This window comes from Benincasa hispida, chromosome 1 (genome assembly GCF_027475165.1).
Source record: "Benincasa hispida cultivar pf3 chromosome 1, pf3_genome.v1.1, whole genome shotgun sequence".
Classification (NCBI taxonomy): Eukaryota; Viridiplantae; Streptophyta; class Magnoliopsida; order Cucurbitales; family Cucurbitaceae; genus Benincasa; species Benincasa hispida.
Window position 1 is genome coordinate 3,914,289 of NC_143478.1, and position 72,089 is coordinate 3,986,377.

The 72,089-nt window shown below is 31.0% G+C and overlaps 3 protein-coding genes across 3 annotated transcripts; 1 reads left to right on the forward strand and 2 right to left on the reverse strand.

The window, feature by feature from the left end:
• Nucleotides 1-25,449: 25,449 nt before the first annotated feature.
• LOC150038174 (replication factor C subunit 3-like) lies at nucleotides 25,450-32,195 on the forward strand. Its single transcript, XM_090315009.1, has 10 exons — nucleotides 25,450-26,577; nucleotides 26,799-26,831; nucleotides 27,356-27,512; nucleotides 27,726-27,904; nucleotides 28,245-28,381; nucleotides 28,483-28,581; nucleotides 29,553-29,622; nucleotides 30,225-30,302; nucleotides 30,485-30,596; nucleotides 31,919-32,195. The coding sequence occupies exons 1-10, from the start codon at nucleotides 25,630-25,632 to the stop codon at nucleotides 31,981-31,983; spliced, it is 1,878 nt and encodes a 625-aa protein (XP_090171135.1). The 5' UTR covers nucleotides 25,450-25,629; the 3' UTR covers nucleotides 31,984-32,195.
• Nucleotides 32,196-34,729: 2,534 nt separating this feature from the next.
• Nucleotides 34,730-36,548, reverse strand: CYCP4;1 (cyclin p4;1). Its single transcript, XM_039024121.2, has 2 exons — nucleotides 36,041-36,548; nucleotides 34,730-35,416 (listed from the first exon to the last, which is right to left on the reverse strand). Exons 1-2 carry the CDS (start codon nucleotides 36,379-36,381, stop codon nucleotides 35,125-35,127), a joined length of 633 nt encoding a protein of 210 aa, XP_038880049.2. The 5' UTR covers nucleotides 36,382-36,548; the 3' UTR covers nucleotides 34,730-35,124.
• A 7,297-nt stretch (nucleotides 36,549-43,845) lies between these two features.
• LOC120090194 (Tetratricopeptide repeat (TPR)-like superfamily protein) lies at nucleotides 43,846-48,156 on the reverse strand. The gene is made up of 2 exons (XM_039047735.2): nucleotides 46,814-48,156; nucleotides 43,846-45,432 (listed from the first exon to the last, which is right to left on the reverse strand). The coding sequence occupies exons 1-2, from the start codon at nucleotides 47,180-47,182 to the stop codon at nucleotides 44,188-44,190; spliced, it is 1,614 nt and encodes a 537-aa protein (XP_038903663.1). The 5' UTR covers nucleotides 47,183-48,156; the 3' UTR covers nucleotides 43,846-44,187.
• Between the last annotated feature and the right edge of the window lie 23,933 nt (nucleotides 48,157-72,089).

Sequence of the window (72,089 nt, forward strand, 5' to 3'; positions counted from 1 at the left end):
GAGAACAGATGAAGTCATTTCTACTAAGAGTAGTGGAAGACATCAAGTTATGTTTTGGAGATTCCTACATTTTATTAGAAAAATGTATATTATGTACCTAAGATGAAAAGGAACTTAATCTTTATATCTTATTTAGTGGAACATATGTATAAAGTAACTTTTGATATAAATGAAGTACTTCAAGAGGTATTCAAATATGTTCTGCTAAACTTGAAAATAACTTGTATGCATTAAAACCAACCGAGATAAAAGCTATTTTAAATATGGAGATGTTTAAAACATCCAAAACTCAAAATAAGAAACGAAAGATATCTCCTAACGCTTATCTTTGGCACTTAAGACTTGGTCACATAAATCTCAACAGGATTGAGAGATTAATAAAGAATGGACATCTAAATCAGTTAGAAGACAAATCTTAACCTCCACATGAATCATGTCTTGAGGGAAAGTATTTGTATCGACAAATGCTACATTCTTAAAGGAAGATCACATAAGAAATCATCAACCTCGCAGTAAATTGGTATTGAATGATATGTCCAAAGAATCTACAGATAAATCAACAAAAATTGTTGATCAAGCTGGTCCTTCAAAGGTTGTTGGTCCATCACATCCTTCTCATGAATTGAGAATGCCTCGACATAGTGGGTGATAGATAAAACAAACATGCAGCGGAAGAAATCAGAATCAATAAACGCTTTAATTGCATTTAATTTGAGTTTTAAAACACGCATAGAAACAGTTTTTTGGGAAGGGTTTTATGAATACACTACCTTTGATGAATCACTTCAAACACTGCTACACTCCACGAATTGAACCTTCAATCTTTTAGTAGACCACCACAGAGACCTTCTGTACTATTCTCTAGCTTGAATTGTATGGTGGAAACACTGAATTAAATTCAATTAGGTGAAAGTGAGAATAGGGTTTGAGAGAGAGTACAGAATTTCTGAAATTTTGGTCGCAAAAACCAAATGCATGCCCTTCTCCATTCAAAATTTGAAGCTTTTAATCAATCGAATCATTCAAGCAATATGAATTCAGCATATTGACACTTCAAACTCCAATTACAAAGTGGGCTAGATGTTTACAATGGAATAAATCCATTAAAAGTAAAAAAAAATTGGATCAATCCATTATTGAAATAAAAAACAATTTTAATTTTCTAATTTTTACTTAATTCATTAAATAAAATAAAAAAAATTCAAATCTGAATTTGAATTTTGTAAAATTAAAAAAAAGTATTTGTTTTTAATTAATTACTTAAAAATTAATTTAATATCAAATATTAAATCAATAAAATACCTACTTCAAACATGAAGCTTATTAACATTAATATTTAAAAATTTTAAACTTTTCAATTTACGTTTAATTTCGATAAAATTTAAACGTTTTAATTATATCGAATAAATTGAATTTGAACCCTATTTCGATTTTGAAAATTTCAAATCCACTCAATTCACTAATCCAAGGTATAATTTTACGAGCTAGTAGAGGGAACTTATGGACCTACAGATCATGAGCTCCAACAATTTGAGATTTAATTGGCTAAACTATTTAGACCACATTAATCAATATTCATTAACTACAGAGACACACCACTATAGCTATATATTTTTGTCCACTATGACTTGGAGTTAGCAGCAGTGGTTTTTGCTCTCAAGATCTGGAGACATTACTTATATGGAGAGAAGATACAGATCTTTACCGACCACAAGAGTTTGAAGTACTTTTTCACTCAGAAAGAGTTAAACAAGAGGCAAAGAAGGTGGTTGGAGCTGGTGAAGGATTATGACTATGAAATTTTGTACCACCAGGGAAAAGCAAATGTAGTGCCAGATGCTCTAAGTAGAAAGGTAGCCCATTCAGTAGCCCTCATTACCAGACAGACTCACTTGTGCAGGGAACTGGAGAGGGCAAAGATTGCAGTGGCTGTGGGAAAGGACATGGCACAGTTAGCACAATTGTTGGTGCGACCGAGTCTAAAGCAGAAGATTATTGATGCGCAGCGAGATGACCCTTATCTGGAAGAGAGATTTCGTAGGGTGGAGTCAGGCCAGGATGGCGAATTCTCAGTTTCAGTGGAAGATGGCCTTCTTTATCAAGGGCGTATGTGCGTGATAGCAGTTAGTGACATTAAAGATGAGTTGTTGTTAGAGGCTCATAGTTCCTTATTTTCGATCCACCTCAACAGCTCCAAGATGTATCAGAACCTGAAACGTTACTACTGGTGGAATGATATGAAAAGAGAGGTTGGAGAGTTTGTCTGTAAGTGCTTGGTGTGCCAGCAGGTGAAAGCCCCGAGGCAGAAGCCAACAAGCTTGTTACAGCCATTGCGTGTACCAGAATGGAAGTGGGAGCATGTGTTTATGGACTTCATCGTGGGGTTGCCTCGGATCGTCAAAGGTTTCACTATGATATGGGTCGTTGTAGAAAAACTTACGAAGTTAGCACATTTCATACCTGGGAAGCCCATATTTTCAGTGAATAAGTGGGCACAGATATACATGAAGGAGGTGGTGAGATTGCATGGAATGCCTGTGTCCATCGTGTCGGACAAAGACCCTCGTTTCACGTCTAATTTTTAGAAAAGTCTCCAAGCAGCTTTGGGAACCCAGTTAGACTTTAGTACAACTTTCCACCCTCAGACTGATTGGCAGATAGAGAGATTGAATCAGATAATGGAAGACATGTTGCGTGTCTGTGCCATAGAGTTTTCAGGAAGCAAGGATGCTCACTTGCACTTAATGGAGTTTTCTTATAATAACAACTACCAGTCCACTATTGGAATGTCACCCTTTAAGGTCCTATAAGGGAAGAGTTGCAGGTCCCCTATGTGTTGGGATGAGGTAGAAGAAAGGACATTGTTAGGACCTGAATTGGTGCAGACCACGAATGAGGCAATACAGAAGATCAGAGCTCGTATACAAACAGCTCAGAGCAGATAGAAGAGCTATGTCGATGTAAGATGTAAAGACCTAGAATTGAGACTGGTGTGAAAGTGTTCTTAAAAGTAGCACCCATGAAAGGTATTCTGAAGTTTGGCAGGAAGGAAAAGTTGAGTTCGAGATTCATTGGACCTCTCGAGGTCCTGTAGCTTACCATTTGGCATTGCCCCCAGCACTGTCTTCAGTTCATAATGTCTTCCATGTTTCGATGCTAAGGAAATATGTGACAGACCCGTCCCATGTAGTTGACTACGAGCCCTTACAGTTCAATGACAACTTGAGCTACAAGGAGAAGCCTATAGAGATCCTCGCCAGAGAGGTAAAAACGTTGCGCCACCGGGAAATTGCTTTTGTGAAAGTCCAGTGGCAAAATCACCAGTTCAGGGAAGCAACCTGAAAGCGAGAGGATGAGATGAAGGCCTAGTACCCGAAGCTTTTTCAAGAATGAACTTTCAAGGACGAAAGTTCTTTGAGGAGGGAAGAATGTAACACCCCGCATATTTTTTTTAGTAATAATGTAATTTCAGTAACTTTATTATTTGGAATTTCAGTAATTGTTATTAGTTGGAGGGCATTTTTTGGAATTTTGGAGTTCAAGTATAAGTGCGAGAATTTAAGTTTTTACGTGAAAATTATTCAATTTGAAATTCAAATTGAAAATTAATGGCAGGAATTAATTTTCTTTTGAAAAGGAAAGAAATTTAATAGTATAAAGTGAAATAAGGAAATGAGTTAAATATAATTATACTATTTCCTTTTTAGTTATTATAATATTATTATTGTTGTTGTTATTATTATTATTATTATTATTATTATTATTATTATTATTATTATTATTATTATTATAAAACAAAATCCCTTTCTCCTTCTTCTTCCTCACGCCTCCCTACCTGAAAGCCCTCCCCCATTTTTCCTCTTCACGTAAAATGCTCCAGTCGGCACCACGCACGTCCGACCAAACCACCACAATCTTCAGTCGTTCATTCGTGGGTAGCCGTTCGCGCAGGTGAGCGTCAGCAAGCAACGATCATCCAAGTGTCACTCGCCCCTCCGCACGCCGATCTCGCCCAGCTAGTCAGAGTCACGTCTGCACCGCCGCCGCTCCATCCACTTGACCGCCGCGTGCCGCGCCCGTCTCTCAGCAGCTTGAGCTGTCACAGCGAGATCCAGCCACGCCATATCTGTACGATCTACTCCACCGTCAGGGGTATCATTGCCATCGCCTCCAGCCGATCTACTCCACCGTCCATCATCGCACTACCTGTCTTCTGTTGCATGGGTCTTCGTCGAACTCTCAATTTGGGTAAGATCTATTTTTTCTTTCTGTTGCTCAACTTGTATATTTAGCCTTCAAGAGGTAATATTGTGAGGTTTTCTTTTAATTTTTGGGAATTGTATTAAGGTGTGGGTACACTTTGGGTTGTGAGAAAAAGAAATTGGTTTGATCCTGAACCAATAAAAATGATCTTGGGTTTCTCTTTAGCCTAGGAAAAAGAGGGTCGTGTGTCGGTTTGGTCCTCACCTACAAGAGGATCACTTAGTGAAATACCCAAGGAGTCTTGGAGAGTGGAGTAGGCAATTTGCTGAACCACTATAATTCCCGGTGTTTTCTCTTCCTCTCTCTCTTTTATTTCTTGTTTTCAAATTTTTTGCTTCTTGTCTTAGTTTTTTTTTTAAATCTTTCCAAATTGCATGATTTGATTTTTAGTGTGTTATTTAAACTTATCCTTGATTAAATTGTCTTTAAATTTGAAGTTATCATAGCTTGCATGATTTAAGTTTTGTCTTGCATAAATTTTCTTTAATCAAATTAGTGGGTTAACTTTATTGAGCATTGTTTGAAGATAAAATTATTTTTTTAAAAAAAAAAAAAATTGGTAGTCAACCCTATTCACTCTCCTCTAGTATTGTCTTTAGATCCTATAATTGGTATCAGAGCAGGTAGCTCGGTTTTCTTATTTCAAAAAGGTTTTGTATTTTTTTCTTGATTTTACATTCTGTTTTTTTAATCTTATTAAATCTGGAATTTTTCTAATTTTTACAAAAAGTTTGAAAATTTGAGTTTTAAAAGCTGTTTTCATTAGAATTTTTTTGTCTTGAAAATTGGTTATTAAAACCATATTTTGTTTTCTCTACTTCTTAATCTTTGAAATCTTTTTGATTAAAATCTAAATTTTGGAAAAGTATTTCTCTTTACAAAAATCTTTTTTAAAAAAATTATATTCTCTTCCTCTTGCGAAAAACTTAATTGTTCGAGCTTATGGCAACTATTGGAATAAATGGGTATGGTGAAGGTCAATCTACCACTAGGCCACCTTTGTTTGATGGAAATAATTATGCATGGTGGAAAACTAGGATGAGAATTTATTTGATTTCTATTGACTATAATCTATGGAAAAAATTTTTTAATGGTCTTTTAATTCCTACTAAGATAGTTGATAATAAAGATATTCCTAAGGAAGAAAAAGAGTTTAATGATGAAGATAAAAAGAAGTTTTCTATTAATGCTAAAGTCATGAACTGTCTGTTTTGCGCTTTATGTCCTGAAGAGTTTAATCGAGTCTCTGCATGTAATTCTGCTAAAAAAATTTGGGATATGCTTGAAGTAACTCATGAAGGAACTAATCAAGTTAAAGAGTCAAAGATTAGCATGTTAGTTCATAACTATGAATTGTTTAAAATGGATGCAAATGAAACTATATCTGAAATGTTTACTAGATTCACGAATATTGTTAATGCTTTGAAGGGATTAGGAAAATCTTATACCACCTCTGAAAATGTGAGAAAAATTCTTAGATCATTGTCTAAGAGTTGGGAAGATAAGGTGACGACAATCCAAGAAGCAAAAGACCTCTCAAAACTTCCACTGGAGGAGCTCGTTGGATCTCTCATGACACATGAGATAATCATGAAGGCCAATGTGGAAGAAGATGTCAAAAAAAAGAAGAGCCTAGCATTAAAGTCCATTGAAGTTCAAGAGGACTCTGAAACTAAAGTTGAACTAAATGATGACGAGTTCGCTTACTTGACCAAGAAGTTCAAAAAGCATTTTAGGAAAAGGAACTTCTCAAAGAAAGTCAACAATCAAGAAGGCAAAGGAGAAAAGAGCAACAGAGATACAATCATCTGTTATGAATGCAAAAAGCCCGAACACGTGAAGTGGGACTGTCCTCAAAGAAAAGTCATTTCAAAGAAGAGCATGAAGGCCATGAAAGCTACTTGGGACGAAAGCGATGAAAGTGAATCTGATAGCGAGGAAGAAGTAGCAAATTTGTGCGTTATGGCTTTTGGAGACGACGACGACAACGACGATGAGGTAAGTCCTGAAAACCTTACTTTTGATGAGCTCATTGATGCATATAATGAAGTTAAAATTGAATTTGAAAAACTAGGTTGCAAATATATGTCTCTTAGGAAGAAAAATGCTAAATTAGCTCTTGAAAATAATAATTTATTAATTGAGCTAGATAATCTAAACGAGAAAAATGATACATTAGGAAAAGATCTAAATTTATCTAAATCAAATTTGCATGCTTTAAAAGAAGAGTATAAATTATTAGAAAATAAAATGAATATATTTCAGCTACTCTTTTAAAGTTTACAAATGGGAAAAAGAATTTAGATATCATGATGGGTAAGCAACAATGCATATTTGATAAAAGTGGCTTAGGTTATAAACCTCACCAAAAACAAAAGAAATTTACAAACTACTTTGTCAAAGAAGGTTCTATTATTTGTCATGCATGTGGAAAACATAGTCATAAAGCTTATGCATGCAATTTAAGAAAAATCAATATTATGAATGAAAAGAGATGGATTCCTAAATTTTTGTTAGCTAAACCCCAAGGACCCAAAAAAATTTGGGTACCTAAGGTTACATCTTGAGAATTAATTCTCTCAGGTATGTTTGAGATCCATAAAGAATAAGTGGTACTTGGACAGTGGATGTTCAAAACATATGACTGGGTGAAAAGAAAGATGGAAGATACGCTACCTTCGGTGACAATAAAAAGGGTAAAATTGTTGGCAAAGGTAATATTAGTAATGGTTCGAATTTTCTTATTGAAAATGTTTTGTTAGTTGATGGTTTAAAGCATGATTTATTAAGTATTAGTCAATTATGTGATAAAGGATATAGAGTAATTTTTAGTGATAAAAATTGTACAATAGAAAATGTATGTGATGGAAAAGTTCTGTTTGTAGGAAATAGAGATAAAAATGTTTATACTATTGATCTATTAGATTGTCCTATAGTAGAAAATAAATGTTTATCTGCATTGCATGAAGATTCGTGGTTATGGCATAGAAGGTTAGGTCATGCTAGCATGCATTTAATTTCAAATATTTCTAAGAAATCCCTTGTTAGAGGTCTTCCAAAATTAAACTTTGAAAAAGATAAAGTTTTTTTATGCTTGTCAAATGGATAAACAAACTAAGTCTTCTTTCAAACCAAAGAAAATGGTTTCTACTTCTAGACCTTTGCAACTGTTACATATGGACCTTTTTGGACCTACTAGAGTTGCAAGTCTAAGTGGAAAACATTATGCATTTGTTATAGTTGATGATTTTTCGAGATTTACTTGGGTTTTATTTTTATCTCATAAGGATGAAGCTTTAAAATCTTTTATTAGTTTTTCAAAAAGAATTCAAAATGAAAAAGGTTTTATGATTTCGAAAATTAGAGGTGATCATGTAGGAGAATTTGAAAATGCTTCTTTTGAAATTTTTTGTGAAGAAAATGGAATTTCTCATGATTTTTCCTCTCCAAAAACACCTCAACAAAATGGTGTTGTAGAAAGGAAAAATCGATCTTTACAAGAATTAATTACCTCCATGCTTAATGAATATGATTTACCAAAATCTTTTTGGGTTGAAGCTGTTAATACTGCATCTTATGTAATGAATCGTGTTTTAATAAGACCTGTTTGATAAAACTCCAAATATTAGCTATTTCAAAGTCTTTGGTTGCAAATGTTTTATTTTGAAAGACAAAGGAAAACTTAGAAAGTTTGAGTCAAAAACGGACATTGGCATATTCTTAGGATATTCTACATGTAGTAAAGCATATGGAGTTTTTAATAAAAGAACTCATGTACTTGAAGAGTTAATGAATGTTATTTTTTATGAAACACATGTTGCCACTAATAAAGTTTCTGCTAGTGATGAATTAGAAATACCTGTTGAAGATCTTAGTATTAAAGATAGGGAAGCAGTATCAAATGAATCTCAGAAAGAGCCAGAAAAATCCCTCCCTCAGGATTGGAGATTCTCCATTCACCATCCTCAGGAGTTAATAATAGGTGATGTACCTCAAGGGGTAAGAAATTGCTCTTCTTTAAATGCTTTAAATAATGTTGCTTTCGTGTCTCAAATTGAACCAAAGTCTTTTAAAGATGTTGAATCTGATGAGTTCTAGTTAATTGCTATGCAAGAAGAATTAAATCAATTTGAAAGAAATAATGTGTAGGAACTAGTCCCGCGTCCTAGTGATCATCCTGTTATAGGTACTAAATGGATATTTAGAAATAAAATGGATGAATCTGGTAATATTGTTAGAAATAAAGCTAGACTAATCGCTCAAGGCTATAGTCAAGAAGAAGGAATAGATTATGAGAAAACATTTGCTTCTGTTGCTAGATTAGAATCTATTCGCATGCTGCTTGCATTTGCATCTCATAAGAATTTTACTTTATTTCAAATGGATGTAAAAAGTGCTTTCTTAAATGGTTTCATAATGGAGGAACTTTATGTTGAACAACCTTCTGGTTTTGAAAGCTTTGATAATCCAAATCATGTTTTTAAATTAAATAAAGCACTTTATGGTCTTAAACAAGCTCCTAGAGCTTGGTATGACCGTTTGAGTAAATTTTTGCTAGAAAATGGTTTTAAAATGGGACTTATTGATACTACTCTTTTTATCAAAATTAAAGATAATGATATTTTATTAGTACAAATCTATGTTGATGATATTATATTTGGTGCTACTAACTCTTCTCTTTGTGAAGAATTTTCTAAGTGTATGCATAGTGAGTTTAAAATGAGCATGATGGGAGAACTTAAATTCTTCCTTGGACTTCAAATTAAACAACTTGAAGATGGAATCTTCATAAATCAAGAAAAGTACACAAGGGATCTACTCAAAAGGTTTAAGTTCGATAATGCAAAAGTAGCAAAGACCCCGATGAGTACCACTACAAAGCTTGATAAGGATGAAAAAGGTAAAAATGTAGATATTAAAGCTTATAGAGGTATGATCGGATCCTTGCTTTACTTAGCTGCAAGTAGGCCTGATATTATGTTTAGTGTATGCATGTGTGCTAGATTTCAATCATGTCCTAAAGAATCGCACTTGCATGCTGTAAAAAGAATTTTTAAATATTTGCTTGGTACCGTTGATTTAGGCTTACGGTATCCTAAAAATGCATCTTTAGATTTGATTGCATATTTTGATGCTAATTTTGCTGGTAGTCTAACTGATAGAAAAAGTACTAGTGAAACATGTCATTTTCTAGGTAGTTCTTTAGTATCTTGGTATAGTAAAAAGCAAAATTATGTTGCATTATCTACCACTGAGGCTGAATATATTGTTGTTGCTAGTTGTTGTTCTCAAGTTTTATGGATGAAACAAATGTTGCATGATTTTGGTTTAAAATTTTGAACAAGTACCAATCTTTTGTGATAATACTAGTTCAATTAATTTAACTAAAAATCTCATTCAACATTCTAGAACAAAGCATATAGATATTAGACATCATTTTCTTCAAAAGCATGTGCAAAATAAGAATATTGTCATTAATTATGTTAATACTGAGAACTAGGTAGCAGATATTCTTACAAAGGTATTAAATGAAGAATCCTTTTGTAAAAATAGACTTGCACTTGATATTATTAGAATTGCCTAATTATGTTTGATAGGGAGAGCATTATTCATATTTCTATGAATTTATGTGTTATAATTTATTGAGGGGGAGCATTATTCGTATGATTAAGGGTAGAAAAATCACTTGTATATCTTTTTGTTGATAACAAAAAGGGGAGAAATATTTTTGGTATTATGGTAGTTTGTCATCATCAAAAAGGGGGAGATTGTTAGCTTTAAGGCTTCAATCAAACCAAGTATTTTGATGATAACAAACTCATATATACTTATATTTTCAGTGTTTTAGAGTCATTACCTTGTAGAGCTCGGAAAGACGATTCCAACACAATTTGAATCGCTCAAATCGGAGTTCAAACGAGAAAGTTATAAGCAAAAGAAGATTGGAGAGGAAATCCAACGTGGCAGTGACACGTGGCACCTTGCTGACGTGGCACACAAACGGTCAATATTGATGACGTGACGCTCCAATCAGTTGCTTTTTTGCTGACATGGCACATGATGTGGTAGTGACATGGCGATCGTGGACGAATGAGATAATGACAAGTGGCGGTCACCCAGCTTCACGCGCGAACGCACGCGTGCGCCGCGCGTGCCTGCAGTTTCTTCATAGAATGCGGCGCGCGTGGTGCTCATATCATCGGACTATTTTTTATTTTCATTTTTCTTTAATTTTCTGATCCAATTTTCTCCAAATTCTCACCAAATTTCAGCATTTTCAAATTTGATTTCCTTCCTAAATTTTCATCCTTCAAATCCTTTTTATTCTCTAAATCTCAATAATTCCAATCTTTCAAAATTCCTTTTCAAAACCTTTCCTTTTCTATTTTTATTCAATCTCCACCCTTCATTTGCAATCATATCCAATGGCCAAAATTTATCCCCCTTGCCGATAAATTCGACTTGATTTTACTCTTCATGGACACCAAAAGCTATCTAAGTCTTAAGCTTTCAATTCTCTCTACTCTCAAATTTTTGTCCTCCTTACTCCTAAATTGGCCTAAAGTTATTTTTGTGAGTTTTTTTCTGAGTGCTCAACTTGTGTATTTAGCCTTCAAAAGGTAATATTGTGAGGTTTTCTTTTAATTTTTGGGAATTGTATTAAGGTGTGGGTACACCTTGGGTTGTGAGAAAAAGAAATTGGTTTGATCCTGAACCAGTAAAAAAGGTCTTGGGTTTCTCTTTAGCCTAGGAAAAAGAGGGTCGTGTGTCAATTTGGTCCTCACATGCAAGAGAATCACTTAGTGAAATACCCAAGAAGGAGTCTTAGAGAGTGGAGTAGGCAATTTGTCGAACCACTATAATTCCCGGTGTTTTCTCTTCCTCTCTCTTTTATTTCTTGTTTTCAAATATTTTGCTTCTTGTCTTAGTTATTTTTTTTTTTTAATCTTTCCAAATTACATGATTTAATTTTTAGTGTGTTATTTAAATTTATCCTTGATTAAATTATCTTTAAATTTGAAGTTATCATAGCTTGCATGATTTAAGTTTTGTCTTGCATAAATTTTCTTTAATCAAATTAGTGGGTAAACTTTATTGAGCATTGTTTGAAGATAAAATTATTTTTAAAAAAAAAACGATAATCAACCCTATTCACCACCTCTAGTGTTGCCTTTAGATCCTACAGTTACTTCAAACCGCTGTCATCGTTTGGTTGTCTGATTTTATCTGTAGATTTTCGATTAAGGTAAGTAATCTTATTACTGGAACTGCCCATAGGTAAGGCTTTAGATGTATGCTAGCATGATGAATGTATGTTATAGCAGAATGTTAGCATGATAAATTGATAGTATGATCTAAATCAAAGTATGTTCTGGTACGAGATCTGAGTTATTTAAATATGCACATAGACACTTAAATGCTAGTATGAGATGGTATGTACTTCCATATGATTGTATTGGATCTGATGATGTTGAGGTATACATGTATGTTGTAGAACTATGATGTGGAGGTATACATGTATGTTGTAGAACCATGATGTTGAGGTATATGTGTATGTGGTAGAGCCATGATGTTGAGGATTATATGTATGTCATAGATTCGTATGGTGATAATTTTGATGTTGAGACTGTGTAAATGTCCTTACTGATTAGTTAGATGCCCATTAGAGTTTGTGTTGCCCTCGGGATTCACCAGTTTGTGTTTCTTTCAGGATTCACCAGAGGTAATGGGCATACTTAACTACAGACTCAGTCTCCATCTTGTTTCATGTGTATATGTGCCAGAGGTGGGTATCTAGAGGACATAGATGCCCAGCCTGACCCCAGTAGTGGGGTTACTTATAGAGTATTTTATACTCATTCTTTATCATGTTGTTGTTTCAGGTAAGGGTAGAGATGCACCAGCGATGGATAAGTGGGATTCGTGATCGAACCACTGTGACTAGTTTTTACACTTTTGCATCATGAGATTTAGAGTTCTTTTCATGTTTCTCTTAATGTTTAGTTTTGAGATTTGAAACTTATTAGTAAGAATTGTTTTTCATATTTATTTATTAAGCTTTATGATTTATGGGTACCCTATTATTGTTTTAACATTTGCATTTCATAAAGGACTTTTGAACTCCCCTTATCTATTTAGCATTTATTTCAACATAAAAGAGTGTCGTTTTAAGTGTCATGCATGCATTTATTTTAGTAACGACCTAACTTAAGTCCTAGGGAGTCGAGGCATTACTATACATTAGGTGAACCTTTGAACCAACCTAACCAATAAAAAAAATCATTTATTTAAACCCAACCCGATCCAAATGAGTTGATAACTCAATCCAAATTGCACAGATTGGATTGGGTTGATCGGTTTTTTCGAGTCATCGAATTTTTTAAACACCTCTAACTCTTAGTGACTAACATTGGTAGTTGTTATTGGTGATAGTTTTTAATTTGAAAAAACACGTGAAATAGTTGTTAAAGGAGAACACATGAATACAAGGCTATAAGTTTTAGGAACTATATAAACAAACTTTATGGCCAAAACTTATAACCTTATATTCATTGGTCCTCCTTCACATGAAGTTGAACATGTCCTTTATAAGAACTAAAGATCATATTTATAACATGGGTGGTTGTTAAAGGCTGCCGGCAAAGGTGACAGTGAATGGCGCCGGCGGCAGAGATTATGATCGGCAACGGTGGGGTTTTCGGAGAAAATGAAGAAGGGAATGTGTGAAAGGCTGAGTGAAGAGAGAGAAGATATCTATCTTTTTCAAAGAAAAATTACTATAAATATAATTTTAGTCTTTGTTTTTGTCATTTATTTTAATAAATAGTTTTTAAAATTTAAAAAAATTCTAAAGCTAAGAGACTAAAATTAAATATTTTTCTGAGCTAATTTTCGGTGGGGCAGCACTGAACAAGAGTGAATAGATTAATCACTCAAAATTTTAGCCAAAATGACCAAACAAAAAATCGAGGTAGAATGAGGTTCATAGATTTAAAATTGCTCAATAAACAACTACTCGAGAAACATATACATGAAAAATTATCATCCACAATTATACCATAGTTACTAAATTGCTAATTACCATAATTAAATCCTAAACGTGGTGAACTTTCGTCCTATGTTTAAGCGAAAAATCCTCTTTAGGGGCCGTTTGGATTGCATATATTATTTCATTAGTATATATATTAAATATCCCGAATTTGAATGTGATAGTTTTAAATGCCTGGAATAATTAATGTTTGTGTTTGAATGTATTGGATAATTAATATCTGGAAGTTAAATATTTGTATTAAATTCAATAATTCGTATATAGAAACTAAAAGTAAATAATTACTCGACTAAATATAAGAGATCAATTAAACTTAACATTAATTAATTTATTGTTATGTTGATTAATTATTTAATTAATAAAATAAAAATAAATAAGTACTTTTTAATTAAACATAACTAAATTAATTACTAAAAGATAAATAAATTAATTAGAATATTGATAATTAACAAGAGTAAGTTATATTAAATAGTTAAGATAGCATAAAATATCAATGGTAAAGATATTAGTTGAAATTTATTAAGTCTAAACAATACATTTATATTTAATAATTAATTAAAATTAATAGTGATGAATACTTGATATTAATTTATTAATTAATTAAGCTATATTTTTACTCTTTATCTTTATGACAAAAAAAAAATCCCACGCTTTTGCAAGTATTAAAAAACTCATGTCATATAGATTTTAAAGTTTGATGGATAATAATATCCCAAGTTTTAAAATGTGGAATTTTGTAAAATAAATTGGAATATTAAATGTCTATCTAAAATCTCATAGGAAAACGTATGAAACAAACAAGGCTTTAGGATTGATAGAATTAGCCATAAAAAAGGCATTAATGGATGATTGAAAATGGACAATCTGTTGATTTAGAACCTATTTGAATTGACTAGAAAAAAAATATTTTGGTTTTTTCAACTCAAAAAGACTAGACTTTAACCTTTTAACCATATATACTAAATCTTAATTTTTTTTATGAATTAAATTTAATTTGAACCTTTTTTTTTTTTTTTTAATGACAACCACATTTAATAATTTTTTTAATTTAAAAATTGTGTATAAAACTTGGAGATAATAGAGGTGGAGCCAATTATTGAAGGACAGCCATTGACTATATATTTAAAAGAAAATAAATGAAATTATTGTTATATTTAATAAATCTTAAAATAATTAGTTTAACCAACTTTAGGAAATTAAAATAATATGATATAGTGTATATAGCAAATGATGTGGCTTTGGGTTATCTTAATGGTCACTAGACCCACTAAGTGTTTTTTCGAAAATATTCTTTTTAACAAAAATAATAATATAACCCATATCATGACAATGAAGGGTTAAATTAATATTATTTAGATAATGGTGCCAAAGCTATAGGAATCTTTTTTTAATCTTAATTTAATAATCTCATTTTGACTTGTTTTTAAGTTACTTTCATCTCTGTAATATATTCTCAAGATGTGGAAAATTGCAAGCTTTCACATTTAGTATTCTTTTTTATTTAAGACCGTTATTCATTATCATATGTTTTATTCTAATAGAGTTATGTGAATAAATGTTCTTTTATTAACATTGACGATGATTTATCTATGTTGAATAAATTAAAGATGATAAAAAAGAGAATAAATTAGAAGCGTTTGTGAAGAATCTCATTTGAAGTTTTAAATTATCCGACTATTTATATATATAAATAAAATCAATCGTTTTCTCAACCAATCAAATTTAATATTAGACTCGAAATTTTATATGGTTAAACCATAAGTTGAAATAAGTAGTAAAATTAAATTCTCTTCCAAATCTATTATATATATATATATATATATATAGCTCAATTTCATATTTTTGCACTAAAGAAAATACTATAGGTCACCGGCCAACATTTTACTTAAAATTCATCCAAAAAAATGCACGAATTATTTCACAAAAAAGTGTCCAAATCAATCTCAAAGATATTTGAATATAGTAACCAAGAAAATATCTCAAAACAAAATAAAACCAAGTTTTGAAACAATTTGATTTTTAGTTAGTTTTTTTTTTTATCTACTTTTTTTTAAAAATTTTCAAATAAGTCAATCAAGTTTTGAAAACTAAAAAAGTATTCAAAAACCTTATTTTTGTTTTTGGTATAGAACTAATAATTCAAGTATATAGTTAAGAAAGATGAAAACCATAATAAATAAAGTGGAAGAAAATAAACACAATTTTCGATAACAAGAGCTTGTGTGAATGAATTTACCGTAATTACTGGTTAGATGAAAATGGAAAATTTTCCACCAATTTAAGCATAAAAGTATTATACATGAGGTGTTCAGTTTTTGTATTTATTTCAATATATATATATATACCTTGTGTGTGCGCGCGCGCGTGTGTTAATACAACTGATTAAAAAAACACACTTATGATTAAAAATTTAGAAGTTGAAATTTTATTTTTTTGCATAAAAAAATGTTGGATTTTTAAAAATATTTAAAGATACATAAAAATTGAAATTGGCTATATAAGAAATTTTGCATTTTAGTGGAAAATTCGACCTAATTAGGAAAAAATGTCTCTTTGGTTTCTAGATTTTGGATTTAGTTTCTATTTAATCTTTAGGTTTGAAAATATTATACATTTAGTCATTAAGTTTTGAGTTTGGTTTTAATTTAGTTTTTAGATTTCAAAAGGTTATAATTTTACCCTTGACATTTGAATTTTTCTTTAATTTAATCTCTATGTTTCGAAGTTTACACTTTTAACTCATTTTTCACTAAATACTCACTTTCCGTCTTTTGGAGTTAATTTATACTAATAAATTAAAAAGAGAAAAGAATTATAATTAATTAAGTTTCATTATTTTTATCACTTTTAAAATTAATTTAAAATTTGACTTCTAATTGTTTTTAATTAATTAATAGAAATTGACATCAAGGATTGAAAATAAGCATTTAATGAAAATTTGAAGTTAAAAATGTAAAATCTTAAAATTTATGAACCAAATTGAAACAAAATAAAATCTCAAAGATAAAATTATAATATTTTAAAATTTAAGAACTAAATTGAAATAAAATTCAAAACTTAAAAACTAAATGTGTAATATTTTAAAAGTTAAAAACTAAATAGAAAATAGAGCCAAAATTTAAAGACAAAAATAGATTATTTCAAGTTAAGATTGGTGTCATTTACAAAATTTTTGGTATGGAAAATGGCTTCGGTAGTCCTTAAAAAAACTTTGGTGGGACCCAGCACCATTCTCATGTGCTGCGTCGTCGTTTCATCGTTATCTCATAGGGTATCGATTTACAAAGATACCCTCCAAGCTCTATCTTCTTTTCTTCTTCTTCTTCTTTTTTCTTTGGTTCTAACATTGGTTTTATCATAACTACATCTTTTTTCCACTTACCATCGTCCATTACTTCATAAGTTAAATCAATTGTTTGTTCTACAAAACTAAAATAAATATAGCTCAATTGACATAGTGTTAATTTTCTCACTTCACATATTACTAGAAAAATAGAGAGAAGAAATCAAGATATGTGATAAATATAGAATTTTTGGGTGGAGGGAGTACAATTTTGTATATATTCTAACCATTGTTCAAACTTGTACACCCACTAATTGAACTTCAAAAAGGGGAAAAAAAAATAATGAATTACTACGCCTAGTAAATTAATACGACACTATAAGTTTTAATGAGAAATTTCAACCTCTAATATATAAACGAAAAATGTTGTCAATGTTTTAATTCATCGAGTTTGCTTGTGACTTTTTGTTGTGTCTATAAATGATATGAAAATTATGAGAGAAAAATAGAAAAACATATTGTTTATTGGTAATTGAGTTTATAACGTGAGAATAAGAATTAAAATATTTTTCAGAATATGAGACCAAAATTAACTATTTAGAACTGTATGTATTTGCACTTCCAATTTCCAGATCTAAAATGTGGGCAACGTGCAATAACTGTTGCATATCTTTTTCAAAAAACAAAAACTTCCCAACTTTAATACACATTAATTATAAATTAATTGGAAACATATTTAATAATATAATTACTTGACTAGTTAATTAATTAAAAAACAATTAGGAGACAAGTGGAAGGTGACGATTTGGACAAATCAACCCATCGCGTTTCATTTGCATTTCCTTGTCGTTTTCGCTGTATTTATTTAATAAAAAATTCTCTTTCATCGGCCAATCAAATTAGACCTATTCTGGATTTGAGAAATCTATTAAATCTGCTTTACCCCTATATTAAATTCCGTACTTTTTTTTGGCATTTTTTTATTTTTAATTCTTCTGCTTTTCATTGTAACAAAAGTTGTGGATTAATTAATTAACTTTTTTTTGCAATATATTAATGAAAAAGCAATTTGTTATTTTATTGTTTTTAATTCAATTTGGCTGCAGAACAGACACCCCCTCCAGTTTCACATTATTGTTATATTTATATGCTCCAATATGAAAATAACTTTAATTTATTACTTTTTTTTTTGGTTTAATAGTGTTTTTTTAAAAAAAAAATGATTATTGTGATAAATTTGCACAAAAGTGATCGTGTCGGTTGGGTATAGTCCATTTTTTCTCCAAAAGGTAACTCTACATCTTTTACTTTTAACCAAAATTAATACAAATAATATTAAAATATCATTTTAATTTATCTACTTCAAATTCTATTCAATTTTTAACTTTTATAATTTTAAATGTTCAATTTTAATCTTTCATATTTATGATAAATCTAAAAATTAATTTATCAAATTGACTAAATAATTATAATAATAATTTTCATGAAAGAAAATATTTTATGTGAATATGTTTCTAAAATTTAGAGTGAACAAATAGTTTTTGAAAATATAAATAATCACAAGCAATAGATACTAAATTTAAGATTTAGTAAAATATATTGACTAAAATTGGACATTTGATCGTATATGAACTAAAATTGAATAAATTTTAAAAAATATATATTTTAATCTATAATTAATTAATATTAATATGAACAGATAAGACGTTAATTACCATTTTAACTATCTAACTTCCAAAGGAAAAAAAAAAAAAAAAAAGTCAAAATTATACATTGCTAAAATCAATCAATAGCCAATGGGCAAAGTAGCTTTTATTTTATAATTTCTTCAGTTGGATCAAGAACTCTTATCGCTTACATTAACTCTACTATGACAAGTTTTATTTTATTTTTCTTTTGTTAATTATTTTATTACAACTGTATATTTTAGTTGTATTGTAAAATTATTATCATTGTTTAAAATGTCTTCATGTTTGACATTTTATTGGTAAAAATTAACATATTTCCTGCGCGTCAATTTTGTTTTGAATAAAATGTGCCAAACTTCAAGAAAATGTAAAAATATGAACTTTTTTTCCCTTTTTTGAGAAAATAGAGATAATGAATTTGATTGTACATTTATAAAAGCTTCCCGATCTCATTTCTAAAGTAAAAGTCTATTGACATTTGTTAGATGATGCGATATTAAATTTAATTTTATCTATTAATTCAAATTTTTTATCAATAAAGAATTTAAGATGGTATATCATAGTAAATTGTTTTCAAGAAGTCATGTGTTCAAACTCTTATAATAGGGATGACAACGGGGCGGGAAGAGGTCCGGAATGCACTCTCCATCCCTGTCTTCGTAGGGATTTTTAATCTCTGTTCTTGTCCTATTCCCCATTTTTAGGAGTCGGGATCGGGATCGAAGAATCCTCATTCGAGGATTCATGTCCCCATGGGAAAAAAACTCAATTTATTATATTATTATTTTTATTATTTAAAATTAACTTAAATTTAATATTTATATGAAATGATAAATATTTTAGGTAAGAAAATAATATTATTATGTATATTTGTTTAAATGTATAACTAAAAAATATTTTAGTGTTTTTTTATTATAAATTTAATTCTAAATTTAAAATTAGGAAAAAAAATTAACTAAAACAGTAGTTTTTAGTAATAGTAGTTTGTGTATGTATATAATATATATTAAAAATTTGGGGCGGGCGGGTTCGGGATCGAGGATGGAATCCTCGGTTTGACTCCATGCTTGGTCAAACCTAGAATTTTCTGTCCCGATAGGGTTAGGGACCCAATCCCGTAAGAAATTTTGTCATCTCTATCTTATAATATTATTCCTCCCAAATTAATATTGATTTTTACTCGTTGGTTTTTCTTTATATTTCTAATCACATAAGTAAAAATGAGTGTTAAATAATATTATATTAAATTTGCTTTGGGCCATTAGCTGGGGATGTAAGAACATTGAAAATATTCATGTGTCAAGACATAAATTTTAATCCTGCCTTTTCCTTTAAGAAAATAATTATTATTGTTTTTATTTTAAAAACAAAATCAAATCAACATTATATTAAGGAAAAGAATAAGTCAACTCCATTACAAGGCTATGAATATTTATCTCTACAAGTGCACATTATCCTCTCAAAATTAGGGGTGTTTAAAAGATCCAACAACCCGAACAACTCGAACAATCGGACTACCCAACCTAAATTATAAGAGTTGGGTTGGGTTAGATTGATTTAGTTTTATTCTTAGATTTGGTTGGATTGGGTGGGTTGAACTTTTTTTTATTTTTGTTAGGTTGGATTAGGTCTAGGGTTGGCTAAAAAAATCGGGTTAACCTAACCCAACCCCAAATTTCATATACAATAGTAAAAAGAATATATATGTTTCTCTTTGTTAAAGTTTGCCTATTTAAAAAAGTAATAATAAGATTTTTCTTTTAAAATTGTTACTATGTTTGTCTTTGTTTAAAATTTGTAATAAATATAGTAGATATTTAAAATTTACAAATTTAACATTTGAATTTTATGAGATTTTAATTATTAGTCATATGTTGCAAATAATTTACGTATCTTAAATTAATTAAAAAAAAATTATAACGTGATAATCCAACCTAATCTAATCCGAATTTTAAGAATAGGATTGGAGACTTTATTTAGATTGCTAACTTAATCAATTCGAATTTTTAAATTGGTTCAAAAAAACAACATTAATCCAATTCAATTTGTGTACACTCTTACACCAAACGTTAGGAAAAGATAGCCGTAAAAAGCCTCGACAAGTTAAAAAATGAGTCGTTGTATTTAGGGCCTCGTGCATAAATAAAATCAATAGGTTGAAACTCGTTGCAAAATATAAATCAACTTAAAAGGTTGCCACCTCCATCAAAGGATCAACTCTCTTATTGACATTAGCTTGGTCATCTCAAATTCATGCTCCAAACCCAATACTGTCAGACCTCCCACGACTGGACACATTTACCAAAAACGGCACCACAATAAATTAAGAGGAATGCTTATAAACCTTTGAAAATGTACCTATTTTTATGTATCTCATTCTCATCATATATAAAAATAAATTGAAATTTATTATATGACATATTATGATTGATTTGGTGGATGCATAAAATAGATGATGCGTATGAGATCCACTTTAAGTATTTTTCCTAATATTAAAGGTCTCTCCAATTAAGAAAAATAAATTCCCAAAAGTACTTACTCAACCCAGATAAAAGCACGCTCCGTTGACTCCACTAAACCTCCACACAAAGGGTATAAAGGATGGACATCATAAATCGCCACCGAAGGTTGTATAAAGTTGGCAAACACCTGGGAATATGAGTGTTCAAATAACCCGGACTATCCAATCTAAAATGCAATGATTTGGTTGGGTTGGGTTGTGGGTTGACTGAAAAAAATATGGGTTGACCCAACCCAATCCAGATTTTATATATATTAATAAAATAAATAAATAAATATTCCTCTTTATTTAAACTGTGATTATTTTGTATTGATTAATTTGTAAATTTTTAATATTTTTCTTTTAAAATTGTTATGATATTTGTCTTTGTTTAAAGTTAATAAATATAACCCAACAACCCAACCCAAATTAATCTAAATTTTAAGTGTTGAGTTGGAAACTTTATTTTGGTATTTGAGTTACCAATCCAACCAACCCAATTTTTTTAGTTGGTCCAAAAAACACCCTCAACCCAACGCACTACGCCCCTACCCGTGAACAACCTTCAGCACAAAAAATTTATGTTTCTTTTTTTATTTAGAAAATGAAAACTTCATTAATTTTATATATTCATACAAAGATAAATTCGGAAGTATACTTACGTGCATCCTTACAACACCTAAAAATATTTTAATTTTTTAAAGTAGTATTACCCAAATGAAAATAACATGACAAAGTAACAAATTATCTAAGGAATTAATTATAATTCCTAAAGTTTAGGAAGGCTTTTAGCAGCCACTCATTTATTTATTAGAGTGCCACCTCTAAAATCATTCTTTTATGTTTAACTTTTTTTTTTAATTAATCATTTCCCCCTTGAAACTGCTTTTTCTAATTATTAATATTAAAAATTGGTAATTTTTTTAGTACAAACTAGATAAAGGATTTGAACCATGAACCTCTTGAATTACAAATTAAACTCTTTTTGGCAAATAAAAAATTGCAATCTATTTATACTTGAGACATAATATTTTATTTGTTTATTTATTTACTTAATTTTGTTGGTCTTTTGTAGTTAACAAGAATATCAACAAGAATATCGAATTACTTGTAGTAAGAAGGAAAAAAAGGATCAGATTACTTAGGCTAATTCGACAATTTGGTAACTATTTCAAAAATAATAGTAATTAATAAATCTTAAACTCATAAAATAATAATAATAATCAATAGATCTCTCGGGATCCAATGGGCCCAAATGAGTTCGTACGGAAGACAGTCCATTAAAGGCGCAACGTTGGCCCAAGGCCCAAGAAATGGAGTTTTATCTCGAAACAATCCGGATCGCCAATTATCGATTTTGTTTTTTGTTTTGTTTTTTGTTTTTTACCCTTTCCCAAGTTGATTCTTCCAGCCGTTGGATACAAGATAACATCCATTCTCTAGAAGGGGTAATATTGTATCCATGTTATGGTTAAAATTCATTTTGACAAGTTATTTTAGTAGGCAAAATACAATTCTAGTGGGATGTTTCTAAACATTTGTGTCATAACGAATATAGTACAATTAACATAAAATTTATAGTATCAAATTAGTGGTTCAATTTATAGTATCAAATTAGTGGTTCAATTTTTCTAACTTCAAATATTATCGAAGAAAAGTTTAAATAGTTATTGAGTTAATTTAACCCTAATAAACTAAGAGACAATTAAGATGGTGGTGTTCATGGGACAAATTTTAAATGAAGTGAAAAATTTTACTGTTTTTTTTCATATCATTAATGGTAAATTAATTACGTGACTTTTTCAATTTTTAAAATCTTCCATCTTCTCTTTTCTCTCTCTATAACTTTCCTTTTCTTCTTTTTAGATGGAAGAAAACATCACTAGAACTGATCCAATACACCGATATCGATAATATTTTCTGATAGTTCTGCTTAGATTAAAAATAATAATAAGATTTTGATCAATACTATTCAACTTTTAATTGGTTTTAAGCATGTGTCCTTAATTAAGAGATCATCTATTTGAACCTTCTATCTTATTATATTATTGAACTAAAATAATAATAACAAAAATAACCTACCAATTTCATCTTAACCAACTTTATACGACTATAATGTATACGTTACATAATCTTTTAAACAATTGGGGTAAACACGACAAAAATGACCCTATCATGCAATTACATAAAATAAACATCTTTAAAATCAAAATATTCAAAATGTTACGTAATGTTTTGACACAAAATGACTTGGAACATATATATTCTGTTGATTATGAACTATTTTGTAATGGTAGTCAACTTTTAAATATTTTTACTTTCGTCTTTAAAATATTTGTTTAAATTTCTCCACTTTTATATTATATACTCATTTTTAGCAGGTATCTTATATATGCATTAGTTATTATTGTAATATTTTTCATTGAATATTTATAATAGAATTTTGAGTCCATTTTTAAATGACACGCTATCTTTTTCTAACTTCAAATATTTGTCAATATTTGTGAATTTCTAATCACTCCGACAAATGAATACAATTGACGTCTAAATCAAGTTTTTGTCTAAAGAAAACATAATTAATAGTTAATAACATAGATTAAATTATACCAAGATTGTGGATGAATTTAAAAATTAAGATAAGATTTGTTAAAACCAACTTAGTTCAACTTATTTATAGATCTATTATGTGGTTCGAGATCAAAGATGAGATTAGATTAATCTTGATAAAAATAAAATAAAATAAAATATTATTTAATTTTAAATAACATTATAGTAAAAACGTCCCGTGTCAAAGTGTTGTATGCTTGTAAATTTTAGTTGAGGTCATTCATAATAAATCCATGAAAAATTCATCAATCATGATTATTTTGGATGATATTAGAGAGTGGACGATACTTTGAGTTCATGTTAGGGAATTTTATTTTATTTTTAGTTAGATGTGCTTCTTCTAATGTTGAGAGTGGTCAGTAGACCCTTAATTTATCTAGTCCATTTAGATTGGTTTTTGAGCTTGATGATTCGTCCTATGACTCAATAAGAGGAGATTCTAATTAATGAAGCTTATGATTATTTTTATTTTTTTATTTTTTATTTATATTTTATTTAAGTGTTGTATGCTTGTAGCGATAAAAAGCAATGCTGATGAAGTGGAATGATAATATAATTTCTTGCAAAATTTAATTGAAATTTGAAACTAAACCCGTTGTTTAATTCGTTGATCTCCATAAACCCAAACAAATTAGCTGTGGAAAATTCTGCATGGATTCTATCGCCTCTCCTTCGTATTCTTCGTCCCTCTGGAACACAATCGCCTCCCGACTCCCATAAATAATTATAATAATTAAACTATTATTATATTTTATAGTTAATAGATCCTCAACTTTCATTTATTAATTTGACAAAAATAGATTGAATATTCAAGTAATTATTAAAAAATAAATTTAAGTTCCATTTCATTTACCCAACATTCAAACTTCTAGATTTATAAGATATTTTTTAAAGTTAGTGTGTGTATATAACTCTATGTCAAACATCTCTATTATTTTTTTTTTTAAAGAACCTCATCAATTAAATATTTGATGAATTTAATCAAAGATGTTTATATACATTTCAATTTTGTAACTTATAGATTATTAATTTATAAAAAATTCTTGATTAATAATCAAATAAAAGCATTTATAGATTTATTAGATACACCTATCAAACTTTAGAGGTTTATTATATATATCATCAAAATTTTATGAATCTATCAAATACATTTTATATTTTATATACTTATAAAACATGTCAATTATTCTTAAAGTTTAAATATCAAATTCATGCCAATCTAGACATGATTTAATTGATTAAGACATAAATTATCGACCAAAAATCAATTTTTTAATCTCTTACTTACCAATGTTGTTGAACTTAGAATTATATATATATAAAAAAAAAAAAAAGAAGTCAAACTCACATTTTGACCCAAACAAGATAATTACCCTTTTTGAGTCCAAGTATGAGTTTTGGTATTTGAAAAGGAGAGAGAAATCAAGATCATAGTCTCTAGTTTTTATTCGATCCCTCGAATTTTCAAAATGATTGTCGTCATCAGTATTTGAATTAAGTCTAACATGGTAATTAAAGTTTCAAATATAACACTTTCGATCTTGAGGTTTGAATTTAATTTTTTATTAGTTCCTTAAGTACAAAGATAAGTTTATAAATGGTGCCTAGGTATATTTGTCATTTGATGCAAACTAGACTATACTCATCTCCATGCATCTCTTCCCAACAAAAAGAAAAATAATATTTAAAAAAAAAAATTGCCATATAACAACTTGTAATTGGACCATTAAATGAAATAATGCATGAAGATAAGTGCAACGGAGATGCACTCAAATATTTTTCTTGATATAATTAAATGATAACATAATAATTAAAATATCATTTTTGTACATATGTTCAACTTTTTTTCTATTATTTTTATCCTCAAAGGATCAATTAGAAATCAATTTACAAATTTAAAGATGGATTAGAAATCAATTTTAAATCTAAAACCGAAAAATATAATACTTTTTCAACTTACCAAATAGAAATTGAATTTAATTCCCCATTACCAAAAGTATTAATTAATCTTAAAAGTTAAATGATAAATTGAAAAGAAACTAATTAAGGCACCAAAAGTATTATTATTAAATGAAAATTCGAAAACCTTATCCTCTCCTTATTTTCTCTATAAACCCCATTTCGCATCCCATCCTTTCTCTCTCCCTTTTCAAATGGAAACAAATATCAACCTCTTCTCTCATCTCCTCCGTCGTCGCCGCCACCACCTCCGGCTTCCAACTTGAACCCATCTCTGTCCATGGCCACACAACAACAACCAAAACCCAATCCAACCCTCCGCCGTTCATTGTCGGATTCAGACCACGGCCGTCGCCGACGCCGCCGCGCCACCATCTCAACGACGTCGTCAAAATCGTCATGGAGTTCGAAGCTAGGGAAACTGCTTGCTCGTTTAGCCGTTTTGTCCCGAGACTCTGAGCTAACCGAAGAAAGCCTTGAAGCCCACAACAAACGAATTAATGAGCTCGATATCCTCGACAAAACCCCCAAATCCAGCCCTTATTACCGTGGCCTAACCGATTCCTCCCTCGCCATTAATTACCATCATGGCCCTCTCAATTCTACCCCCGTCCACGTCACCACTACAACACCACGTGGTCCCCACTCTTATGCCACCTCAGCAGCCGCCTCCACTCAATCCTCCTTCGTCTCCAAATTGAAGGACTACTGGGCCCCATGCCTCCGTAAACAACAAGAACAAGAAGAACAAGAAGAACAAGAAGAACAAGAACAACAACCCAGTAGTGGTCCCCACAATTCTTATAAAGAGCCACGTCAGCATCTGAGAATCCAGACGGTTACGACGAAGACGGCGTCGTTGTCGCCGGGATCATCGACGTCGGCGAAGAGAGAAAGTGGTGATGATGAAGTGGAGATCAGAAAGAAGCTGTTGAGGGAGAGATTAGTATCGAAGGGCGGACGGCGAGGAGGAGGTGGGGGCGGCGGCGGGGGAGTGGGGGTGGTGGTGGAGATGGAAAAAGAGAGGTATAGTTGGGGGGATAAGTATAGGCCAAAAGCGTTGGAGGATTTTATATGCAATAAAAAAAGGGCAATGGAATTGAAGGAAATGGTAAAGGAAAAAGGAAGTGGGCGTTATTATATATTTGAAGGGGCGCCTGGAGTTGGGAAAAGGACTATGATTCAAGCTATGCTTCGTCAAGCTTTTCGACATCAACCAATAATGGAGGTGTATTATCACTATCACTTAATAAACCTTCCCAATTCCCCCACACATATATTTTATTTTTCATTTTTTCTTTTCAAATTCATGCATTTATTTAATTTGAACTTTAATTTTACGCATGGATCAATAATTTTTATGTATTTATATTATAGCATATTTGAACTTTAATTTTGAAGTGAGAATTTTCCTAACTTCTTAATTATTCTCTCTTTCTTTCCTCACAGATCAAGGAAGTTGTCAAGGTTTTTGACTTCAAGGTGTGTCTAATTTTATTTTCTCTTCTCTTAATATACACATATAGAGAAAGAACCTACTTTCATTTCATGTTTTTTACCTTTCATTTCATTTAATTTAATTTGTCATAAAAATAAATTAATTAATTTACTAATGTCGGGGGATGTATTTTAGGTTTAAATACTATTTTGGCCCTTCTACTTTTTTTACTTTGGCTCATTTTAGTTTCAATACTTTTAAAATGATCATTTTGGTCCCCATACTTTCAAAATGTTTATTTTAGTCTTTTTATTTTTAACTTTGGTTCATTTTGATCATTGAATTTTGAAAAAATAACAATTTTGATCTCTTAAAAATGAAAATGAAATGACCAAAATGGTCAATTTTTTAAAGTACAAGGACCAAAGTGAACATTTTGAAAGTACAGAGACTAAAATGATCATTTTGAAAGTATAATGATCAAAACGAACTAGAACCATTAGTATAGGGACTACAGTAGTATTTAAATCTTATTTAAATTATGATTAGTAATTCTATGACTTGGTAGAGTGAAATGTTGGGAAGCATAGAAGTAAAGGTGAAAGAATCATCTCATTACGTGGAAGTCAATATGTCACAAACCAAAGGCTTTGAGAAACAAGTCATCGTCCAGCTCATGAAAGAATCCCAGTCTCCTTTACCATGTAATCATGCCAATTGTCGAGGTAATTAAACACATCATAGTTCCAACTAATTAAGGCATATCGATCATTGTAAATTTGAATTTACACATGTTTGCGTAAGTTGTATAATAGTATTTAAAACAAAAATCAATTTAAGCATAACTCAAATAATTAATAACCCTCGTGATGTTTGATTCATAAAAATTGTTATAAGATTTATGCGTATTAAGATTATTAATTTCAATTGATGTGTAGGGATTGTATTATGTGAAGCAGATCAGCTATCAAATGAAACTTTAATGTATGTAAAATGGGCGATTGAAAGGAACAAAGGTTGCAGCAAAATTTTCTTCTGTTGTTCCGATGCCTCTAAGCTTCTACTTCTTAGCTCTCTCTGCACTTTTGTTCACCTCTCCCCTCCTTCACAACAAGAGGTCCCAATTTCTTTCTTTTAAATCTTTTCCTCTCTATTTCATTTTAATTTAGAAAAAAATAAATAAATTACTAAAATGATAATTATTTTAAATGATAAAATTGTTGAAAATATTTTCAAATATGGTAAAAATGTCATTATGTATTACGTTTAAAATTCTACGAGAATAACATAATAATATCAAAGTCAAATTTGATTAGTAACAACATGTATATTAAACTAAATTTCTGAAAAAGAAAAAAAAAAATATTAAACCAAGTTAAATAAAAGTGGTATTTAGGAACATGAAACGATTTTAACAAAAAAAAAATGAAAATTGTTACACTAAATAATGAAAATAGATTGTAGAAGTGTTGGGGTTCATAGCAAAACAACAAGGATTCGACTTGTCGAAGCGATTGGCAGAGAGAATTGCCGACAATTCCAAGAACAACCTCCGACAAGCCATTCGATCCTTAGAGGCTTCCTGGAAAAAAAGGTTAGGGATACAATTAAATTCTCAGTTTTATTATTATTATTATTATTTTAGCTTTTCTTCGGATTAATTTATTTTATGGTGAAATTATTAATGATTTGCAGTCAATTGTTTGAAGAAGATGAGAATAAATTATTGACGGGTTGGGAAGATGATATTGCAGATGTTGCTAAGAAGATAGTCGAAGAGCAAAGCCCAAAACAGTAATTAACTATATATTTATATATATCACCATTCATTTTTATTACCAATTTTTTCTTCAAGTTTATTTGATTTTAATTAATTTCTAATGAAGTTCATATCTCTTACCTTTTTTTTTTTTTTTACCTTACCACTTAAAATTAAGAATATAATGCTTTCCAATTGTGATAATTTATTTAAATAATTATTTTAAATGATAAAATTACTAAAAAAAAATTTCAAGTATAGCAAAATGTCACTGTTTATTCGTAATTAAAATCTATTCTTGTCTATCACAATATATCACTGATAGATAATGACATTTTACAATATTTATAAATAAGTTGACTCATTTTTTTCTTTATTTGAAATCAATTTTAATTATTTTGTTTATAAAATTTAAGCTCGAAATATAATTCTTATTTTGTTTTGTTATTTATTTGTTTATGAGTGTTTTTTAAAATGTAAGCCCAAATTTTAAAATAAACAAATAAATAACAAAATTATTTATATTTTTTTGAGTTTCGCTGAGAATATAAGTGTTTAGTGAAAATCTTATTAGAGAAGTTTTAAGAAAACAAAAATAATGTTCAAGCATCAAGTTTTTTTTTTAAAAAATCAAATGATTAACAAAAGTAACCAAAAGGGGATTAGAAATTTATTAACAAAAGTAACCAAAACGGGGTTAGAAATTTAAGTTAAATAATTAAATAACTATATGTTACATTTTAATTTTCTATTTATACTTCAATTTTAATAGATAATATTAACAAACCTTTTTCATTTTTTTCCCGATTTAATGTTAAAAAAAAAAATAAATTAAAGTAACTTTTTGGATTTTCGATCACAAGATTTAATATTATGTTGATTTCTTTTAGTAAAATAAAAGTGGATAATGGGTTTTTAAGAAAAAAAGAAAAGAAAAGAAAATGGCGTACATGTCAATTATCTACCTTTAAAATTAATGTTTAATTGTTTCTTCGTTCATTCACAGGTTGTATATAGTTCGTGGAAAACTTAAAAAGCTTATTGAATATGATGTCTCCCCCAATTTCATTTTTAGGGTAATTTTCTTTTATCTCTCGTTTTCTTTTTTTTTTTTTTTTTTTTCCTTTTAGATTCTCTCTTGTATCCAACAATATAACATTTTATAGACACATAAGTCTTACAAACAATTACTTTTCCAAAGATTTATTCAACTAATCACCCTAAAACATCAATCTAATCTAATGTTGAGGTTTAATAATCGATTTCTCCTGTCATAAAAAAAAAAAAAAAGTAAATATCAATTTACACACCCCTGAACTTTGGAGTTGTATCGATTGAATCCCAAAACTAATGGTTGTATTAATTTAAACTTTAAACTATCATATGTGTATCAATTTAAACCTCAAACTAATAATTGTATCGATTAATAACTTCACAAGTGTACAATTTAAACCTTTACTTTTCATTATGTTTTATTTGGATACACTTATGGAATTAGTTCAGGATTTAAATTAATATAATTATTAGTTTAAGGTTTAAACTGATACTACTCAAAAGTTTAGGGTGTAAATTGTTAAAAAAAGAAAAAATGAAAAAAAAAAAATCTTCTAATTTTTCCTAATTAAAAATTTTGTCTCATATATCTTCTCTTATTCTCTGTAATGCTATGTATGTGCAGACTCTAGTAGATGAATTAAAGAAGTTTTTGGATGAAGAATTACAACGTCGAATTGAGGGTTTCTATGCTGATTATAATGTAAATTTTTCCCCCTTTATTATAAATTTAATTTGTGCATATCTAACTCGTACAAGATTTATTAACGTAAGTGCCATTTTATTATAATATAAGGTTTTTTTTTTTAAAAAAATTAAGAAATAAAATGTGAATGAAATATTTAAAGAACAATATTAATGTATAGATGTTAATTTGAATTTTAGAAAATGGAGGAAAAATCATTTGTTAGTGAAAAAGGCAGTGGGGAAGAGGCGGTGGCCAAAGGGCAGCATGATCCTATGAGAAAGAATGTTAACCACTTCTTGAAGATTGAAGGTAATATATTTTAATTGAGTGAAAATACTTTTTTTTTTTCCCTTAAATTTTGAGTCCGATTTTCATTTGTTAGTTCAAAATATTATACTTTTAGTCTTTAAAATTTTAATTAGTTCGTGCTATAATTTTACTATTGAAATTTAAGTTTTGTTTTAATTTGGTTCATAGGTTTCAAAACTTACACTTGTAAACCACGATTTTTCACTAAATACTCACTTCGGTCTTTCGTGTTAACTTATTAATTAATTTAAAATAATTACAAATTAGTTTTAATAGTAATGAAAAATTTGTGAAACTTAGTTAATTGTAATTCTTTTAATTTTTTAAAATTAATTAATAGATATTAATATTAATTATTGAAAGTAAGTATTTAATGAAAAATTGAGGTTAAAAATGTAATATTTTGAAATCTAAGAATTAAATTGAAATCAAACTCAAAAATTAACCTTCTAAAATCTAAGGACGAAGTAAAAACCAACCCAAAATAATAGGCGAAAAAGTATTTCCCCCTAGGTTAACCATCCAACCCAAAAAATGAAAGTTTTATTTACTATTTTTCAGATTAGTATTTTTTTTTAGTTTTATATTTATGTATATATTTAAAAAGAAAACATTGGGTTATCTATTAATTCTATATTCATTTTTTTTTTTTTTACAATCATGGAATAAATTTGAATATTTTTATTGTATTTTATATATTTGAACCAATTTTGATTATGCTATTTCTATAAAATTTTAACTTCTTGAAATATTAAAGATATATATTATTATGCTAATTGTTTAAATACTTTATTTCGGTCATTCCAGAAAGTAAAAGGTAACTGGCAACGATTTCTGTTTTCGATTTTCTATTTCTAAAAAATAATTTGAGATATTTCCATTGTCTTGGCTAAATCTTTTTACATTTTTAAAAAGACCTTTTAAACCTTAGCCATCTTTTATATACAAACAACATAGCCTACGTTTTAATAAACACAAAATTACATAAAGATTTTTAACAGATTCTTCAAAGTACAGTTCAAAAGATTTTTAATTGTTTTATTTCCCACAAGGCTAAGAACACAATAGGTGCTTGTTTTTTCTTTTAAATTTTTAAAAAGTGAAAATTATTACTAGACAAGCATATATAATTAAAGGTTATTTTTAAATATAAAAAAATGAATCAATTTATTTACAAATATAATCAAATGTCACTGTTTGTGACTATCATTGATAGACAATAACATTTTGTCATCTTTAAATTTTTTTTAAATAATTTTATCATTTAAAATAATTATCTTATAATTAAATTATTTCTTTATTTCTTTCATTTTCTTGTACAGAATTCATAGCGAAGTTCATGAGCTGCTATAAGGGAGAAGCAAATGGCATGAAAATAAATAAATAAATAATCTCAACATTTGAAAGGTTGGTTTTCGGGAAAAACTCACTTTTGAATTTTCCCCTTGGTATATCAGATTCTTGCTTAATATATATTTATACACAAACTTATATATATATAAAAATATATATATTATTACTTGTCATGTAATATTTACTATAATTTTTTTTCATGGTGTGTGGGGATACTTTTATATTAATAATATATCCGTTTGATTATTATGATTTCTTTTTTTAGCCTTTTTTTTTTTATAAAAAAAAAAACCTTTTTCTTATGAAGTATTTAACCAAAATTTAATAATTTAAGCCTCATTTAGTAACTACGTTTGTTTTTTGTTTTTGTTTTTGAAAATTAAGCCTATGGACACTATTTTCATTTTCAAATTTCTTCTTTTGTTATTTACTAATCACCGATGGTTTAAAAAACCAAGCCAAACTTTTGAGAACTAAAAAAAAAGTAGTTTTTGTTTTTAGAATTTGACTAAGACTTTAGTCATTGTACTTAAATATGCAAACCATGGTAAGAAATGTAAATGATATAGGCTTAATTTTAAAAAACAAAAATAAAAACAAAATAGTCACCAAACGAGATTTTAATAATGATTTTGTTTTTGTCTCATAATTGTTTTGTGTTTCTTATTTCATATTGTTAGAAACAAGAAAATAAAGGTCAATTTCATAATAATTTTAATTTTTAAGAAACAGTTTTGTTCTGTTTTCTTTTTCCTTTTCTAAAATGTTCTAATTTGAAGATTTTTTATTCTCGGTGTAAGTTAATTATCAGTGTTTCAAGTTACCGGCGAGTATTGGAAGGGGAAGCTCCTGTGTTTTATTTATATGATAATTCAATGTATAAGTGAATTCTTTGGAGACTAAACTTGGGTTAATTAACAAATTGGTTTGTATAATTTGGGATTAGTTTCAATTGTGTACTATAAAAATGGAGATTTGACATCACTTTCATCCAAATAGTTTAAGGGTTTCAATATAAATTTCTATGGATTGAGCTTAATTTCAATTTAATTTTTATGGTTTTAAAAGTTTTATGTCATGAACTAGTGCTTTATATTTAATAGTTATTATTATAGAGGTTAGATTTAGTTTAAAGAAAAGAAAAGAGAAGATTATTTTTAAATATAAAAAAATAGTAACTTATTTATAAATAAAGTAAAAAGTTATTATTTATCAATGATAATATTGATAGACTATATCACTGTTTATTATTGATAGGTAGTGATATTGTGCTATATTTGACAATATTGTCAATAATTTTGTTATTTAAAACAATTATCAAGAAATTAAATTGAAACTAAATCCACCTACCATAAATAAATAATAATAATAATAAAATTGTTGAAATGAAAAAAAAAAAAGAAAAATTGAGGTCAATTTTAGAAAATTAAATACAAAATGGAAATGCAGTTAATCATAATAGGTAAGCCACTTCACAACCACATATTAAAGAAGAAGAAGAAAAAAAAAGACAACTACCAATGAGTTGGAGCCATGTTGTATTTTTCTTTCATGTTGGTGCATGTCCATGAATGCACATGTTCTTTGTTTCTCTTTAGACAATCAGGACAACTGTCAAACATGACCAATTACTTTAATAACTAAAAACAAAATATGTATATATAAAAGTTGATGATTGAGGCATTTTCATTTTATTTGTAGCTTCTTTTTTCTTAACAAAAAATTACTTAATGAAAAAACAATTTTTTTTTTTTTCATTTTTAGAGTTAATGACATATTTGGAGAATTTAATTTTCTATACTCTTAATAAAAAACTTGTTAACATTGGAGTTGAGCTAATACAAAAACATGTAAATACCTAATAATTTAAACTATGCTGGAGTGAATGGATGTATTTTCATTGTTTGAAGACAATGCCATGTGTACCTTTCTTAGCGCTTCCAATTAAAACAAAATTGGTGAATGAGGATTTGATGCATGTGTTCCAAGTTTTGTTTGCTCTTTGGAATCATCCATTACATGAGAGAGAAGCTGATTCAAAAACCCACAAATTTCACTATTACTTCTTTTCACTAAAACAACATTCGAATACTAATAGCCTTTTTCAAGAACCATTATCTTAAATTACTTTTTTTTTTTTTTTTTTACCAATATTATCTTTGATTTTTTTTTAAAAAAAATATTTAAAATCTATCATTCAAATGGAAATAGGTAAACTACATATTTTGTTCTATGATTTGGAGAAAGTTAGAATTTCATCCTAATGATTTATAACTATAATTTAATTTTTATGGTTTGACAAAATTCTCATAATTAGTCCCTACCATAAGAACTATTTAGGAGCATTTTATCATATCATGGAGACTATGCATGTCATTTTATCAATCCATAGAAATTAAATTTTAACTTTTAAAACCATAAAACTAGATTCTAACTTTCTCTAGACTATATGAACTAAATTTACAACTTAAACAATAGAAATCTACTAAGATTTTAGATGGAAGTTGGAACTTGAAACGGGTGTGGAGGTGATCTGAAATAGTTTGACAACATTGGAGTCTCAATTTTTGTTTCAAGTCACCACCAAATCATTTTGTCTCAATTTTCGTCCAACATTCTCTCTTAGAAAATACTTTTCAAATATTTACGAAAATTAAAAGTAATAATGTAATGGTTGAAAAAAATATGAGTGAAGTTAAAGTACATAAAAAAGAAGTTAAAACCATGGGTTTTCCTTTAAAGAAAAATAAAAAGAAAAGGTACCAATTCAACGCCAAAGATTTCAAGTGCCCAATAATAACCACAACATTTACTTAAAAAAGCTGCAAAATCTTTTAAAACACTAATGAATCTCATCTGTACACAACTTCAAACCCAAGAAAACCCACAAACAGAATCAGAAACAGAACAAAGATCTGACCATGAAAGGGTCAGAACCCAAAATCTGCCATAGTCAAAATTGCAAAGCTTTGTTGGTGTGTGTATATGTGAAGATACATACATTACAAACTCATCCAGTCGGTGGCTGAATATATTACTATCTAATCAGGCAAATAACAGAACCAATTCATGCTTAAAACTGGAGAGAATCCAATTTTTGAAACCTGGGTTTTGGCTGAGGAATTTGGCCACAATTCTGCAAAGTTTGAATTCCAAATTTTGGGTTTGAATTTGTTCAAACAGCTGCAAGTTGTTGCTTCTTATGAGAAGCTTCATCTTCATCAAAACAGAAGTGGGATTTCAGAGCTCTTGATGAACTAAGCAGCTCTGATTTTGTAGAAGCAGCGCTCATCAAAGGAGGCTGAAGCAGAAGCATTTGTCTTTGAAGATATGAGTAATAAGAATGGAAGGTGGTAGGAGTGACATTCAAATGAAAGCCCAAACCAAATAGAAAATCCACTTCAAGAAAGTTCATTTCTGTTGTGCTGATCCCACCCACTTTTGCATAATATGCATTGTTGTAGTACCTGAAAATAATTCCACTACATATTTCAGTAAACTTCAACTCAAATTGTCCAAATTCAAAACCCCTTTTTAATATCTTTGGGAAAGAAAAAAGGCTGATTATAGAACCAAATTTTGCAGCCTTTTTGTATTATGTAAAGTAAATTCATGTATAGTTCAATATGCTTTTTAGCTGGCTGCCTAGCTGTTGAAAAATGAGAGAAAGAAGCATATTCAGCAAGTAGTGTGATGAAATGATGCATAAGGAGAAAAATATTCCCAGAAAACCAACCAAAGAAAGAGATCAAGAACAAACAAGAAGTTGCAAAAAGCATCATATTCATCAAAACAAAACCCACATAAAAAAGATCCTTGAAAAGGAGATAAAAGAATCTTTTAAAATAACAAGTTTTCTTCATTCTACAACCAGAAGTGTACCCCAGAAAAAAGCCATAATTAGCAAAACCAAAACGTGTTCTTAAAACCCCTGTCTCACAGTTAAAAAAAAGAAAGAAAGAAAGAAAGAAAGAAAGAAAGAAAACAGAACTCATTGAGGCATTTCATCAGTAACTTGGCAGGTAGGCTGAAAAAAAGCCCAAATCAAATCACACATCGAAAATTCTGTCAATCAGGTTAGAAAAACTCACGTATCATCCATAAATTTGGCAGAAACAAGAACGCTAGTGATAAGCAAGCGATGAACATTGAAGGAATTGATGGGCAAAGAGGGTTGTCTTTGAACAAAGCGATCGAGATAAACGTAGGCAATGACGAAGCAAGAGGGGCTGCAATTGGCGTACTTGAAGATTCTTTCTAAGTAGCTTTGGATGGAAATGGTGGGGCGAGTTAAGCCATGGAAGGCTGAGATTTTGTGGGGTTGAAGATGAACAGAGAGGTTTTGATCGTTGGATTCGGCCACTCGTTGGAGGAGACAAGAGAGGAAATCGATCAGCTTCGCCATGACAGTTGGGTCCTCTAGCTCCGCCATTGATGAACAATCAAGCACGCTTCAGAGCTTTTTTCCTTCTGGTTGTTTTTGTTTTTGAGTTTCCGGCAAATTGGAATTGCATGGTTTTTATATATACATAATACAACAATGGAGGACGTGGGGGATAATTGAAGATACTTGTTTATTCATGCTTTACTTTCATTACTATTTTAAATAACAAAACTACTAAAATTATTTATAAATAATAGTAAAATATCACATTTTATCTATAATAGAATTTCGATTGACTAGTATATGCGATTTAAGATAGACAATAAAATTTTATTATATTTATAAATATTTTAATTCATTTTTTTATTTTTAAAAATGACTATTTAATTTACTTTTGAACTCAAGAGTATATGCATCAAACCAAAAATTAGCAATGGACATATCAATCACTTTCGATCACTTCAAAAGTAGATATTTGATTCCTCTACTCTATATGTTGTTAAAAATATATATATACATACCTAAATTAATTGAGTTATAATGAAGTTGATAATGGATAGTTAAAATAGTATATAAGTTTTTATTTATTGATTTATTTTATTAATAAGTCTCTAAAATGTATCTAACAAATTTTTCAATTTTCAATTTTATGTCCATATAAATTTACAAATTATGTAAATTCTGAAAAACAACATTTTTATGTTTTCAGTGTATTCAAATTTTGAATTTGAAATTTTGAAATACAGAATTATACTAAAAAAGATAAAATAGTTTTAAAAAATAGTTTTTAATATTATAAACTTAATTTTTTTTATTAAATTAAAGTATTTAATATTATATATTATATGATATTACCAAATAATAATTATACAATTTTTTAACATAAAACGAATTTATTAATTAATTAATACTAGTTTATATTTAACGTAGTAAATGAAACTATAAATATATTATGGAATACATTTTTAAAAAAATTATTTAAATTAGAATTTAAATTTTGAATCTCCTATCAAATATATTTGGAGATATGAAATATAGCTCTGTCATTGAGTACATAATTTTTTTCTCTTTAAAAAGAAGTACAAAGATTTAAATAGATACAATTTTTACATTAAAAATATATTTATTTATTTTATTTAATGACCGAAAAGGACACAAGAACTCGAACATGGACATCTTTGTCCCCTTCGGTGGGGTTGGCTGAGTGGCTTTCCAAACATAGAAGGTTTTTTGTTTTTTTTTCCTCTCTCTTTGAAATTTCAAGAGAGGGATTTTGAGTTGGGGTAATGATGTTTTGAATTCAAATTCATAATTATTAGAGAAGGTGTGAAGTTGGATTATACTCGGTTTCTTTTTAAAAATTAATTATCAATTTTCTATATGGCTAATTCCTTTATTTGATTTCTTTTCACCTTTTTAAAATAATCATAAAAATTACAGAGTGATTGATATTATTATTACCACTTCGAAAAAACTTTTAAAAATAGAAAAATAAGATAAATTATTTACACAAAATAACAAAAATTAATCTTCTTATATAGAAGTTCATAAAAGTCTATCGATGTTTATTAGTGATAGAAACTAATAGAAGTCTATCATTGATGCTATATGGTAGACGTTGATAGAAGTTTATTAATGTCTATTAGTTTTTTTTTTTTTTTTGTTATTTTTGTAAATAGAAAAATTTCTCTCTTTTTTTTCTCTAAAATATTTTTTAATTTCCATTAAAAAAAAGATTGTTTTGACAATAATTATGATAGAAGGATAATATAATTTCACTCAAAGAACATCATGAAAACAAAAATGATATAAAGCGCGTTTGATATATGGATAGTGGAAAAATAATAAATGAACAAGAACAAACATTGAAATTAAAACTATTCTTTTTCAAATAATTAAAATAAGGATTCTTTGTTTCTTCAATTAATATTTGAAACTTGCAAGAGAGGGAAAAAAAAAAAAAAAAAAGAAGTTAAAGATAATGGATTATGATGACATTTGGCATTCTCTTTTTCTCTAATTCTTTTAATTAAAAAATTGACTTTTTTCAACAAAAAAAAAAAAAAAAAAAGAGTTAAAGAAATGTAAACACAATTGATGGGCAATTAGGCAAAGGCCTAAGGATCATGTGAATACATGTGCAAAAATTGGGTATAAAAATGTTAGGGATCCAAAAAAGAGAGAGAATGCATGTGTATTGATTCAATTGACTCAGTGACACAACATGGATTTGCTAAGTTCATCCAAAGCATAAGCATATGCTGTTGCTTTTGGTCCAAACACACAAAGATTTAGCTTTGATGGGTTGGATTTTCAAATTTGGTCATTAAATATCATTAAATTATTATTTTGTTTCATTCACACACACACATATATATTGTACGAACATTGTTACGTATCGTATCGAGTATTTCTATCAAGAACATGAAAAACTTATACATTAAATACCAAAGAGATAATTTCTATGCACATTAAAACATGTTCTTGTGGACTCATAGTTTTTAATACGTCTTAGTATATATGAAACCTGAGACTGAAAAACTAACATGTACTTGGATCATACATAGAAATAATGATTGATTTTCAATGTGTAAGGTATGTAATTTTATGGTCAGTTTGTGACTTGAATTTAAGTGGCATGTAGAGTTAATGAGTTTGGTAGCTTCAGGTAAACAAATCGATATATGAAACGTAAGCTCAACTTCTTAATTTCAAATAGGTTAAAAAATACTTCTGACCCTTGAATTTTTATGGAAGTAATAATTTAATCTATGAACTTTGATTCATAACAGTTTAGTTCATATACTTCCAATTTTGTAACAGTTTAGTCCCTAAACTTTAGTATGTAATAATTTAGTCTTTGTACTTTCGAAATTGTAACAATTTAGTTCCTGACGTAAAAAAAAAAAAAAAAAAAAAAAAAAAAAAAAAAAAAAAAAAAAAAAAAACCAAAATTAGATGTCAATTTTTAGCGCTTTATGATGTGAACTTTGTATTTTGTAAAAATATTAAGTATCTAATTAATGGTTCATTTAAGCCTGAAATTTCATTAAACTTTAACATTAATTTCTACCATAAAGATTAAATCATTACAAATTTTAAAATTAAAGGACTAGACTGTTACATAGTAAAGTTTGGGACTAAATAGTTACAAAATTAAAAATATAGGGACTAAATCATTACAAACCAAAGTTTAAAAATTAAATTGTTACTTATATATAGGGACTAAAAGTGATTTTTAACCTTTCAAATACGGTTCAGGGTAAGCCAAATATCCCCTAATTTAAAAACCCAAACATAATCTCTCATCATCATACTTCAATTATTCATATTTATTTTAAAATATACTTTCTCGTACTTTTATCTTAAATGTTTCGAGGGAATGTTTGGATACTCTAGAATAAAAAATTAAATTAAATTAAAAGAAAAAAAAAATCTCCTTAAAGTGCAGATCTAAAAAATTCACAATTCCAAGACTTAACAACTCATTGGAGTTCATAACTCCACTCCTTACCCTAAATATCTCCCGAGTTTTCTAAAACCAGATTGTTGACAACTCAAATTAGTAAAACTAGAATTTCTCTTATTTCAAATATTGTATTCAAATGGTTGTGTTATGGAAGAAAAAGAAAAGAAGACATGTTAGAAACAAGTTGGAATTAGTTGTATTCATTCCATTTTGAAATTTGGCAAGCTGGTTCCAACTTGAACATGCAACTTCTCACAAGGATTTGAGCTGTAGACAGTTAAAAATCAATTCCATTGGATGACTGGAAAAGGATATAATTTCATATGTTTTTATATTATCATACAACCAACAAGATCTTCAAAGATACCAAAAATGTACAACATGAATTACCCAATTGGTTTATGAGAGAGACAGCTTAATTAAAAAGATAATGAAATTTATTGATTTATTTTGTACTATGATTTTAAATTCTTTAAAAAAAAAAAAAAAGTTCTAAATTAGCATGTTGATAATCTCATAGTTATTCTAGTTCATTTTTTATGTACATATATGTTTGTGTATATATATATATATAATCATCCAAATTTTAATAATTTTTTTTTCGTTTTTGATATTTTAGATACTTAGGCCTTGAAAAATGGTGCCAACACAAGCATATTTTTTAATACATATGAAAAAATAAAAATAATAAAGTTATATTATGATATTGTATATTTGTAAATGATTAGCTGTGTGATTTTTAGTTCAAGATTGTACATAAAGTTTTAATATGGAAGTCTACTACTTAGGTTTGCATGTGATTAGTATAGCTGCAAGTAGAAAAGATTTCATAGTCATTTGCAGAAAATTATAACAATCATATAAACAATATCATAAACTAAACTTTGGGCTCATTTAGATTGAATATATTAAAAAAATGTTTTTCAAAAAAGACATTATTTTAAAACTCTTATGATTAAAAAAAAAATCTTTAAAATAAACTTCAAAAAGTGTTTAAAAATTTAAACACTTGAAAAATTAAACCATACACAACCTAAATCTTCACTCACTCCTGTCATTCTATACAAGCTACACATACTACCCAATTACAACTTAATTTGAAATTTTTAGAGAACTAAAAGGATTATTTTACGGCTAACAGACAAGGCGTATCGAGGTTTTGTTAGAACTAATAACCATTTCACTACAAGAAATAGGAGTTATCATAGCTTTGGTAGATAGCCTTTTAGAAAATAGGCTTATAAAATCTCACACACAAAAAAAGGCACTCAATTGTTAAAAATGAAATTTGGGTGGGTTCAAAATTTTCGAAGCAACGTGCGATAAGCTCAATCAGTACGTACAGGGAGTTTCGTTTTTCCTTTCTCATCTTTCTTTTCCTTTCCTTATCTCCTCACACAAAAACCGAACCCTTCTTCCTATAAAAACTCAAACTTTCATTGTTGGAAACCCAACCAAGCTCCGTTGCTCCCAAATTTCCTGATGAAATCACAGAAGAAAAGTGTAAAGCGACGACAACACCCTCGTCATTGCCTTGATTTTCAAGAAACCTCGATTCAAATCTCACTAAAGGCAAACGTTGGTGGCTCTTCTTCTACAATACGATTGATTAGGGTTTTTTTTATATATAAATTAGATATTTGTGTCTTAAATGCTCTGTCCTTTATTTGATTTTTGTATATTATTCATGGAACTATACCTCTAGATTCATAGGCATGGTGGCTGTTTCAGCTAGACATCTTTAGAACTTTTCAAATTGTGGTAAAACTTAATTTTCAATTAGTTTTAGAGGAAATTTCTTCCACTTCTCCTAGTTCATTTCTTTCTTTTGATGATGTTAAACATAACAAGAGTTCTGAGTTATAACTTTTTATCGAGGTTGAAGTTCATGGGTGGGATGGGCCATAAAATGAACTAGGGGTCACCACTCCCCCCATCTTTATGTGCCTTACGCGTAGGTCCAACCCTTCCGTTCCTACGGAAGCTTCTGCATGCAGCTTCTCCCTTTTCGAGGGTGCGAAGGAACGACTTTTTCCTTGTGATTAGTAGGTGGAACATTAGCGGCTGTGGCCCCCTGAGTGTACTCTAAAAGGGAGCGAGGAGGAAGGGGCCACCCAGAGCGTGTATATCACAGAGGGGAAAAGAAGGAAGGGCGGTTCGGGGGGGTGGCCGTTGTGTGGTCCTTTGTTTACACCCCCTAGGGGGGTCTCCCCCCTTCCTTCTTTCCCCCCTGTGATATACACGCTCTGGGTGGCCCCCCTCCGACTCCTACAATGATGGAGAGAATGAGCTCTGCATACCATAAAATTTTATGCTAGAACTCGATCCTCGATCCAGTCCAAAACTCGATCTTCGATCCTCAATGTGAAGAACTCGTCCTTACTGTGAAGAACTCGATCCGGTCCAAAACTCGATCCAATCCAGAATTCGATCCTCGATCAAACTCGATCTAAGTCTTGATCTGGTCCATAACTCCCCCACTGTGAAGAACTCGATGCTCACCCAGATCTGTCGCAAAACAAAACCCACCTAATGCTCCCCCACTCAATGCTCGCCCGATTCGAACAGGAGAGACTTTTAAAGCGGTTAATAACATAAAAATGCTCAAATTCAGTTTAAAACATATTTTAGAACATTTTGAATTATTGCTTTCTTATTCTTTTGACAACAATTTCCTTTTCTTCTCTCTTGTTCTACACTATTTCTCTTCTAGCCTTCAATTGTTTATTGCTTGGTTTTTACCATGAGTATTATTTGTAGGTTTATGACTATAGACAAGATTGGAATCTTTTTGTCAATGAACCACAGGTAGGAAAGTATTATTTTAGCATGTTTGTCATGCTTAATTTTTGCTTTTTTTCTTAATGAGTAAACAAGTTACACTTTACAATATTGTTGATTTCAATCTATTACTAGAATTGTAAAACATCTCCATATTTTACATATTGTTCTAAATTTGTTTTTAACATATTTATTCATTGTGTCTTTGTTTCTATTTTACTATTATTTTCATATGTTTAGAGTTCATGACAATTGTTTGTATTATTATTGCCTAATTAGTGGCATTTATTATTTCAATTATGTATGAAGTTTAATGTCAACTTATCCATCCTGGCCAATGCTTATATATATTTGTTACATTGAGAATAGCTAAAATGAATGACATGCTCATGAATTTAGAGGTAATTAAAGGTTTAATAATTGTGTTTACTAACTTTGTCGATTATTAATGAACCACATATTTTAAGATTGTTTTGAGAGTCAAAATGACAATTATGTACTTTTTATATAGTTTTGACATTCAATTGTGGTTTTGGAAACCAATCTGATGCTAATTCACTTTTTATGTAGGTAGATGAAGATTAAAGATGGAAGCTCAATTCCATGATGCTATAATCCTCAAAATTTGATGTATTATTGGATAATTTTTTTAGTTTCTAATGTAAATTGATTACTAAATTTCAATAATGAAATGAAGTCATTTTATTTAATGCATACATTGTGAATTATTTCATATGTCTATTTAACTTAAAAACAAGTGTTTGTAATGTAAACAGACATAATTTCACTGTTATTTGTTATAACATAAGATTAAAGCTATATATATGATATAATAGTCTTAAAAAAAGGTTATCATATATCAAATAAAACATTAAGAAAATGCTATTATATAATAAAGATAGCATTGAGAGCAAGCTATTATACGTTAAAGATAGCTTTAATGACTAATGCTATTGAATGTTTTCATAGCCATGTATACATGCTATATTTCCATACTCAATTATAGCATCTATTATAGCTTTACAAAAAGGCTATAAAAAGTCGCAGACTTTTAATAACATGGTAATAACATGGTCTATCGGGGCATTCGAAAAAGGCTATGAAAGGTCTTTTATAACCTTTTTTGTTAGCTATTGTATCCATTATTTCTTGTAGTGTTTGTGAGTTATTAATAGAACGAGAACTAATATCAGGAAACTTGGATGCCCCAACCCTTTATCAAGTCATGCTTAGAAAATAGTTAATCAATGGGCATGAAGGAATTGCACCAAAATTCCACCCTATTTAGTATATCCAAAACTTCTACCTGGGACAATTACATTAAAAATTCATACAAAGATCTAATTCTGGAGAAGACACAGAGATAGCTAAAAGTGTGAAATAAATAAACATACCTCTGTTGAGTATAACTTTCAACTTTACCCAACTCCCAGACCCAAAGCAAAATTCCAAATTGTATTCACCCTTTACACTTGAAGAGTGAACCACTGATGAGCATTCTCGACCCTCCAGGACTGGACCGGGATGACACACAGATAAAACATCTTTGCCAAACTTCTGATTACAAATCCTAGAGACCATGGATGACAATATCATTGAATCTGTCACAACTTGAGAAGCATCTCAGAATCATCAGATTCGAACTCGGTTTTATCGATTTCTTCGTCTATATTACTATCTTTTTCCAGAACTACATCGTTGTCGATTGTTTCATCTGACAAACCGATGAGTGATACATATGATTTGTCTTGGAGATATTTGGACTGCCTCAGCAATCCAACTAGTACCTCCTTGCTGGCAATGTCTCCTTCTTTCTCACAGAGGTCGAAGTAAGCCAACACATTATAAGGCTTTGGCCTCCAACTCTTTGAACCCTCAGCCGAAAAGGCTTCTTTCCAACTAGCTAAAGCATCGGAAACCCGACCCTCTTTAGTATGCCCATCGGCAAGAATCTCCCACGTACTTGAATTTGGCTTTCCCCCAACTTCAACCATGTGATCAAAGAAGCTTTCAGCTTTGCTCACAGTCCCTTCCTTAACATACCACCCTATGAAAAGATTAGCAATCCGCGGGTCGTAGGTCGATTTAACAGTTAGCCATTCCTCGTAAATCTTTTCAGCACCTTCAACATCACCTACCCTGATTAGAGCAGAAATTATAGCATGGTATCCCAAATTTGGAATCGTGGGGAAAACGGTTTTGTAGATGGTCCACACCCGATACGTTTCTTCTTTATTACCAACACTACCATACAGACTTATCAGATAATGATACGGTATTCGATCACGGCCTACAATTCTACTTTCAACCCTCCTCAAGCATTCTTCAGCTTTTTCAATCAGTCCCATCTTAATATACATTGTTGCCATTGTGCTGAATGTAGTCCAATTGGCATTGATGGTCCTGTCTTGTTTCATCTGCTCATATACTTCTTCCATCTTCTCAGTAGATCCTTGTAACCCACAAGATGATAGCCAAATGTTGTAGGAGTAAATGTCAAGTTGAATGCTCTTTTCTGTCATTTCTGACACTAAAGACTCAACTTTCTCATACTCTTTAAGGTTCATGTAGAGAGTCATCATTACATTGAACGGAAGCGGGTGAGTTGCATAGCCCTTGGTTCTCATTTTTGCAAGTAAATTTTCTGCTTTTTCTCTCAGTCTTGCTTTTACATATGCATTCAGAAGAGCCCCATAAATTCTCCTGTCTTTCAAATTATCAGGCAGCCTAAGGAAGTAGTCTTCAGCACTTTTAATACCACGGACTTTCGAAATAAGATCCAATTGAATTGCAGCATCACTAGTTGTTAATCTAAACCTCTCTTCTCTATTGCTCATCCAATCATATATCTATGAAAAAAGAAAAGAAAAGAAAAAAAGAAATTTTAGAATAGAAACAGCTTTAACAATCTATATTTCTATATCATCTACGCACTACATGCAACAAATTGCCAAATTCAGAATTATTGCACATCATCCCCTTCAAGTTTAGAAAATATCATATTAACCAGATTCAGATGATCAGACCCACATCAAAAGGATAAATTAAGAATATGTGAAAGAATATTGGACAGCGCTCCTCGCCTACTCAGACAGTAATGAATCAGGCATTGGAATCAGCTCAGTGATGAAACATATGATTTCTCAAACATAATGTATTAGGCCTACTCAGACAGTAATGAATCAGGCATTGGAATCAGCTCAGTGATGAAAACATATAATTTCTCAAACATAATGTATTAGGAAGATAGGAGACCCAACGAGTTAGAGGGAAATGTTCAAAAGATGGTATCCAACATTCTTCAATGGAATGAATTATTCCTTCACAATTAACAAACGCTAAAGCAACGACACAGTTTATATTCAAACTCATACAAAGTTAGAATTTCCTATGATGAAGAAGAAAAGACTTTAGTTTTACTAGCCAACCTGAGAAATTAATAACTCACACAAAGTTAGAACTCACAAAACTTTAGTTTTACTAGCCAACCCTAGAAATTAATAAATGCCTTTTGATTTCTACCATAATGTAACCAAATACGCAGGGAATGAACTTATATTTCGATTTATAAGAAAGCAAATCATCAATATTATTTCATGTAGAAGTAAGGATTTCAAATAAGAGACCAAAAATTAGATGGTCATCACTGGTCGTAAACTTCACACGTGCACAAATAATCCTGACTACGATCAACTTCGATCGAAAGAATCAACTGATCCAATTCAAATTACAAAGAAAAAAAGATATTCAAATCTCGGATGGCTTTCATACCTGCCACAAGAACTATTTAAAGGTGTGTTTGAGAGTGATTTTGAAATGGTTAGAATTGCTTCTTTGTATTTAAAATCACTCTGAAAAATGTCTTTAATCATTCAAAATGAATTCAATGTATCATTGTACACTTCGAAATGCAGTTGTCATTCCATCAAAATTTGATTTTAAATAATCAAAAGCATGTATTTGGGTGATTTTAAATATAAGAGAAAAAAAAGTGATTTTAACCGTATCAAAATCCCATGTAAAAATACAAGCCAAGAATCATAAAGCATCTATAACCTTATCAATGCAGCTGAACATCAGTTAATCCTATATAGAAATTAACATTAGATTCTTCCTCATTAGCTCAACTAAAGACTGAAATTAACATCACAATTCACAACTCAGTCGAACCAATCCATAAACACCAATACATACAACCAAAAATTGCCTAAAAATTATCATCTACTTTACCTCCAAAGCCATTTCAAACCGCTTGTACTTTCTTAACTCCTTAACAACCCGAGAAAGCTCCCATTTCGTAAGCTTCTTGCCCTCGTTCTCCCACTGGTTCAGCACACTCGCAGAGCCCAACTCGGGATTCTCCATCAGTGATATCCTCCTGTAAATAGCGTTCCATTTGACCATAGGCCTCCGCTCGAAGTCCACAGTTCCATAGCTATGGACTTGGGAGATAGAGCAATTTACAGAGAGAGGAAGCCTCCGATAATTCACATTCTGGCGAAAGGCCTCAGATTGAATTAGAGGCGGCAGTTTACGAGAATAAGAAATTGATGAGGAGAGAGAGACGGTACGGTGGTGAACAGACGTTTGGAGAAGCATCGTCGTCGTCACTGCGGCGAGGGGTTTCGGGGGAGAACAGAATGTGCTGCGACCGATGCGACTGCGCGCGAGCTCTGTGCTTAACAGTTTCTCGATAAGTTTTTATGAAATTACCTCTTTGCCCTTGCCTCTTACGCATGGCATGATTTCTCACTTTTTCCTTTTGGTTCAAACCGCTGTTTTTTTCTTTTTTCCTTTTTCTTTTTTCACATTATTTTTTAGATTAAATTATAAATTTAGTTTTTAATTTTTTGTGTCCATTTAATAACTTTTAAAATTGATGTGTAGATACAAAATTAAAATTTTAGGGTTGAATTTGATAATTTAAAGATATCTATTTTCGATTAATTGAGTATGATTAAATTATTGTAAGAATAGTTCACTCAAATGAGATTCAAATTTCAAATTGTGGTCTTTTAGACCGTGTTTGGTAATCATTTGATTTTTTTTTTCATCTTTCTTTATAAAAAGAGTACTTAAAATTCTTAAATTAATTCTAATAAAAAATAAGTCTTTTAAGCACCATTTGGTAAGTATATTTTCTTTCAATTTCTTCAGTGATTTGCATCTTTCTTAAGTGCGATAAATAGATTCTCAGTTAAATTCTAAAAACAAAAACAAGTTTTTTTTTTTAAAAAAATTACTTGGTTTTTGAAAACATTGATAAAAATCAAATAACAAATTAAGAAGTTAAAAAAAAAAGTCTATAAACTTAATTTTTAAAGACTAAAAATTAAAAGTCAAATAGTTATTGGACTAAACTTTTAAAATGTATTTGTTTTGGTATGGTTATTTTCTAAATTTCCAAGACTAGAATAAGGATATTGAAAGTTAAACAACTATGTTAGAAATTGGTAACAGGATTGAATATTTTTAAAATTTTGGTGTCCAAATAGAAATATGGAAAGTTGAATGTCGAAACGAAATTTATCCATAAGTTCACTTAAAATGCATCGTGTTAGGAAAAAAAAATACCTTTTTAATCATTAAGTTTTCAAAGATATGTACAATTGGTCCCAAAGGTTTTAAATTAGTCATTTTGATCCATAGGTTTTGAAAAATAGGATGAAGAGATCCCTTTCATTATATTTATCCTTTTTTACAAATTTTTTATTATTTTAATTTAAATTTGACATTTTATTTTATTTTTATCAATTAAATTAAACTTATCTCTCACCCATCCTCTCTCCTCTCTCTTCTCCCTCAATGGTGAGATTTAATAAGCAAACTGAAGAATGTTTCAAATTGAGTATGGAATAAAATTCCACCAAAAAATGGCCAAAAGAATTGGACACTTGTAGAATCTGAAAACCCAAAGACTCTGGCTCTGGTGAACCGAGGAAGAAATTTTTCGAAAACAAGTAGAATTTTTGGAGGTAGAGGAATTAGTAATTGAGGAGAGGCTTGGGCTAGAGGGTATGTGGTGATGAAGATTTGGAAGCCACTGTCGAGGAGGAAGCGGTAGACGAGGTTAGTGCAGACACGACCACCAACGCCATTGGAGGCTTCAAGGAGGAAGGGTATGTTTTTGGAACGAAAGTAGGTGACAACAGAAGAAATTGAATCCCAGGTGGAAGCATGTGAGCACTGTACATTTTAAAATTCCATTTTGAAAATCATAGAAAAACAGAAAACGTGAAATAAAGTTTAGAATAAACATTGAAAACAAAATTGACAACATGCTTTGAGAGGAAAGAAAAAGGATAAATTAGGATTTACCCTCGTAGAATACCCAATCTTCATGTATCCTCTCCGGTCTACCAAATGGATGCAATCCCAGTCTCATCTTCACGATCGCAACAATCACAACAGAGATGGATCTCCTTTGGGACACCACCACAAGGACTTCCTCATTGTTCTCAAGGATGAGAACCGATTCGGAGTTGTGGGCTCACAATATTTAGAAAGGGAAGGGAATTTTGTGAGAGAAATCACTGAAGAATTTTTTTTTCCAGAAAAACTCCCAGAGCCAAGGTCTTGCATGAAGCCTCAAGAGGAAGAAGGAAAAATCACCTATCCGTGAAAAGAAGGAACTCATTCCACGAGAGAATAAAAGGGATGAGGTTATTCAATTTAACTTCAAATATTAAATAAAAAATAATTATTAACAAAACAAATTCTATTAATAAAACTATATGTTATATCACATACAACATATAATCTATAGTTTATATTATATGTAAATCTCTTAAACAACCTATAGAATTAGTATGAATAAAATTCACATTAATTTTAAACTATAGTTTTTATATGAATCATATTCATATAATTAATATTTGAATTATATTCAAATATTTATTTCTCTCAATAAAACTTTATAATATAATGTATCATATACATTATGTTAATTATATCTCATATAATTAATTCTCTCTATTTAATTTGAACAATTCAAATTAATCCAAAATTAATTTGATTCTCATTAATCCTAATTGAGATAATAAGGGGACCTTATGGACCTATAGATTGAAGCTCCAATGGTTCTTGATTTTAATTAAATTAATCAACCTCCATTAACTACCGGTCACTCCACTAAAACTCGACAGTTGTACTCTTCGAACTATAGATATATTTATGTATCCATTGGATATAATCAATCAATAATGCATTGACCCTTCACAAATTGCTCGTAAGTACAACTAGGCAAAAATTATCGTTTTACCCTTGTAGTTATATCTAACTCCTTAAGTACCACTGATCCCTCTAATGAATAATTTGTTATAGCCCAACTATAACTGAACCCCTCTTTAATCATGAGAGAGTGGGGTGCCTCATTGTTCAAGCCCTAGAATCAGTCCTTAAGGGAGCAATTTCTCTACTTACCCTAACAATAGGAAAAGAGTGAACTCCTTCTTGTGTAGATGTGTTCTCAGTTCCCTAATCAGACGAATCCCCAAAATGGTAGGCATATTGAGTCGGAGAAACTAGTCACTTTCACCCATGCAAATTAAAGGACTGCATTCATCGGCAAGTTCACAACTCACTCAGGATTCAAGACAAGTCACCTATGGTCATCCCGATGAAATGTAAGTCTTTTCTAGCAACGGTGTTGTGAAGAGAGACTATTCATTTTGTGGTTCAGTTTAATACAAGCTCTTTGTATAAGATACTCCGCTTACATATCTCCACATGAATGATCAGGATCAGATCATTTGTAGAAGTTTATAATACTTGTAACAACTACAAAGCAGGTTGATGCGTTGATTTATCATGTGATGATGTGTGGATGCAATGATCATACAAGTTTTCCTAACAAAGCCCAAGTATAAGCCTTCTTAGGGTCCTGGTAAGTCCAGGGTCGAACACAGGGATTACTAAATAGATATGCGACAAACTCTCTGATTCTATTGCGGTGGTGATAAAGAAGTAGATGGTGATTTCATTCAGATTTTCTAATGCGATGGAATTAAATGCGGAGCGATGAAAGGGTGGTGTTATAATAAGTATGCGATGAAGAAGTCGAGAAGAGATTTAGCTAACATTTCTTAAGATTTTTATACAAGTCATGCGATCATGCTATACACAAATATTAAGCACTACATTTCTCAATGCATAATGCCACAATTCCTATTTCTAGGATACATGCGATGTGTATGGGATATAGCAGATAGAACTTATTTCTTAGTCTCTACTCTTGCTTATGCAATCTAATCCGACTATCTCAAGCCTAGATTATGTCTTTAGACTACTCTCTCAAGTACTCAAAATGATGAATGACGTATACATAAGACAAGTTGATCGCATGAAGTGCATAGCTTAAGTCATGCTAGCTAAGTACTTCTCAACCCATTCACAAATTTAGTTACTCATGCATGGTGTGGAGAGACTGAATATAAATTGAAAGGAAGTTTCCATTTTTTTGCAAATAAAGTGTTAAGTACAAAACAATAAATGGAGTGAGAAATATCAAGTCAGCTAAGCAATGTCTTGCTGCCCGTGGCTTTTTATACTACTCTTATCACTTCAACTCTTTTTCGATTTGTAGAATCTTGCTCTCGCAAGGGTTGGATGTCTCTCCTTCGTGCTATTTTCCGGTAGTCTCTCGACCTCTTCGAAAATTAATTTCTTTTCAAGGATTCCCTTCCCTCGGCTTCGCCTCGCCTCCTCTCTCTCTATCTCTCTTGTCTCTCCAAATGATTTGGTAGCATTGGGTATTTATAGATTTCAAGGTGAAGCAACTCTTTACACCAATGATTGCAAAGATGGGCAACATTAATTTCCATACTCTATCGTGTTGTCTGAAAGTCACCGGGAATTCAATGTATTTGTAACGGTATGGCCTTTAACGGTCGTCAATTGTATTTCAGAATTGACCGTTATCAACTTTACGTCCCATCATGATTTATTATGTTGTCGCCTCTATGTAAGGTCTTTATGCGATTGTTTTTTAGGTACTTCTTGTGATCACAAACTCAAGTGCGCCATCGCGTTGTATCCTTAGATCGCAATTTCAAATGCGCCATCGCATTGTTCCTGTATAGAAATAGGCAATTTAACTGCTTTTATGCGATGAGCATTAGCGATCACAATTTCTTTTAGTTTGGCGCATTCAATCATAATATTGCCTATTTTACTATCGCTTTCTCCCATTGTTTTAATAATTTGAGCTTTAATAACTTGTATTTCTACTAGTTATCACAGGTCGTATATCTGTAACATCACCAAGATAAGGTTCCCAGTCTTATCCATCTATTACAGACCGTTCAGGGTATCATTTAAACATCATCCACTTGTATGTCTCTGCATACATGTTTAAATTACATAAAATAACCTAGGATCTTAGTTTATTGGATTGAGTGTATGCTCATAAAATAATCATAAAATAACAATTATTTTATTGATAACAGTTTGTTTACAAAGTTAATAAACTACAAGAATACAAGAGAGATTTAGGACACCAATCCCAATAGCAACGACCAGGCATGATGACTCCAATTTTGGTGGTTGAGAGAGGAAAGGGAGAAAATGTTTAAGAGAAAAATAAAATTTTAAAAATATAGAGAAGAAAAAGGTAATGCTTGCAAAAGGAAGAGAGAAGACAAAGATGAAGAGGGAAGGTGGAAGAAGAAGAGAGAAGAGAGAAGAATGGTGGGTGATGAGAGATATTTTTATAGGGATATAAACCCTAATACAGTGGAATTATCATGTGAACCTTGAGCCCTAATTTCTCTACTTGAGTATGTTCCCTACTAAGACCAGTGTGGTGAGTAGGTGAATGTGAGAATTAATGTGTAATTGTAGAGAAAATGGTGAAAAAATAGAAGAAAAGAGTGAATTTGAAAGCTTGACTCTTGGGTAAAGCTTGAAAAAATTGGCTAAGTATAACCCATGTGTTGGAAGCTAGAAACTTGGCTAAGTGTTGTCCCATGCATTGGTCTTGCCATTTGAGAGGTTATTTGGGCGGTGAAGGAAGCCAAAGTATGGCCAAGAGAAACGCATGTGGCAGCCAATGTCTTGATAGGTTAGCACAACGTGCGGCAGCCTCAAGTTGCGCGGGCATGGGCGCGGTGTTAGAAGTGCACGCGTGGGACGATGGTGTAGTAGTGAACGGGCGCTGGACGATCGTGTAGCAAATGAGCGACACTACACGATTGGGTATGCAATCGTCTAGTAATTGAGCGGCGCTACACGATGAGGTAGGCGATCGTATAGGCGGGCGTTGGGCGATCGTGTAGGCAGGTGTCGGGAGATCGTATAGAAAATGCGCGAAGCTAAGCGATGCGATAGGCGATCGTATAGCAGATGCGCGACGTTAAATGAGGCGAAGGATCACGCTAAACAATAGCACTATGCGTTGATGATAGCGTTAAGCGATGGGGTGTTGGAACTACACGATCGGCATTAGCGCTAGACGATGACCCTGGGCGATGGCGCTACGCGATGGGCGTGTGCACTAGACAATAGCCATGTTGTACTAGACGATGGGCGTCAGCACTACACGATAGGCAATGACTATGCGGTAGGCTGTATGCTATGCAATAGGTGCAGGCGTTATGCGATGGTGCTATGCGGCAGCAGTACTAGGCGATGAGCTAGGCGATGAGACAAGCCATGGTGGATACATGGTGAAACATCTTGCGTTGCTAAGTATTGCGGTACATAAGGTTTATGGGGTTAGTTGCGTTGGTCTTGAGCAAGAGACTAAGGACTTTGACAAGCAACAAGGACATACATGCGTTGGTCATAAGGGATGCGTTAGCAAGGGCCTAGGCGATGGTAAGCTATATCATGAGGTGTTGAGTTGGGAACTAGCTTGACCCAAAAGTTGTTATGCATTGGTGATGTGCTATGTGCCAAGGACATCCGAGGGCATGTGGGTGCATAGGACAAGGCTTGAGCAAATAGTATGCGTTGGAAGAGTGTTGGTCATTATCCTAGTTGAGCGCATAGGGCAAAGGTAAGTGATAACGGGTAGAAATGCACGTTATCATAGTGCTAAATTCTTAAACAATGTTGGATTGCGTTGATGAAATATGTTAAATTACGTCCATTAAGCATAAATTCTATAAAATTACAGTCGCATGCGTCCAACGCATTAAAACAGTTGATTTTTATATTTTTGTGCAGAATAATGCGTTAACGCAATGCAAAGAATGCGATCATAGGAATACATTAGTCGAGCGCAAATTCACCGCAAGACTTTGCGTTGATCATGCTCGCAAACATTCACCCAAGAAGAATCACCGCAACATGGTGGATGCATCCAGATGAAAGGACAATTAAGATCGATGGGACAGAAAGCTGACGACAGTCAGATCCAAATTAAGTTGACAGCCGATAATGGTCACAAAGTACATCCAGCTTTATCAGGGACAATTATCCGGCGCATCAGTCAGAAATTAAAGCTGTCTCATCTGTACAACCAGGAGAGAGAAGCCACCTTTCACCTTTGATGCCCTATAAATACCAAATGCATTCTTCAGAGAGGGGGTTAAGCAGTCGATTATTTCATTATTTTACAAGTTCGCGTCTCTATCCATAATCTTCTTTCATTTTACAGTAGACGCGAGGAAGAAAGTGTGCCGGTAGATTGTTCCGGAAAACTTGGGAAAACACCAGAAGCTCCAAGACAGAAAGAGAGCCGACTCCTGCGGAAACGGAAACATCTTTAGTTCAGGATAGATATTCCAGTGTAAAAAGTCTCGGTCAGCAAAGAATTACTACCAGGCTCTCTACCTTAAACTTCCATTAGTATTTTGTACTTAACTTATTTATAAGAATGGAATTTCTTTCTCTATATCTGTTCACTCTCTGTGATTCACGCATGAGTAGCTAAATTAGTTGAATGGGTTAAGAAGCATTTAGTTAGCACAACGAGGGAATTTCATTCTTTGTGATTATCTTGTTTATGTATGCTTCATTCGTCTATTAGAGATACTCGAGAGGGTAGTCTAAGGACAGGATCTAGACCTGGGAAGGTCAGGTCAGAATCTAGGTTTGGGAAAACCAGATTAGAATGCATAAACGAGAGATAGGCACTTAGGGATGAGCACTATTTGTTATTAACGCATCGCATGCATCTTAGCAATAAGATATGATTGTATGCGGTCACCTTGCTTTCATGTATTTTGCATCAACGCATAGGATAAGAGTAGAGACTTAGGAATAAGCTCTATGGACTTTTTTCATGCAACACTTGCGTCCTAGATTTAGGAGCATCGCATTTACATTGGAAAATGACTTGTTGTGCATGGTAGTAACATAATCGCATAGTCTAACGCATTCCCAAGTAATGCTAGCTAAAGATCTTCTCAACCCGTTCATCGCATACTCATTGCATCTATCAACGCAACTTTCGTTTCTCAAATCCGCCGCATTTATTTATTTATTTTATCAACGCAACAATAAACGAACACTCTATTTTTTTTACAGGTTACCGAAAAGTTTTCATAAGAAAATTATCAATGCAAACTATTTTCACAAGTCCCTGTGTTCAACCCTGAACTTACCAGGAAACTCAGAGGAATTTACACTTGAATTTCGCTGGGGAAGAGAAGGATATACGGCCAAAGATGAGCCTTGCGAGCATCTAACATATGTGACCAAGTTGTGTCAATTGGATACACAAGGTAAGGATTGGATGGACGCATTTGATATTAGATGGACACATTTGAGGTCATCATCAGGACATGTGGTTTATTGGAAAGAAATCTTGGGCTTCAAGCAAATGAAGTGGATGCACAAGAAGACATGAAAATTTAAGCATTATATGTTGGCTAAAGAAGAGGAAAACACCTTAGATTACGATGGCCTGAAGGTTGCATTGATAGTGTGGGGAAAAGACACTTAGACATGCAGCCAAGTAGGAGGTGTCGGCCTTAGAGAGATTTTGGACGCCTATAAATAGGGCCAAGGATTTCTCTTCAGACCATAACTCAACATTCTCTTCAAAAGGACATTAAGAAGAGTGTATGAAGGCTGGTTGTGAGGAAACTAGGCGTTGATGAAAGAATGCATGCGTTGGTAACAAAACCATGCGTCGGTCATAAAGTTTCAAGAGGAGGAGACGCTGTCGAATAGTGAAGTTTGGAAGTAGCATCAACTTAGGACGAGAATATCTCCCAGCAAACTTGTGCATTTGGAGTAATTCTAAATCCACCTGAAAGCTCCACGAGTCTAGTTTTCAGGGTAGGGCTGCTGGAGAAGAAATCCAAGGAATCAAGCTGGAAAGTGAGGAAAAGGCAGAAGGGTCAAGCTGTCGAGTAAGCTTGGGCCAGTCTTGAGGATTGGATGATTCCGGCCAAACCATAAGAAGTTCTAAGCTAAGATTTTAAGGTAAACTTTCTGAGACGTTATAGAGCATGTTTGTAGAAGGAAGTATCTCGAGATAAGGCTTAGAACTATGAGTAATTTGAGCTTTAAATTGAATTTGGATATTAGGGTTCAAAAGGGTGCCCGAGGTAACCAAGGAACTTCTAGAGAGAGAGATTCCTAAACGACCAAGATGAGTGACTAAATATTTGACTAAATATTTACAATATCTTAAAGAAACCATGTTTTAAAGAAAGATTATTCTCATAGCTAGTTTTACAAAGTGGTTTCCAAGCAAACCATGAGTTATGCTTTAAACGCATGCCATGTATGAAAGTTTATTGAAAAACTATTTATGTGTATTGAAATACACCAAGCATGCATTAGTATCTTTAAAGATATATTTTCTATGCATTATGCTTTACATGCTTTAAAGAGAAAGTCTTTTATGACTAGTTTTACTTGAAACTCGATACCGAAGGACATTTGAGAAGGTATCCGACCAACTCGATACCGAAGGACAATTGAGAAGGTATCCGAGCAGCTCGATACTGAAGGACAAGTTTTGAGAAAGTATTTGAGCAAAAGTACCTAAGGTATGATGGTACTTAGTATGGTCATGTGCACATAGTTAAAGTTAGAGATTGAGCAAAAGGGTTCTCTCTTGACTAGCAGTTGACGTTGGGATTTAACCACAACAGGGTTATTCTCAACTAAGGAACAGTTTTAATGTTTTCTGACAAAAACAGCTTTATATGCTTTATGCTTGGAAAATGTTTATACTGCAGTACAAGGTTACTGTAGAAATTTATATTTCAGTTTAATCTATTTATTGAGACTTTTGCATAAGAATCAGTTTTCTTTCTTAAGTCACTCACTGGGCTAGCAAGCTCATCCCATTTTCAAATGTTTTCCTTTTTTCCAGGTAGAGGTAAATGTTTTCCTTTTCCCTAGGTAGCGGTCAAATCCTCAGGAGGTAACTCTGCATCTACTCTGCCATTAAAGGACAAAGATATTGTAACCCGTCTGTTAAGTGGTTATAGTAAATATTGTACACATATTACAGTTGTTCATATAGAGACTAAGGTTTTGGGCATCGACACTTGTGAAACTAGTAATGTAATCTCTCTAAATATGTTGTGTGTTTAAACTTAATGAATTTGGCCTAAAAGACATCCGCTATGTATGAGTTGCATGTTGATATCAGAGTTTTTTCCGTTAGAGTTATTAGGCAGTAAGTGTCAACAAAAGAGTTGATAACTGCTGCAGTCATATCCTTTCCTAGGCTCAAAGAGTAGTCTGGGACGGGATGTGACATATCAAGACCTAACTCAAAATTGAAGGAACTCTTATCCAAGAGTACCTACGAGCGGAAGCGGATCTTTCCAATTCATTGTGACAGAATTTCCACATATACATTCAACATACTAATATGCATTTATAATGCTAAATTATTGACATGCTCAAAAGAACAATAAATAAGAGATTGATAGATCATACCAGTTGAAGACTTATTCTTCACAGCAAATCTCGCTTTTGCTGAGACGGTAAACAATCGCTCAGCAAAACCCAATCATCTACCTCAAACAGTCTCCACACGAACAGAAGAAAATGGGGATGACACCACCACTCAGAGCCTTCAGTATTCTTGGAGTGAGAATCCAAAGTGTGGGCTTTGTTTGGATTTGGTAGATGGAAGGAGGAAGGAAGATCGTATACAACGATCAAACAAGTGGGAGATAGACTCGTCTATCATATAGACAAAAATGCTTGATCGTTTAGGTGAAGTATATGATCGTGTAGGAAAAGGTAAGCGATCATCTAAACGATCGTATAGGAAGAGCTAAGTGATCGTCTATATGATTGTTTAGTAAATATCGGGCACTAAACGATCGCTTAGGAAAAGGTAAACGATCGTTTAGTAAATAGTGTGCACGGGTGTAATCGTTAAGTGATCACTTAGCGTTATCGTATAGGTAAGCGATCATTCAAGCACTATCGTATAGGCACAAGTTTTTCTAAGTAATGACACTCTTCAACACAATGTCCGTGAATCCCATGCTTAACACACTGTGAGCTATTTAAGCGTCTCGAAGTGATTTTTCAACTTACTCATCCGTTATGAAAATAGAAGAGATGTCGTTCTATTACCCCTTTAGCTGTCCAATTAATAGACAATCAATATCATCACATCATATTCATAACTTATGAATTAATATCATATATTAATCATAGTATTTTTCCTCCACTAAATATAAATCATATTTATATCCAATTTCCTCCAAATTAATGTATCTCATACATAAAATTAATTATAACATATATAATTAACTAGTTCTATTATATCATATATAATCGAACTCCCTCTTGTCAATTTGAACATTTCAAACTAACCCAAAAACTGACTCTCAACTTGTATCCAAGCTACCAAGGAAACCTTATGAACCTATGGCTCGAAGGTCCAACGGTACGTGAATAGCTGACTAAACTCTTTAACCACGATATCCACCATTCATTAACTGCCAGGCATTCCACTAAAGACCGACAGTTGAACTCTTCTTATCATAGATATATTTCTATGTCCATTGGATATAACCAATCATCAGTACGATAACCCTTCACAAATGCTCGTAATTACAGCAGGCCAATTTACCGTTTTGCCCCTATAGTTACATCTTACTCCTTAAGTACCATTGATCCCTCTAATGAACAATACCACATAGTCCTACTATGCGTGAACACCTCTCGGGTCAAAAGAAGGTGTGTGGTGCCACATCATTCAAGCCCCGGGATCAGCCCTTAAGAGAGCAATCTATCTACTTACCCCTGCTTCAGGGAAGGAGTGAACTCCATCTTGTGAAGTTGAGTTCCTAGCTCCCAAATCAAACGAATCCCCAAAGTGGTAGGTTTGAGTTTACGCTCTGGACACTCGCACCCATGCAAATCAAAGGATCACACTCAATGGTAGGAGTTCCCAACTCACTCAGGATTGAGGTCATGTTACCTATGGTCATCCTAGTGAAGTGAAGTCTCAGTCATGAATAGAGCTATATGACGAGACGTTAACACTTTGAGGTCAGGTCTTATATAAACTCTTTGTATAGGATGCCCCCGCTCGATGTCCCCTACACGAATGATCAGGATTAGATCATCGTGACAAGTCACAACACTTGTAACAATTCCATAAAGCGGACCGTATCCGTAGTGTTAACAGGATAAGGTTTCCCTCCTATATCCATATACTACAGATCATTTTGGTTGTCACTTAAGACATGATCCAATTGTATGTCACTACATACATGCTTAAGTTACTTAAAGTTAATCAGAGATATTAAGTTTATTGGTTTGTGGTAAAATAAAAAACATTTAAATGTGCAAAGTCAAGAAGTGAAGTAAAAATCATATATATTATACATCACAAGCATTCTTACAAAATTGTTTACAAACTACAAGATACGAGACTTTAGGGCACAAACCCCAACAAAAATCAATTGTGAAATTGAAATACCAATACACTAGAGAAAAACAGTATATCGCAGGACTTAAAATAATTAAACCTGCTATAAATTTTTAGGTTAATCATGCATTAAAAGAAGTAGGAATTCAATCCTACAGAGAAAAGAGATCCACTTACTCACATTGATGACTCAAATAGAAGAATGCCAATTCTCATATGGATTTCATGAACATCACCGATTGGGAACCTCCCTATTCTTTGAGAATTTTGGTATTGGTTTGTGGGAACCAGACTATTAATTGGGAAGAAAAGGATAAATTTTTTGGAGAATTTTCCCCCAGAATAGTTCTGTAAAAGAGAAATCACCACCTGCAAAACTTACATTTTGCAGGTTTATCAACCAATGGATAGAGGAAATGTGGGAGCTATCCCACGTTTCAGATAACTCCCATACGTGGGAACTATTATTTGATTTACTAAAAATCAAATAACTAATTAAATTAAGTAATTTAAAATAATTAATAATTAATTAAATATAATTTGACTAATGATTTCATTTAAATCATATTTAAATGAAACATCTCTCACATAACCTATATTTTTAATTAAATTAAATTAATAAATAACTAATTCTCCAATTAATTAGTTACCAAATTAAATATCAAATATTTAATTTAGCCTACATTTGAATCATATTCAATTGTATTTCTCTCATAATCTGTAATTTTAATGTGCATCTAATACACATTAATTTTAACCTATAATTTTAATATGAATCCAATTCATATTAAATTAATATTTGAACTCCTTCAAATATTTAATTTTCTCATATATTAATTTTGAATCATATCCAAAATTAAATTTAATATTATAAAGTTTAATTAAAATATAAAGTTTATGTTATAATGTATCATTATATGTTATACTATTTCCCTAAGTGAATTCGAACATTTCAAACTCTATTCAAGACATAATTACCTCAATTCACTTTATGAGCTAGAAAGGGGACCTCATGGACCTATAGATCAGAGACTCTAATGATATGAGATTAATTGACTAAACTCATTAACCACATTAATCAATATTTGTTAACTGTGGGTACACTTCATTAAAGACCTACAACTACACTCTTCTCACTGCATATATATTTCTGTATCTACAGATATAGACTAATAACAACAAGTTAGTCTTTCACGAGTGTTCGTAACACCAATTGGGTCAAAATTACCGTTTTGCCCTTAGGTTACTTCTTTATCCTTAAGTATCAGTGTTCCTCTGATGAACAACCTGTTTATGGTCTAACCATTATACAGAAAACCCCTATTGGGCCAGTGAGAGGATAGGGTCCTTTGTTCAAGTCTCGGAGACACCACTTAATGGAACACTCATCTACTTATCCTATTATTGGGAAGGAGTGAAATCCATCTTGTGTTATTATGTTCCCAACTCCCGCCTTGGTTTTGTCCCTAAAATGGTAGGCTCATTAAGTTGGCAAATTGGCCACTCTCACCCATAAAAATCAAAGGACAATCACTCGCAAACAGGAGTTCATAATAGACTTAAGATTAAGACTAAGTTGCCTAGGTCATCCCATTGAAATAGAAACCTAACTAGTCAACGAAGTTACATCTAGTGGTTATTATTTTCACAGTCCGGTCTTATGTAAACTCATTGCATAAGACTCGCATGTCGCCTATACGAATACTTTGGATCATTAAGTTTGTATCAAATACAAAGTGGATCGTCTCCATAGTGTGTTACCAGGATAAACTACCTAGCCTTATCCCTATACTATAGACCCTTTAAGCTGTATCTTGAACATTGATCCCTATATGTCTCTACATACAGCTAAAGACTAAGAAGACAACCTAAGATGTTAGTTTATTGGATTTAGGGTTATTAAGACAAAACGAATTCAATACAATCAATACACTTATTGAAATTATTGGGTTTTATGTTCTAAAACTCGTGGTTTGTAAATTATAAAACTTATTCTGAAAATTCAATAAGTTGTTATTGAATATATGAATTGCTTATTTCGTTTTAGAAATAAATCCAATAAACTAAAAAATCCATGACCATTACATGAGTACTTGAACTTTATGTGGAGACATAAAAGTGGATCAAGTTCGAGTAAATAGCCAAAATGATCTATAGTATATGAATAAGGTTGAGTGACTTATTCTGGTAACACTATCAGATACGACCCACTCTATAGTTGCTACAAGGAGTTGAAAAGTGTTACATACAAAGTGATCCTGATTCGTACATGTCATGACATGAGGAGTGGAGGCGTCCTATGCAATGAGTTTGTACAAGATTGGAGCACGAAATAAGTCACTTTTACTTTATAACGTTGTTTACTGTTTAAGACTGACTATTTCAAAACGATGACCTGGGTAACTTGACCTTAATCCTGAGCTAACTATGAACTTCTGTTTATTCGGGATTATCCTTAGATTTGTATAGGTGAGGGTTGGCTCAATAGCACCGCCTCAATAAACCTTTATTTCAGAGATAAGACTGGGTAGATAACTAGGGACATAGGTTGCAAGATGGAATTCACTCCTACCTGCTTTCAGGGATAGTAGAGAGGTTGTTCCTTTAAGTGCTGACTCCGAATTTTGAACAAGGGGCCTCACCCCCTCATTGGCCTGAGAGGGACTCGGTTTGTTGATCGGATCACAAACCAATTGTTTATTAGAGGATCAATGGGACTTAAGTAACAAGAGGTAATCTCGGGAGTAAAACAGCCATTTGACCCAACCATTATTACGAACAACCTGTGAAGGGTTAACTTACTAATCATGGTTATATCGAGTGGACATAAAATATATACAGTGAGGGGAATGTAACTTTGGGCTTTAGTTGAGTGACCCAGTAGTTAACGAATGGGGGTTAATTCAGTGTAAAGAATTTAGCCAATTAATCTCGAATTGTTAGAGCCTATGATCGGTAGGTCCATAAGGTCCCCTACTAGCTCATAAATGGATTAGCCTTAGAGTAGCGTAATAAGTTAATTTGAAACGTTCAAATTAGAATTAAGAGAATTAGTAGTAATATGTGATATAATTATGCGTTTAATTTTGGAATTAAACGAAATTGGAGAATCAATTAATATTTAAATATGATTTAAATATTAAATTCATGAATAAGGATTCATGATGATAGAATTAGTGTTAAATTAATTTAATATTTGATATTGAATTAATTAGAATTAATTAAATTGTTTAATTAATTATTTATTATTAATTTTATTAGAAAATTAATTAATGAATTAATTTTGTAAAATTAATGAAGATTTTTTTTTAAAACAAAAATTGATTTGAGAAATCAATTACTAAATCAAAATTGAAGAAAAAGATGGAAAATGAAAAATCCCAAAAGTGGGATTTCTCTTACTTTCAACCAACTTACTCACACATTCTCCACTATGAATTTGAGTCAATCTTTCAAGCATGAGCTGCAATTCATATAGCAATCCTCTTTGCATGAAAGTCATGCAATAAATAAAGAAGATTGAAGTGGAATTCGGGCATGCAAAGGGTTGCATTTGGTTGAAAATTGTTGTGATGAAGTGTTCTTCATAGTCTTAAAACTAGAGATCTTATTCTCTAAATTCCCTTAATCTAAGCTTATTTTGAGTCTCACAACTCAATCTAAGGCACCAAAAGGATAGTACGGAAGGTCTTGAGGTGGTTCACAAGTAGATTTGGAGGAGATTTGAAACTGGAATTCGAGTTTCAAGTGGTTCTTCAAAGGTACGTCATGAAACCCTCTTATTGGTTTATGAGCATGCTTAATTTAAAACCAAAATTAATAAATTAGAATGCTTAATGATCTGTTTTACTTCTGCTGTTGTTTTCTAATTCTAACAGAAATAACATTGATAACTCTTTATTGATGATAGTCAATTATTTACATTTTCTATCACGAGTTTTAGAACATAAAACCCAACAATTTTTAAGGGTCAGTTGCAGCCATGTCAAAAAAGATTATTAAAATTAGGCCCATAGTCTCGATTATATGGATTTTCCAAGAATGGCAAAATACATAAGTTCAACCCAATTTCACTAATTGATTAATAAACACAAGTCCAAAATACCCCAACAATTGAAAATCTCTTTGCACCTAACTTCTTTTGCCTTCACAAGACATTAGGGTTATCGCAACTGGTTCTTTATTCTTCAACGGATTCTTCTTCGATTTCTTCTTCATTCTCCTCCAATTTCTTTTTCATTCTCCTTCGATTTTGTCCTCTACTGATTTTCTTGCTTAGGTTCATTATTCTTGCTTCAAGTTACAAAGAAGAATGAGACGCGATTTTTAGATTTTTAAATTTCTACCATAAAGTTCATTCTTCTCGTTTTCTTCATGCATTTAAAATTTTTGTTAAGATTCTTAGTGATTCTTTGATTGCATTAGTAGGAAGTTAAATTAAGTTAAGATATATGTTTTCCCCCAAATAGTTCTTTGATTCCTGCATGCATTGCCTTGATTGAATTGTTTTTCCTCCATCTATAGTTCTCTTACTAGTAATTGAGTTAATTTAAGATATATGTTTGTATTGAATTAGAATAAAGTCGGATGTGATTATACTATGTCGGTGTCTTTTTCCCCTTAACTGACTCCACAAACTGATGGGATTAAAAAGCAAAGGAAATTTGAAATGATTCTGACTCCAATCAAATATACTCTCTCATTTGTATGTATTTCTTTTTTGGTGAGTGAAACATGAGAATCAGTACCCCATTGTATTGTTTGATTGAAATGAATTGATGCCTAATTAAGTTCATTGTTGTTTATTTTGAACAAACTAAAGTTAGCTTGAAATAGAGTGAGCCAGTATTGTTGTTTTAGTTTTCCTTGTACGTGATGGAACCAATGTCTCTTATATATTTTTTCTAGTTTAAATTACAAATTTTGTCTCTATGATTTGCAGAAAGTTAGAAATTAGTCTCTAATTTAGTTTAAATTTTTTATATATTTTTTTCAATTGTTTAGTAGCTTCTAGAAGTCATTTGATTGTCTACTGATCACCATCTAATTGCCTTATATTTTTTTCTCAATTATTTAGTAGTTTATGGAAGTCATTTGATTGTCTACTTATTACCATCTGATTATCTACTGATTTCCATCTATTTTTTTTCTCAAATAATAAGAAGAACAAGGAAGATGAAAAAAAAGCAAAAAACGACCTAGAAAAATTGAGAAGGGAGAACCTTCAACACGAAAATAATAATAATAATAATAATAATAATAATAACAAAGGGAAAATGAAAGCGCCGAAGTAAGTAATATATTGTATTCGGTTGTATGTTGATTATTATTTGATTGCATACTGATTCACTCATGTTGATTTACTTGAAGAGGAAATTCAATCACATGGACTAAAAGTTCATTACTATTCTAAATTTGAAATTATTGAAACTTTGATTAAGAACGTAACATTAACACAAATGGAAATATTTAAAAGAGGCATATTTGGATTCTTTGTAGACTTTAGACTCGAAAAATTACAAGGGCAATTGTTAGTTCATTTCATATGAAGATTTTCTAAAAGAATAGTACAAATGAATAGTTCGTGTTTCATTTAGAATGGTGCAAAGTTAGATTTTCGATGAAAGAATTTTCTTTGATAATTGATCTTAATTGTAGTCCATTTCCAAAATCCTTAGAAATGTCCAATGGAGAAGATACACCACATTTCTAAAATATTATATTTTCAAGAACACAAATTTAGTGGACAAAAAGCATAGATGCTTTTTTTCAAGTAGGCCATTTAGACGATGAGTCCAGGGTTAAGCTTGTGAACTTATTAATCTTAGAATGTCATCTACTTTGTAAGCAAATGCATAATAAAATTAAATGGAAAGAAGTTAGATGATGGAGGATGAGGAAACTTTAAATAACTTTCCTTGGGGTAGGTTAGTTTTCAATTTGACTGTGAAATTCTTCTGAAAGGTTACACGATGTGAAAGCTTAAACTTTACATTACAAGATTTCCCGCAAGTTTTGATGTGTTAAGCATATGAAATCATCCCAAAAATCTCTAAAAAAAGTATTGGTATAGTAACACAAATTAATGAAAAATGCATTAGAATGTTGAGGTGGAGACTAACAAACAAGCCTAATTCAAACTCCTCCAGGAGCACATCTTCAAATCAAGCGATGTAAGTATATCAACTACAGATTACTATCTAATTATATATTTAATAGTTATAGATTACCATCTGATTATAAATTATATTCATTTTGTACAGTTTATTATTGTCCCTTTAAATCTATCTGATTTTGAATTACATTCAAATACTACCAGTATTTTAAGAATGAACTATTGTACGTAATTGAAGAAAGATGGACATATAAAATGACAATAAACTTGGATGATGATGAAGAAGGCTTGAATGAAAAATCAAGGGAGAGTTCAAGGAAAGAAGTCCCTCTTAGAGTCGAAATGAGACAAGTAAAAGAGGATTTGGCCATTTGAAAGGAGGAAGCTACTAGATTGACAAAAGCTACAAATGAAGCGTTGGGATTGCTAAACTCCATTGTAGAAATTATCAATGAAAGATTACCTCCAAGGAACAATTTGGACAAGCGGTCTCAAGATTCAATCTATCCAAATAATTATCCTGCAAAAAGTCTTAAAATAATTGAAGATGAGATGAATGTACATTGCTTAGAAGATGAATGTATATTAATTTATTTATACTTTTTAATTTTATTTAGATTAATGAAGAAGAAGAGGGACAAAAAGAAGAACTCCAAGAAGGAGAAAGAGAACAAGGACAGGAACAAAAAGAGAATGACCAAGAAGAAGAAGAAATAGGAATACAAGAAGGAGAAGAACAAGAAGAAAATGAATGACAAAAACAAAAAGAACAAGAAGAAGGAAAAGAGAAAGGAGAACGAGAAGTGGAAAACTTTTGAAATCAATTGATGAACTTGTCAGCATTAACCAGATGATATTGCTTTTCCAAATTAAGTTGTTTCTGACTATCTTCTAATTGATATATGATTCCCATCCGTTTGACTATGTCTGACATCTAATTTCTTCTATTTCTTTTTTATATGTAGTTAGCATATATTTATCTTTTGATAGTCATCTAATTGTTAATTGATACTAAATAGTCATTTGAATTTTGTGATTGTCATTTGATAAACATTTATTCATATATAACAGTTTGACAAAGACTTCAAAGAATAAGAAAATGAAGATAAAACTAAGGAAAAATAAGATACAAGAGAATAGATCAGTGGGTTGTAAATAGTAAATAATTAACATGTTTTTATGCAATTTTGATTCTTATTTTTGTTTGAATAAAAATGATTTGTGTGTTTTGATAATAGGCTGAAGGACATAAAATCCAAGAAGAAGAAATAAGAGAAGAAGATATAGAGAAAAGGGCAAAGAAAAATCATGACAGAGGCAAACACTTGGTAACACTATTTTCTTCATGATCATCTTCATTAATTTACTGTCTCATCATCTATTTTTTGTTGCATAGTTATATTTGTTTATGATCTGATAGCCATCTAATTATCTTTTTTTTTTTTGGGGGCACATAGTTATACATTTTTTTTTGTGTGTTTTGGTAATAGGTTGAAAAACATGAAACCCAATAATTTGAAAAAATAAAAAAACATGACAAAGGCAAAAAACTGATAACATTATTTTCATCATGACTGTTATTTGATTACCATGTTATTGTTATCAGATTGCTATTCCATTACTATTCATATACTTATTTCTAATTCATTCTTTTTTTTTTTAGGTTGTTGAGAATCGAGTGCATACAAGAAGATCATCTCGAGATAAGCCAAAAGTGGAGAATGAACGACCAAAAAGAAAATTGAAACCGACTCCCAAGGATGCTGATTTGGAAATGGCAAAGAAACACAAATCTCGAAAAAAAAAAAGAAAGGAAGAAAGAAAGAACGAACAAAATACATACACTGTTATTGAAGTGCCTAACTTTGAATTGAACATTTTACAACCAAAATGAGACTTTTTCTTTTCTTTTGGAAACTCTATGGACTTTGATGTTATAGTTTGTCTTTTGTCAATAACATGTTATGTTCTTTATTGATAACTAGTTGAACAATGTTGTCACCTAATGTTAGAATTTGATGTTAATCTTTGATGGTGGCACATATATTTTGATTGATAGTGACATGAATTGTAAAGCCTTCAAGAAAGAAAAGTTTTTACTTAAAATGTGAAATCTATCACAATTTGATATTAGATTTTGATGTGCCACTTATTAGCAACGTTCAGCAACAGGTTGCCATATGATTGTTTTTTATTTTTGTCAATTAGTTAATTTCTGATTGCATTTTGATTGCCTTTTATTTTTGTCAATTAGTTAATAGTTTTCTTATAGTTATCTGATTTCATTCTGATTGCCATATGATTGCTTTTAATCTTTGTCATATTGTCACCGAATTATCTTAAATGCATGTATATAACTTTAATATGCTGTAGAGAATTTGAGTTTCACTCAAAGGATAATAGGAACATCATTCATATACCAAAAAAAGATGCAAAATCAATCTACTAATATACTAAAAAACCACTAAAACAATACACTGTTGTATTGAACCTATTAAAACAACACATTGTTCTTACTCAAATGAGAAAAATTATACTCAAATGAAAATAAATAATAAAGCTATCTTTAATGCCCACAATGTGATCATTCAAATAGGTGGATTTTTTCATGTTACTTTATTATGACTACTACAGTTATGATGGGTACACTTCTTGCACTTTCCCAATTCGTCAATTGATAGGATCCTTTGCTTTCGAGGTTTTCCTATTGGATATTTAACAAACGGAGGCAATCCAGTGTTATTCACCGCTACAATACTCCATCCATTATAGTTACCAACAAGACGAACAACACCATCATAAGTTGATGTCAATATGCTAGTAAAATAATACTTTGGGATAAAAGAATAAGGATTTAATTAAGTGTATGAATAACAACAAGAACACGAGTACATAATATTTCTTCCAAATCCCAAACACGACAAGAGAAACTATTACAATTCAACTTTACCAAAAAGGTTTTACTTTCATCAAGTACTTGATATTCAAAATCACTAATAGAATTAACCTAAAAACCTATAAAATCAAAATAAGTAATATAAACATGGCATGTAAACGAAAATAAATCATAACTAATCCATAAAGTTTAATACAATCAATATAAAATGATCATTCAATAACAAACTGACAATAATTAATATAAGATAATGATGTAGCAATCAAATAAAATTCACATAGCAACCTTATGGCAATCATTATAAGATAACAATGTAGCAATCAAACAGAAATAAAATAGCAATTACCTACAGTGAAACTCTGTGATTCATCAGCTAGATTTCTCATCACTCATTCAGCCCAACTAGTCAAAATACTCTTAAAAGAGGATGTTGATTTACTTTTATCACAAAACCACTGTTGAAGTAACTCTTGGATTGCATCAAGCAGTGAAACGAGGGGTAAATTTATATCATTTGTCACACATCTAATTCAAACTCTCGAAATATTATTTTTCATCGTTTGATATCTTATTTGCGTAGAGTATATTGACTCCATCCATCTCATACATATCCATCCATATATTTGTCACACATGTCTAAATATATCTTCTTTGCATAGAATATATTTAGACATGGGCCCATCTCTCAAACCCGACATTCTAAGATATTCTCTAATAGATGAGTATATTGACTCCATCCATCTCATACACAACTCAAAGTCATCTATTGTATATGATTTTGCACACACGAAAAAAATTTCTATTATAGAATCTTTGAATGAAAGCTTTATATTGTTCAAGAGATGTTCCATGCAAACACAATACTGAGCTAATGGAAACACATTGAAAATAACTTTCAAAATGCTTATAGCCTGGAAACAATAACTAATCCCTCCTTATCTCCAAAACAAACTTTTAACTTCTAAAAAAATCACGTCCGAGAGGCATCATTTTTTGAATCTACTATACTGAAAGCAAGAGGAAAAATATTACTATTATCGTCTATTGTTGAGGCAGTCAATAACGCTCTAGCAAATTTACACTTTAAAAAGTCCCAACAACAAAAAATATTTGATCTACAATATATCCAACCTTCAATTGATTACCTTCTAGCCATAATATTTAGAATGATCATTTGAATCTAATTCATATTCAGTAAATGACCCTAGAAAAAAGATGAGAAAAATAAAGAACTTAGTGTATAGGTGCATGACAAGCTATTTACTGATATACTAATTAATAGGTATATTAGTCAACTGATTACTATTTGAATACTATAAAATTGATCGACAACATACCAAAGTAAATGAAAAGAATAAACATGGATTCATTTCTTTTAACTTCAAAAAGAACTTGGGAATCAAGGCATAAGAATCACCGACATCTCCTTTCAACATCTTCATAATGGATTGTCTTGCCCTAATAACTAAGAACCCTATAATTCATTCGCATATGATGTATTACATCTTTTGGTGTTGAATGATCATAGCTATATCTAAAATTTTCAACCATATAATGACTAATAAACTGTGAAGATACATGCCTGTTAGATGCATGAACCATCAAAGAGCAATTATGTTCACTAAGATACTTATGAATCATCCACAATTTATTGCTTTTATGACGCGATGCTCTAAAAACCATTGTCAACCATCTAAAGTACATTCCAACTCAACAAATTTTGAATTTAACCTTAAAGTTCAAACTCAAAATTATTCTTTACAACTATGAACTGAAATGACTTCAACAAATTTTCTTACTAACAAACAAATCTTTCTTCTCCAAAGACAATGTAAAAGATATATTTTTAATGTGGAAATCTCTAAAAACTTCTAATTCACCTTCAAAATCAGCCTCAATTATAGAAGAAGGAGAAGCAACTGAAACCTCTAAAGGTGTATTCACAACAAAAGCAATTAAAGGATATTTCATAAATTCATCTTTAACCATAGTAAAAAACCAACATACATCTTTATCTTCAACATACATCTTTATCTTAACAATATGTTGAGCCTCAGTACTACCTAAGTTCAATAGATGAATGAAGTTGAAGCTCCTTTCACATGAAGTTAACAAAAGACTAAAAAAACATCACTTTCTCAACTAAAACACCAATAGTTTTATAACCTACATAGTATTGTCGATCATCCCATTGACCACCGTGGAAAACGACTATTGAAAGTTTAACCATAACTACAAAATGCTGCAAAAATATATAAAAAAAATAATAAAATAAGATATAACTCAAAACGGTAATTTGATAGAAATAAAAGATCATCCCATTGTATTACTTGATTGCCACCAGAAAGTAATCACGTGGAAATCAAATAGTAATTAGATAACAAACAAAATGATATAACTTACATTGATATATTAGTAAATAACACAAAAGATAGCCATTACGTGACAATCAAATAGAAATCACTAACTACCAAGTAATAAATAGAAATCAGATGTCAATCAGATAAAAAATACAAACTATGTATTATCAAATAGAAATCAGATGATAATCAGATAGCAATTACAAAGGAAGATATTATTTTTCTCTGTCTGTGAAAAAAAAAAACATCATACACATAAAAGGCAGAATAAACTTCCAGTGCTTCAAGAAATCGTAAAAAAATATTAAAAAAAAACTAAAACAGACTTATGAAAGAAAAATAGAATTAATCAAATTAGAGGTTGGATTCATCTAATGAAACTGAGAATTCCACAAGAACAGAATAATAGCTAACAGAATAGTGATCGATACAGAAAAGAACAAGAGGGTAAAGAATCCACAAATTTGAGATATCAAGAAATTTGAAAACAAAACCTATACAAATTTGAATATCTCAGGCTTGTTTACGAAAACAAACCAACCATCCTCAAATCCGAATTTCTCATTTTTTTTTAAAAAAACCTCCACGAATTTGCTGAGAAATTAGAAATCAAAACCTAAGAAAGTAGAAATCAAAACGCAATAGAAATTTGAGAAATTCGAAAACAAACCCGAGGAATTCAAAATTAAACCATAAATGAAACCAATTAAGCGCGATTTTTAGGTATGATTGTTGTAGAAACCATCCAAAAATTTTCTATCAAGTTTGTTTTTGAAAAAAAAAAAAAACATTCACAAATCGACTGAGAAATTTGAAAATACGGGAGAAAGTTGAATGTGAAATTCGAAATCGGCTGAGAAATTGAGTGCGATTATAGGGTGATGCGGAAATTTGAATACCACACGATTATTAGGGCATTGCAGAAGAAAGGAAAACGCGAGAGGAGAGAATATCGCACGATTAAGATTTGAAAAATATATCATGCGAGGGTAATTTTGGAATAAAGGAAAAAAATCCCACAGAAAAACACAATTTGAATATTTTGTTATTTTCTTTTATATATTTTTACCATATTTGCAATTAAAAAAAAAAGATGATATAAATGCTAAGGTCTGGTTAATTGGAGAAATAGGGATGTTTTAGAACTTAATTGGGTAAAAATGGTTGTTTTCAAACTATTTAGAGAAAATGAGGTATTTTTTTGCCTTTATTTGAATTTGTCTCTTCAAGAGACGATTCAACATTATTTTATTCTTTTTTTGACCGGAGCCTTGAATGTGTATCTTGAAAAGACACGTTCAAATAATTAAATTAAAAAAAAAAAGAAA

What these genes read in the sequence shown, in the direction of transcription:
- LOC150038174 (XM_090315009.1), top strand. Translation starts at nt 25,630, where the DNA reads ATGGCCACACAACAACAACCAAAACCCAATCCAACCCTCCGCCGTTCA. An exon ending in GACATCAACCAATAATGGAG is followed by an intron (nt 26,578 to 26,798) that starts GTGTATTATCAC and finishes CTTTCCTCACAG; the next exon opens with ATCAAGGAAGTTGTCAAGGT. An exon ending in GAAGAGCAAAGCCCAAAACA is followed by an intron (nt 28,582 to 29,552) that starts GTAATTAACTAT and finishes GTTCATTCACAG; the next exon opens with GTTGTATATAGTTCGTGGAA.
- LOC120090194 (XM_039047735.2), bottom strand. Translation starts at nt 47,182, where the DNA reads ATGCTTCTCCAAACGTCTGTTCACCACCGTACCGTCTCTCTCTCCTCA. An exon ending in GGTTTGAAATGGCTTTGGAG is followed by an intron (nt 45,433 to 46,813) that starts GTAAAGTAGATG and finishes CTTTTTTCATAG; the next exon opens with ATATATGATTGGATGAGCAA.